This window comes from Porites lutea, chromosome 11 (assembly GCF_958299795.1).
Source record: "Porites lutea chromosome 11, jaPorLute2.1, whole genome shotgun sequence".
In the NCBI taxonomy this organism is placed as follows: Eukaryota; Metazoa; Cnidaria; class Anthozoa; order Scleractinia; family Poritidae; genus Porites; species Porites lutea.
The window spans coordinates 8237837-8298784 of NC_133211.1; the positions used below are offsets into that span (position 1 = coordinate 8237837).

General features: G+C 38.2%; 3 protein-coding genes across 5 annotated transcripts; all 3 read left to right on the forward strand.

Moving 5' to 3' along the window:
• The first annotated feature begins 12221 nt into the window (after nt 1-12221).
• LOC140951909 (protein pelota homolog) lies at nt 12222-25972 on the forward strand. Its single transcript, XM_073401282.1, has 16 exons — nt 12222-12353; nt 15356-15448; nt 16165-16315; nt 16764-16854; nt 17645-17701; nt 18117-18223; nt 19334-19394; nt 19944-19984; nt 20944-21027; nt 21258-21294; nt 21856-21902; nt 22451-22524; nt 24003-24074; nt 24532-24606; nt 25275-25306; nt 25807-25972. Exons 1-16 carry the CDS (start codon nt 12313-12315, stop codon nt 25902-25904), a joined length of 1161 nt encoding a protein of 386 aa, XP_073257383.1. The 5' UTR covers nt 12222-12312; the 3' UTR covers nt 25905-25972.
• A 3347-nt stretch (nt 25973-29319) lies between these two features.
• On the forward strand, nt 29320-30965 carry LOC140951910 (uncharacterized). The gene is made up of 2 exons (XM_073401283.1): nt 29320-29687; nt 30486-30965. The coding sequence occupies exons 1-2, from the start codon at nt 29372-29374 to the stop codon at nt 30818-30820; spliced, it is 651 nt and encodes a 216-aa protein (XP_073257384.1). The 5' UTR covers nt 29320-29371; the 3' UTR covers nt 30821-30965.
• Nucleotides 30966-31737: 772 nt separating this feature from the next.
• Nucleotides 31738-60251, forward strand: LOC140951389 (uncharacterized). Of its 3 annotated transcripts, XM_073400628.1 has the most exons (31): nt 31738-32811; nt 35504-35726; nt 35974-36084; nt 37028-37078; nt 38410-38508; nt 39569-39610; nt 39843-39946; nt 40886-40949; nt 41043-41135; nt 42014-42295; nt 42685-42742; nt 43573-43656; nt 44093-44160; nt 45971-46059; nt 48220-48301; nt 48630-48713; nt 49125-49193; nt 49573-49719; nt 50260-50472; nt 51103-51231; nt 52018-52124; nt 52509-52641; nt 53687-53760; nt 54223-54340; nt 54857-54929; nt 55308-55396; nt 55653-55688; nt 55777-55859; nt 56572-56756; nt 57005-57042; nt 57547-60251. In XM_073400628.1, exons 1-31 carry the CDS (start codon nt 31868-31870, stop codon nt 57553-57555), a joined length of 3981 nt encoding a protein of 1326 aa, XP_073256729.1. In that variant the 5' UTR covers nt 31738-31867; the 3' UTR covers nt 57556-60251. The 3 variants fall into 3 exon arrangements, with proteins under 3 accessions (XP_073256729.1, XP_073256730.1, XP_073256732.1); XM_073400629.1 differs by lacking the exon at nt 37028-37078; XM_073400631.1 differs by lacking the exons at nt 37028-37078; nt 38410-38508.
• The last annotated feature ends 697 nt before the right edge of the window (nt 60252-60948 follow it).

Sequence of the window (60948 nt, forward strand, 5' to 3'; positions counted from 1 at the left end):
AGAACTCCACATTACACAGAGACACAATACATACACTGTACTCACGATACCGAGGAACCACCGAACCAAAGTCGTGGTAGAACTAGAGAACCTAGCCCTGAACTATGGAACCGCAGAACCACAACATAAAACAAAGAACTGCACATTACACAGAGACACAATACATACACTGTACTCACGATACCGAGGAACCACCGAACCAAAGTCGTGGTAGAACTAGAGAACCTAGCCCTTAACTATGGAACCGCAGAACCACAACATAAAACAAAGAACTCCACATTACACAGAGACACAATACATACACTGTACTCACGATACCGAGGAACCACCGAACCAAAGTCGTGGTAGAACTAGAGAACCTAGCCCTTAACTATGGAACCGCAGAACCACAACATAAAACAAAGAACTGCACATTACACAGAGACACAATACATACATTGTACTCACGATACCGAGGAACCACCGAACCAAAGTCGTGGTAGAACTAGAGAACCTAGCCCTTAACTATGGAACTGCAGAACCACAACATAAAACAAAGAACTCCACATTACACAGAGACACAATACATACACTGTACTCACGATACCGAGGAACCACCGAACCAAAGTCGTGGTAGAACTAGAGAACCTAGCCCTGAACTATGGAACCGCAGAACCACAACATAAAACAAAGAAGTGCACATTACACAGAGACACAATACATACACTGTACTCACGATACCGAGGAACCACCGAACCAAAGTCGTGGTAGAACTAGAGAACCTAGCCCTTAACTATGGAACCGCAGAACCACAACATAAAACAAAGAACTCCACATTACACAGAGACACAATACATACACTGTACTCACGATACCGAGGAACCACCGAACCAAAGTCGTGGTAGAACTAGAGAACCTAGCCCTTAAGTATGGAACCGCAGAACCACAACATAAAACAGAGAACTCCACATTACACAGAGACACAATACATACACTGTACTCACGATACCGAGGAACCACCGAACCAAAGTCGTGGTAGAACTAGAGAACCTAGCCCTTAACTATGGAACAGCAGAACCACAACATAAAACAAAGAACTGCACATTACACTGGGACACAATACATACACTGTACTCACGATACCGAGGAACCACCGAACCAAAGTCGTGGTAGAACTAGAGAACCTAGCCCTTAACTATGGAACCGCAGAACCACAACATAAAACAAAGAACTCCACATTACACAGAGACACAATACATACAATGTACTCACGATACCGAGGAACCACCGAACCAAAGTCGTGGTAGAACTAGAGAACCTAGCCCTTAACTATGGAACCGCAGAACCACAACATAAAAGAAAGAACTCCACATTACACAGGGACACAATACATACACTGTATTCAGGATACCGAGGAACCACCGAACCAAAGTCGTGGTAGAACTAGAGAACCTAGCCCTTAACTATGGAACCGCAGAACCACAACATAAAACAAAGAACTCCACATTACACAGAGACACAATACATACACTGTACTCACGATACCGAGGAACCACCGAACCAAAGTCGTGGTAGAACTAGAGAACCTAGCCCTTAACTATGTAACCGCAGAACCACAACATAAAACAAAGAACTCCACATTACACAGAGACACAATACATACAGTGTACTCACGATACCGAGGAACCACCGAACCAAAGTCGTGGTAGAACTAGAGAACCTAGCCCTTAACTATGGAACCGCAGAACCACAACATAAAACAAAGAACTCCACATTACACAGAGACACAATACATACACTGTACTCACGATACCGAGGAACCACCGAACCAAAGTCGTGGTAGAACTAGAGAACCTAGCCCTTAACTATGGAACCGCAGAACCACAACATAAAACAAAGAACTCCACATTACACAGAGACACAATACATACACTGTACTCACGATACCGAGGAACCACCGAACCAAAGTCGTGGTAGCACTAGAGAACCTAGCCCTTAACTATGGAACCGCAGAACCACAACATAAAACACAGAACTGCACATTACACAGGGACACAATACATACACTGTATTCACGATACCGAGGAACCACCGAACCAAAGTCGTGGTAGAACTAGAGAACCTAGCCCTTAACTATGGAACCGCAGAACCACAACATAAAACAAAGAACTCCACATTACACAGGGACAGAATACATACACTGTACTCACGATACCGAGGAACCACCGAACCAAAGTCGTGGTAGAACTAGAGAACCTAGCCCTTAACTATGGAACCGCAGAACCACAACATAAAACAAAGAACTCCACATTACACAGAGACACAATACATACACTGTACTCACGATACCGAGGAACCACCGAACCAAAGTCGTGGTAGAACTAGAGAACCTAGCCCTTAACTATGGAACCGCATAACCACAACATAAAACAAAGAACTCCACATTACACAGAGACACAATACATACACTGTACTCACGATACCGAGGAACCACCGAACCAAAGTCGTGGTAGAACTAGAGAACCTAGCCCTTAACTATGGAACCGCAGAACCACAACATAAAACAAAGAACTCCACATTACACAGAGAGACAATACATACACTGTACTCACGATACCGAGGAACCACCGAACCAAAGTCGTGGTAGAACTAGAGAACCTAGCCCTTAACTATGGAACCGCAGAACCACAACATAAAACAAAGAACTCCACATTACACAGAGACACAATACATACACTGTACTCACGATACCGAGGAACCACCGCACCAAAGTCGTGGTAGAACTAGAGAACCTAGCCCTTAACTATGGAACCGCAGAACCACAACATAAAACAAAGAACTGCACATTACACAGAGACACAATACATACACTGTACTCACGGTACCCAGGAACCACCGAACCAAAGTCGTGGTAGAACTAGAGAACCTAGCCCTTAACTATGGAACCGCAGAACCACAACATAAAACAAAGAACTCCACATTACACAGAGACAGAATACATACACTGTACTCACGATACCGAGGAACCACCGAACCAAAGTCGTGGTAGAACTAGAGAACATAGCCCTTAACTATGGAACCGCAGAACCACAACATAAAACAAAGAACTCCACATTACACAGAGACACAATACATACACTGTACTCACGATACCGAGGAACCACCGAACCAAAGTCTTGGTAGAACTAGAGAACCTAGCCCTTAACTATGGAACCGCAGAACCACAACATAAAACAAAGAACTCCACATTACACAGAGACACAATACATACACTGTACTCACGATACCGAGGAACCACCGAACCAAAGTCGTGGTAGAACTAGAGAACCTAGCCCTTAACTATGGAACCGCATAACCACAACATAAAACAAAGAACTCCACATTACACAGAGACACAATACATACACTGTACTCACGATACCGAGGAACCACCGAACCAAAGTCGTGGTAGAACTAGAGAACCTAGCCCTTAACTATGGAACCGCATAACCACAACATAAAACAAAGAACTCCACATTACACAGAGACACAATACATACACTGTACTCACGATACCGAGGAACCACCGAACCAAAGTCGTGGTAGAACTAGAGAACCTAGCCCTTAACTATGGAACCGCAGAACCACAACATAAAACAAAGAACTCCACATTACACAGAGAGACAATACATACACTGTACTCACGATACCGAGGAACCACCGAACCAAAGTCGTGGTAGAACTAGAGAACCTAGCCCTTAACTATGGAACCGCAGAACCACAACATAAAACAAAGAACTCCACATTACACAGAGACACAATACATACACTGTACTCACGATACCGAGGAACCACCGCACCAAAGTCGTGGTAGAACTAGAGAACCTAGCCCTTAACTATGGAACCGCAGAACCACAACATAAAACAAAGAACTGCACATTACACAGAGACACAATACATACACTGTACTCACGGTACCCAGGAACCACCGAACCAAAGTCGTGGTAGAACTAGAGAACCTAGCCCTTAACTATGGAACCGCAGAACCACAACATAAAACAAAGAACTCCACATTACACAGAGACACAATACATACACTGTACTCACGATACCGAGGAACCACCGAACCAAAGTCGTGGTAGAACTAGAGAACCTAGCCCTTAACTATGGAACCGCAGAACCACAACATAAAACAAAGAACTCCACATTACACAGAGAGACAATACATACACTGTACTCACGATACCGAGGAACCACCGAACCAAAGTCGTGGTAGAACTAGAGAACCTAGCCCTTAACTATGGAACCGCAGAACCACAACATAAAACAAAGAACTCCACATTACACAGAGACACAATACATACACTGTACTCACGATACCGAGGAACCACCGCACCAAAGTCGTGGTAGAACTAGAGAACCTAGCCCTTAACTATGGAACCGCAGAACCACAACATAAAACAAAGAACTGCACATTACACAGAGACACAATACATACACTGTACTCACGGTACCCAGGAACCACCGAACCAAAGTCGTGGTAGAACTAGAGAACCTAGCCCTTAACTATGGAACCGCAGAACCACAACATAAAACAAAGAACTCCACATTACACAGAGACAGAATACATACACTGTACTCATGATACCGAGGAACCACCGAACCAAAGTCGTGGTAGAACTAGAGAACATAGCCCTTAACTATGGAACCGCAGAACCACAACATAAAACAAAGAACTCCACATTACACAGAGACACAATACATACACTGTACTCACGATACCGAGGAACCACCGAACCAAAGTCTTGGTAGAACTAGAGAACCTAGCCCTTAACTATGGAACCGCAGAACCACAACATAAAACAAAGAACTCCACATTACACAGAGACACAATACATACACTGTACTCACGATACCGAGGAACCACCGAACCAAAGTCGTGGTAGAACTAGAGAACCTAGCCCTTAACTATGGAACCGCATAACCACAACATAAAACAAAGAACTCCACATTACACAGAGACACAATACATACACTGTACTCACGATACCGAGGAACCACCGAACCAAAGCCGTGGTAGAACTAGAGAACCTAGCCCTTAACTATGGAACCGCAGAACCACAACATAAAACAAAGAACTCCACATTACACAGAGACACAATACATACACTGTACTCACGATACCGAGGAACCACCGAACCAAAGTCGTGGTAGAACTAGAGAACCTAGCCCTTAACTATGGAACCGCAGAACCACAACATAAAACAAAGAACTCCACATTACACAGAGACACAATACATACACTGTACTCACGATACCGAGGAACCACCGAACCAAAGTCTTGGTAGAACTAGAGAACCTAGCCCTTAACTATGGAACCGCAGAACCACAACATAAAACAAAGAACTCCACATTACACAGAGACACAATACATACACTGTACTCACGATACCGAGGAACCACCGAACCAAAGTCGTGGTAGAACTAGAGAACCTAGCCCTTAACTATGGAACCGCAGAACCACAACATAAAACAAAGAACTCCACATTACACAGAGACACAATACATACACTGTACTCACGATACCGAGGAACCACCGAACCAAAGTCGTGGTAGAACTAGAGAACCTAGCCCTTAACTATGGAACCGCAGAACCACAACATAAAACAAAGAACTGCACATTACACAGAGACACAATACATACACTGTACTCACGGTACCCAGGAACCACCGAACCAAAGTCGTGGTAGAACTAGAGAACCTAGCCCTTAACTATGGAACCGCAGAACCACAACATAAAACAAAGAACTCCACATTACACAGAGACACAATACATACACTGTACTCACGATACCGAGGAACCACCGAACCAAAGTCGTGGTAGAACTAGAGAACCTAGCCCTTAACTATGGAACCGCATAACCACAACATAAAACAAAGAACTCCACATTACACAGAGACACAATACATACACTGTACTCACGATACCGAGGAACCACCGAACCAAAGTCGTGGTAGAACTAGAGAACCTAGCCCTTAACTATGGAACCGCAGAACCACAACATAAAACAAAGAACTCCACATTACACAGAGACACAATACATACACTGTACTCACAATACCGAGGAACCACCGAACCAAAGTCGTGGTAGAACTAGAGAACCTAGCCCTTAACTATGGAACCGCAGAACCACAACATAAAACAAAGAACTGCACATTACACAGAGACACAATACATACACTGTACTCACGATACCCAGGAACCACCGAACCAAAGTCGTGGTAGAACTAGAGAACCTAGCCCTTAACTATGGAACCGCAGAACCACAACATAAAACAAAGAACTCCACATTACACAGAGACACAATACATACACTGTACTCACGATACCGAGGAACCACCGAACCAAAGTCGTGGTAGAACTAGAGAACCTAGCCCTTAACTATGGAACCGCAGAACCACAACATAAAACAAAGAACTCCACATTACACAGAGACACAATACATACACTGTACTCACGATACCGAGGAACCACCGAACCAAAGTCGTGGTAGAACTAGAGAACCTAGCCCTTAACTATGGAACCGCAGAACCACAACATAAAACAAAGAACTCCACATTACACAGAGACACAATACATACACTGTACTCACGATACCGAGGAACCACCGAACCAAAGTCGTGGTAGAACTAGAGAACCTAGCCCTTAACTATGGAACCGCAGAACCACAACATAAAACAAAGAACTCCACATTACACAGAGACACAATACATACACTGTACTCACGATACCGAGGAACCACCGAACCAAAGTCGTGGTAGAACTAGAGAACCTAGCCCTTAACTATGGAACCGCAGAACCACAACATAAAACAAAGAACTCCACATTACACAGAGACACAATATATACACTGTACTCACGATACCGAGGAACCACCGAACCAAAGTCGTGGTAGAACTAGAGAACCTAGCCCTTAACTATGGAACCGCAGAACCACAACATAAAACAAAGAACTCCACATTACACAGGGACACAATACATACACTGTACTCACGATACCGAGGAACCACCGAACCAAAGTCGTGGTAGAACTAGAGAACCTAGCCCTTAACTATGGAACCGTAGAACCACAACATAAAACAAAGAACTCCACATTACACAGAGACACAATACATACACTGTACTCACGATACCGAGGAACCACCGAACCAAAGTCGTGGTAGAACTAGAGAACCTAGCCCTTAACTATGGAACCGCAGAACCACAACATAAAACAAAGAACTCCACATTACACAGAGACACAATACATACACTGTACTCACGATACCGAGGAACCACCGAACCAAAGTCGTGGTAGAACTAGAGAACCTAGCCCTTAACTATGGAACCGCAGAACCACAACATAAAACAAAGAACTCCACATTACACAGGGACACAATACATACACTGTACTCACGATACCGAGGAACCACCGAACCAAAGTCGTGGTAGAACTAGAGAACCTAGCCCTTAACTATGGAACCGCAGAACCACAACATAAAACAAAGAACTGCACATTACACAGAGACACAATACATACACTGTACTCACGATACCGAGGAACTAACCGAACCAAAGTCGTGGTAGAACTAGAGGAACAGCAGAAGTACAACATTAGCAAAAGAACCATTACACAGAGATGCCATGCAAAAACATAAAGGAAGAAAATACAATACAACTACAACAGTTGAAGATACCAGGTGTCTGGTAATCTCTGAAGCTTGTTGTTGTATCGCACTTGTACAACCTTTCGCAGGCCCTCATAGTGAATTCATTCTGGTTATTTAACCTAGATCAAAGGCATCATATGGCCCATCCAAAATACACTGACCACGGGGTAAAACTGGAGAGCTAGGAACTGGGCAACAAATTTTTTCAGAAAAAAGATGACAATTTGCTAAGGATTTCAACATTAAGTGAAGGAGCAAATGAGTTTTTGAGACTACCAAATACTACTGATAAATTGTTGTTCAAAAAATACCTACATGCAATTGCTTAACTTTACACTGTTTTCTATTTTTACTTTCAGCAAAATGTCAATAACATTATTTTCATCTTTGTTTGCGGTTGTGTTTTCAGTATGATGCAGTCTATTGATAAGTAAAAGCCCAGCAAATAAATTTAAAAACAGTTGTAGCTCTATACGATACCCAACCAGCAACATGACAACCTTTCTCTTTTCCTTGCTTTTCTAGAACAGAAAACAGAAACATATCAATGTTTGCATGGAGCTCACCTAACATTCAGTACTGAAAAATCATTGATGTCATTTGACTCCATGCTTATTGCATTAATCTTTTCATCAATCTTTTCAGCAATTGCTTGACCGGGTAACCAGGGGCAATAAAAATTAATGTGTTACATAATGGGTGATTTCAATTTAGACCTTCTTAATGTCACTATTCCACTTAAGATATGCATAAAAAAGTAACACAACTAAATAGCACACGCAGGCAAAGAAGACAATTACTACAAGATGGCGTACTAAGGGGGGGGACACAGCCCTGTGGCAGGTTCTAGCGACTTCAGGTTATGCGCACAGCAAAAATACAAGCCTCACTTATCGCCAAACTACCGTGGGGTAGGACAAGAGAATTGGCAGAGCCTTTCTTACCTCCCCAGCGCTGCACAGGCTGGATCGGACAAGATTAAGGCAAATGAATAAAATGGCAAGACACAAACAATGCCAAAAGCTTGGGGGAAGTCGCAACGCAGACTTAACCGCCACAGATGCATGAAATGCATCCCCTCCAAGCAACCCACACAAAGTCTAAATAAAGTCCCCTGACACACTAGCCATTTGGGGAACAGTAGAGAGCACGACAGCTTCAGGAGTATGAATATACATTTGGTAACAGACCAACAACCAACAATCTCGAACTCATTCACAAAGCACTCTGGTAAGCCCGCAGCTGCCGCAGTAACTGTTTGCTTTTGTACAAGCTATACAAATAATGACCAGGTCTGCAATAGCAGAACTTTATAGCTAGACAGTGTCTCAAATCTCGACCAATGAATACAGTTGTACCAAAAGCTACCTAGTCGTATCATGATTTAAGTCTAGCCATGAATAGGACCTTGAAAACAGGGACCAATCTGCCCGATGCTAAGAAAAATATGATGACAAACATACGACAAATTAGTCAAGTTCCAATCCCGAACAGTTTTTGTTTGTATCTTAAATTAGCGTGCTTTTATTCATAAAATTAATTAGCGTGCTTTCATTCATAAATAAGGCTTTAAAGATCGAACAGAGCATACATTGGGGCAGGCTACCTTAGCCTACCCCCCCCCCTCTTCCCGGGGCTTCATGTTCCATTAACTGCATTTACCATCTGGTAAATGTCTTATTAACACTGATTTGCATTCAGCTACGAACGAGTTTATTAATGCGTTATTTTCTCATTTTCTTTACCCGTTAATTTCGAGACCAACTCGCCTTACTTGGTACAACGCCACCATTGATAACATTTTCACTAACAATATCTCTGCCTCATGTGACAATGGACTCATTATTAATGATCTGTCTGACCATTTACCAATCTTCACACTCTGTTACACTGATACATTCTTCAACAATTAAGCCTAAGGAAAGTGTTGCCATTCGCAAGTTCTCTAGTCAGAATATTAATGCATTTAACAACCTTTCGTGTGAATTCGATTGGAATTCTCTAATTTATGCTGATTCTAACGCCGCTTACAATGGGTTCCTACAAAAATATACCGAATTTATAACAAGAGTTTTCCGATAAAGTTTTGTTAAGGGAAAAACCTCAAAACTCTGCATAATTCGTGGCTTACAACTGGAATCTTGAATCAATTAAAACAAAGTCTAGGCTGTATAAATTATTCCTAAGGAAACCAAGTCATGAGCGTGAATCCAAATGAGTCATTTAGAAATAAGCTAACTTACCTTGTTCGTGTCGCCAGGAAAAATATTATTATTATGACAACAAATTGGATAAGGCTAGATCTAACTTAAAGCCAACATAGAAAATTCTCAATGAAGTGATCAGCAGGCGTGTCGCTAAATCACCTTATCCTGCAAGCTTCACCAAAAATGGAATGGAAATAAGCAATCCTACCGACATTGCCAATAATTTCTGTGATTACTTCACCAATAAAGGGCCAAATTTGGTGAGCAAAATTCCTTCCACAAATTCATCACCCAAGGATTTCTTGAGCAGCTCTCTTTCTGAATCCATTTCATTGCAACAACTAACGGTGGGTGAATTAAACAATAATGTCAAATCGTTCAACGCTAACAAAACTCCTGGACATGATAATATATCCACAAAGATAATTCATTAGTCTTTCCAAAATATTGCGCAGCCTCTTGTAACTATTATAAACACTTCGTTGTCTACTGGTGTGTTTCCTGAATCTCTCAAAATAGCCAAAGTGATTCCAGTTTTTAACGCAGATGACAGATGACCCAATACTTTTTAGTAACTAAAGGCCAATATCAATTCTTCCAGCCTTTTCTAAACTCTTTGAAAAAGTCATGTACAATCAACTGATTAATTTCTTAAATTTGCATAATATTTTATACTTGAAACAATTTGGATTCTGTAATAATCATTCGACTGCATTAGCTTTAAATGACTTGATCAACAACATATCTTCAGCTATCAAAAGAAATGAAACAACTTTAGGCATCTTCTTAGATCTTTCTAAGGCATTTGATACTATCAATCATGAAATATTGTGTCAAAAACTGCAACGCTATGGTATTCGGGATACTGCTTTGGCGTGGATCAAAAACTATCGTGAGGATCAGACTCAATTGGTCCAGTTTGGGTCCCATCGATCTTATCGGTGGAAAATTTTATGTGGCGTCCCACAGGGCTTAATTATTGGACCTCTTTTGTTTATTATTTACATTAATGATCTTCCTAATGTCTCTAGTCTCACTCAATGATGACACAAGTATCTTTTGTTCCCATAAAGATGCCAACCACCTCGTTTCTATTGTTAACAATGAACTTGCAAAAATAATTATTTGGCTTAAAGTGAATAAATTATCTCTAAATTTGACTAAAACAAATTTTATGATTTTTTATCCAAGGCAAAAGAAAGTCAATGTTAATGTTCCTCTTACTCTGGAAAATACTGTGATCAAGCAAGTCATGGAGACAAAATTTTTAGGTGTTCTCATTGATCAGCATCTCTCTTGGAAATCACATATTGATTTTGTCTCAAAAAAAATCTCGAAAAGTGTGGGAATTATTGCGAAAGCCCGCTTTTACCTATCATCCCAAACGCTGATGAACTTGCATTACTCCCTTGTATATCCATTCTTAACATACTGTAATGTTGCCTGGTCCTCCGCCTACTGTTCCAACCTAAAATGTATTTACCTTTTGCAAAAGCGTCTAATACGGCTCATAACAAAAGCTGACTTTCTAGCAAATACCACCCCTTTAATTTATTTAGCCAGCTTAAAGTCCTTGACATATTTAGTATTAATTCATTTTCTGTCGCTACTTTTATGTATTCTTATCACAATAATCTTTTGCCTAGTAGCTTTCGTGACTTGTTCTTAAGTAGTAATCAAGTCCATCAATCACCAGCCTTCTCGAAGTTATATTTAACAGTATATCGTAAGATCGATAAAACATCAAAACTTCCCAAAATGACGTTTTTAGGGCAGGAAACAGTAAGAAAACAACACAGAGACATCTCTTTACGAGGTATGTACACTTAAATGGCAGCTTATGTGCATTTTCACCGTTTTATCGATCTTATGATACATTCCCACATAAATCAGGTCGTTTCTCATTCACAGGACTTAGATTCCTTCCACATTACAAATACGGCGGATAAGTTATTTCCGGTATTCCACGGTTTAGTTCATTTCATTTCAAATCGCATGTTTATGTTCCAATATTGGCGCGCGCCGTACAAACAACGTATAAGACAATGTCCCTGTGCAATGTCCTACCGCATCTAAAACCTTCTTTGCTGAAGAATACTACTTAGACAAATATTAGTCGGCTACTTGTTATTATCATACATCGATAAACTATTATTAAAAGAAGGAAAAGGAAAAAGAATCGTACCTGGAATTCGAAGCCATCGTCTTCTTCTTCTGGAACGCAGCTTGAGGACGAGGCTGATGTAAAAACTTTACGCGGGAATTATCAACCTCGTACCCAGGCCTGGGCTTGGGATAGCTGGGACCGACTTGTTCACACTTCGTGTTCACATACATACGGCGTTTTCTCTACCAAAAACAAGATGGCGGAAGATGAGCCACATCGTGGAGTTTTAAAACTTTTACAAGCTGTTGTTCGTTGAAGCACGTTCTGAAAATGAAGTTGGTTGCGAAAAATTTTGAAAAGGACAGTTCTGGGTAAGTGATAAATGACTTTTTTGCAACACAAGGTAATAACTTGGTCAATATTTGCCCAATTAATTTGAATTTTTGGCACAAAAATTGTCTTGGGTAGATCTGCATTTTAAAGGCATAAAATTGCACCTCCCCCATATTTGAGACTTGATTGACCACCCCTAGAACTTTTGAAACTTTTTTTCTGATACAGCTGTGACATACAACATAACTGAAATGAACGACTTAACTGAGAGCTGAAAAATAAGATATAGTTTAGGGGTACATACCTACTATAAACGGAGATAAACAACATTTTTAATCTTTTTCTTTTTGACGATTAGACTAATTTCTCTTAAAACTGTATCTTTCTTCTTCTTTGTTTAAGAGTTTTATGGAATTTACATGTCAACACCTTTCAAATGGTGTATTATACATAAATATCCTGTTTATATTTTTCAATTTACGAAAAATGACCATTTGCCTTGGGGAGTAAAATTAAAGAAAAAATGCACAAACACTGCACTATATCTGTCTTAAAAGAGACGACCTTAAATGTCTTAAGTACAGAAAATTAGAACTGATTTCCTGATTCAATCAGTGTTCTCTCAAGAACAGTCAAAAGTTTAACGGAAGCTCTCGTAAGCGACCATCCCCCATAAGCGACCGCCTAGGCTTGACATTTTGGATGGTTGCTGACTGTATTTTAAAAAAAATTTCAGGTGCCAGACATCTCAACACAGCCAAAAAAAAACAGACAGACAGACATCAGCAAACTGACCTAGGTTGAGATCAAATTAACCCATTCGCTCCTGGAGATTTTGCCGAAAAACGCGTTTTGAAGCTAGTCGAGTGGTTTTCTGGTCACTGTAGTGCTATAAAGAGCTAAAACTTACCACAAACCGGTTTACCGGTCGTTCACTTGGCGGCCTTCTGATTCAGATGCAAAATATCAGCTTGCGAAGTTTGGGCATGCGCAGAAAGCAAAATTTCGACATAGTTTTTGGGTTTAAAAGTGACACAGCAGTCTTGACTTTTACTTTTCGCTTTCTCTCCTCCCTTCTTTTTTTCGCTTTTCTTGCCTCATTTTTTTTTTCTCTTGCTGGGCATTTAGTAGGCTTCAGTTTGGTGGGAAGAGTTTTTAGGAAAGCTTTTAGGATCTTAGGATTAGATGAAAGGAAAGGTAGGTGAGCAATGGAACAAGATTTTCATGGAGATTTTCAGGTCAATGTCAGGTGGTTTTTTGCTTCTTTCTCCGGTGTCCTTGACTGAATTGTGCTCATTCTGGTATGGTTTGAAAGATCTCTTCACTCTACACAGGTTAGCAAAGAAAGTTGTCCTTGACCGTTAAAACTGATGACATCACAAAGGGTAGAAAGGACCTGGATCCGCACGGGCGGTTACGGGCGGTTCAGGGGCGAATGGGTTAACCTAGTTTGAAACAAATTTACCTAAAGAACAAATTGACCTACAACATATACATGCGAGGACCACGTGCTGGAAAGTGTGATACTTGACTCCAAATATTCCAAAATGACTCCAAAATTTGTGAAGCAGAAGTCACACTGACTTCACTCATCAATAAAATTTGCAAACCCTGGTAGATTGATCTTCAACGTATGTGTAAATAATCAAGGATTTTGACAATTCAGGTTTCACAGAGTGCACTTCAATCCCGATTCACAGAATGGTTTTTCAGTACATCACGATTCATGAACACCAAAAATGGTCGATCACGGCATCCCAAAAATTAGCTTGCCCCCCCTCTGCAAAGCTGTATGGGTATCTTGCTGAAGTACGCTCTCTACAGAACTTGAGAAAATTCATGTCCCTGCCGCAAACATTATACATAAAGAAGACTGGTTAACCCCCTCTGCACCAATAGGTATACAAGAACTTTTCCAAAAATATAACTGCAAATATGATCTCAGAAAAAAAAAATGTTTTATCCTCCCCAAAGTTACCTCAGACTTTCTAATAAAACCAGTCAGCTCAACTATGGAATAGCCAGCCCAATGAGCAAAACTTAGCCGCCTTCAAAAGAGGTGCTTAAAAAAGTGATAACCCAGATGCATATTGTTTTAGAAAGAAATGTAAAAAGCTGCCTGGTTCCAAACACAATGATTTTGGTTTTGCTGGGATTAATCAGCAGTTGATTTGAGTAGCACCACTTGGCAACATGGCGGAGGTCTCCAGTGATATTTTCAAGAGAGAGGAAACATGTCAAAGCATCATAATTATATATTATCCATATACCACTTATGGACTGGCCCACTGATGGATGGATGGACTAGATACTTTATGGACTGGCCTCATGGATGGACATACAGACTGGATACTTTAAGAACTGGATTAAGGACAGACAGACTAAATGCTCTATGGACTGGCCCTATGGAGGGAAATACGAAAAGGATACTTTATAGACTGGCCTCAAAGAGGGAAAGACAAACTGGAGACTTAATGGACTGGTTTACGGATGGACAGACAGACTGGATACATGTACTTTATGGACTGGCCCACGGAAAGATGGGCTGGATATAAATTTTTATGGACTGGCCCACAAATGGAACAACCCTCCAAGTTGCGACCATTTTAGTCGCCATGGCACCTAAAATTTTGAAGCTGGCAACTTGATTTGTAAAAAAGTCTCTAAATTAAAAGAATTGGTCACCAAAGGGCGACCAAGAAAAAACTTTAACTTGGAGGGTTGTGGAAGGACTGACTGAATACTTTATGGACTGGCCTAACGGATGGATGGATGGACTGGATACTTAACTATGGACTAGCCTCACAGATAGACAGACAGACTAGATACTTTATGATCTGGTTCACAGATGGACGGACAGATGGACTGTTCCTTTTAAATATTTCTCGCTATCTGAGTAAGAAGAAGAAGAACTCAGAGTGGGAGACAATTGCAGGACATCAACTGACATTAAATGTGAGAGATAAAGGAAAAAACATCACCTGTACCTCCAAGTACTAATTTACTTCAAGTTGTAATGTTAAATTTTCAATTTTTCTAGGTCTGTGGTACTTGTGCCGGAAGAGGCTGAAGATATGTGGCATGCTTATAACCTGATAGCTGTGGGGGATCGGCTTAAATCAACAACTATTAGGTACAATCATGTGGTAGCTTGATCGTCTTTTTGTATTAGGGTAAACGATGAAGAATTAATCCTCATTGTACTTATGATATTATCATTATTTGTATGTGGTTAACTGAAAAAGGATCACATGATTAAATATGAAAGTGTCAACAACAGCTACTGAGGTAAATGGAGGTTCAAATGGTGGCAGCTGGGTTTTGACTTCCCCTACCTCATTTCAGACCTGAATTAATGGGCGAATAATAAAAAGCATACTCAATTCAAGGCCCTGGTTCCAGGAAGAAACTTAGCCTGTGTACAGACCCCTCTTCTCTCAGAAAAAATCGGAGAAGGGGCATCTGTAATTCACCATCACTAGTCATTTATGGGAATAATTTTGCATAAATCAGAAAAATAGTTTCCACCAACCACAATTTCTGTGGCTCAAGTTTCATGTCATACCAGCTCTCAAAATGCCGGTGCATGCGACCTATTTCCATCAAGCAGTTGAGAGAGTGAGACATTTTTAAAATCGCTTTACTCTATACCGAGCAAGAAAAATGTTCTGACAAGCCCTTATTGAAGGAAAAGATCCATGATCATATGCAAGACTTCCTTAACCTGTAATGTATAACTTATCTAGGGAACGACCTCCAAGGGATCTCAAGGACCGGGTAGAGTAGTGTTAGGTAGGGTGTGTAAGAAATTACGGGATAAAATGTCTGCTTATATTTATTTTCTGTCAGACGTGTCCAAACTGAGTCTGCTACAGGATCAGTGAGTAGCAACAAGGTTAGAACAACGTTGGCCATAGCAGTGGAGGGCATTGAGTTTGATACTCAGGCGTGCATGTTAAGGATCAAAGGACGTAATGTAGAGGAAAACCAGTATGTCAAGGTAAAGAAAATAAAATTATCTAATGAATCAGAGACATCTAGCAGGTTTATCGAAGAGATATTGAAACTACATGCCACCTAATATTCCAAAAATATGACCATCATTATCAAGGCATAGGAACTCGATGGAAAATTCTGATGATGGTTTAAAATTTCTCACTGTTGCTACTTCCACAATATTACTGATGATGATTTTGTGTTTTCTTTATCTTAGAATTTGATCTAGTCACTGTAATTTAATCCCTTACAAATTACATTTCCAATTAGATTGCTAATGCTGTGAACGGTTTTTACATGTTTTAATGGACACCACTTATTTTCGGCTGGTTGGTGTACACTTTGGTTGTGGAGATCACAATTAGTTGTTTTTTCAGTAAGTAAAATTATTGATATTAATTTTGCAATCACACACCTGATAACCCGATCAAACTTCTTCCTTTGTTCAATAGATGGGTGCCTATCATACCATAGACTTGGAATTAAACAGAAAATTCACACTTCTCAAAGAATACTGGGATTTGATAGCCCTTGAAAGAGTAGGTGAGTATTCTACCACAAAAGTTGCCATAAAACTCCTGCTTCAAGTGCTGCAACTCTTCCTTGAATACAGACTGTCTAACCATCCCTATATTGTCAGTTTTCTGCTGATTTTGCTCGAAAATCCCTAATCCCAACCAATATGCGATCGGGCTAGGAAAATTCTGGATTATGAGATTTGCTCTGATATTTTCCAATAAATTCCTTTGACACTTATACTGGAACACCTAACAGAATCTACTTAACTGAAACTGATATCCAGAAATCTTTTAAAATCCGCAAGAAATATAAATATAATCGAGTACTTGTACATGAAACCACACAAACATAAATTAGATTTAACATGACAATTGATTTAACAAACATTTTAGACATTCTAATCCGGTTCAGAATTTCCTATACCTCATAGCCCTAATCATTCTTTACAGACAAAAGACAATTTTGTTTCAACTTCAGAATGAACTCTATCGTCAGCAAACTTTTTCATGCCTAAGCGGGGTATGTATTTTAGAATTTTTTTTGTCCTAAACAGGGACAGGGTTTCAAACCCTCGGCAGCTTACCTATACCCAAATATTGGTCGAGTAACCCCCCACGTTACACTGTAGGATTTAAGCAGTTTAGATTTAGCCTAGAGACAACTTTATTGGAAATGAATTTTAGTGTTTAGCATAGAAAATTGATGAGCATGTTTTTTCAGTCTCACAACTGAAGGTCAAAGCTTATTTTGTTCTTCAGTTCCCTTGATTCTTTTTTTTATTATTGCTCTGGTGAATGAATATGTTGTGTTTCAGAGATGGCATGTGATCCAACACAGCATGCTGATCTGGGAGCCATCTTGCTTCATGAAGGTACCGATGATTTTTATTTCAAGCTGTTTGGTGGTACAAAATACGCCTACCCACCCCATTAGTGGATGGTTGATAACAATTTCAAGGGGGAGGAGGAGATCTAAGGCCAAAATTTTTAAAGAAAAGTATGAAGTTAAAGTAGAATTTTTGGGGTGAGGTGGGGAGCCAAACTAATAATAATACCATCTACTGGGGGTATGAATATTTTCTGGATGATTGTATTATTGTGAGAGGTTTAACCCAGGAGTCATATATTACATAACTAGGTTGAGTATGATCGTCCGAGTGGAAGTAGTCCTGAATAGTACTGTTGTTTTTGACATTGACAGACTGGTAAATGGTGAACAGTGTCATTAAGAATTCTCTTAACTATAACCTCCTTTTTCAGCTAATTTCCATTGTTGTTGTTGTTAAGGTTTAGGTCACATTATGTTGGTTACCTCAAGCATGACAATAGTACGAGCCAAGATTGATATGAACATACCAAGAAAAAGAAAAGGCTTCTGCAGCCAACATGACAAGGTCAGTTGAATTTTACTTTGTCTTTAATCTCGATGGTAATCTGAAATGTCTATAATGCAGCAGCATCACACCAAGTACTGTGGACCCATAACATTTCCTTTCCCTTCATGAAAGATACACCACAACACCGGGGTATATTTGCCCTCTCTTTCTGAACAGCAGTCTGTTCCTTTATGTCCCCTATGATATGATAAGGAGGCCAAGGATAGAGGAGACCAGGCCAGTGGCTTTACAACACAGGGTTTTCATTAAGAATTCTAGTAGCAGCAGAAATGTGTAACGTTACAGGAGAATATTTTAAAAGAGGCTCGGTGTCTGAATAAAAAATGGTCATAGGCTTTTGAAAATTAGCCATAGAATTCTGCGTAGTAAACAGATCTCCAATGCCTAATGAATACCCTGGGTCACTGTGTAATAACATCATAAGCTGAACTGATACATGATCTAATACACAGTCATGATCTAGTTAGATTTTTGAAATCCCTGTTTTGTGGTCCAGCCAGTGTTTTGAAACCTCAGGTGACCCAACAGCAGACTAGCCTCCCACGACATTCTAGTGTTCCTGCCCCACGAACATTGAGGAGGATATTTGTGTTATGAGCTAAAAGGATGTCTGGAGACTAACAGCAGACCTGCACTCTTTCAACTGAACTGAAAGGGTGGCTCAGTCAAGGTTAGGCTCAGCAGTGGCCAGTGTGTAAAGAAAACGTTTTCCACTTATTTCATTTCACTCAGAGGAAAATTACACTTAACCAACATTTGGCTTTGCCCTGACGTGTTGCCAACTGAAAAAGGGAAAAATATAGCTTTCCTTCCCCCACCCCCTCATTGCAAGTTTTGCCTCAGTTTCTGCCACCTGTAGATAACAACAAACACCCCAACTTTGAATGGAGGGGAGGGGTGTGGATTGTTTTGTTCTCTGAAGGAACCCCCATCTGTTGCCAGTTGTAGCAATTGACATGAGTTTCTGCAATTTTTTTTTACATAATTATGTGTATTGAGTAGACACCTCCAATTTTAAAAGTGGACACCAGTGACCAAGGGTCCTATGGTTTCTTTACAATGAATACTCGTTTCCCTAAAAGTTCTAAAGTGTAATTTCTTTTGCAGGGTTTACTCAGGTTTTATGATGCTATAATACAAGGTGTTCTCAGACATATAAACTTTGATGGTAAGTTGAGTCTGTAATATGCAGATAGTATATTTAAATTTTTGCTCACTTCTGTTGACGTGGTTAATATTACTGCCAAAAGAAACAAAACTCTTAACTCTTTTTCCCTTCATGTTATTTCTTAAGCTTCATGAAATGATTTCCCTTTGTTTTTCTTTATTGCTTTGTCCCTCCCTTGGCAAAGCTAATGGAAAGAAATAATAAAAAATACATAAAACTGCATGTCACATTCCCATGATGAATAATCAAGGTGTTTGAAAGAAACAGTTTTCTAGAGAAACATCACATCATGTTCTGCAATGGAAAACCAGAGATCAGTCTAAAGAGGTCTGTTCATCTTGACAGTGAATCTGGGTCTGGTTGATTTCTCTAAATGGAAAGACCTGTTCTTTTTCCCGGATGGAATGTTGTTTCTTGTTTTAAAACTGTCAAAACAAATTACCTCAGATTGTACAAAAATGTGATTATCAAGGGCACAAGATTAACATTAATGTTAGTGTGGAGGAAAATTTTTGTTCCTTATTCAGTTCCTGGAGTTTTTCTTTGCAGTTATAAAGTGTGTTCTTGTTGCAAGTCCTGGCTTTGTTAAGGTTTGTATTTAATTTGTTGCTAAAATTGCTCATTTTCAACATTTGGCTGGTAAACTGCCATGGTCAAGACGTCTTGGAACACTTGAGGAAAAAAGGTGCGAAGATGCACTTTGCTAAATTAACTAGTATTCTTTGTCTTATGAAAGCAGGGGAATGTTTTTATTAACCCTTCAGGTAGGGGCCTATTCCTGCTGTCCTCGCTCCCCCAAGTAATGTTGTTTGTGTTGAAAAATCTTGACTTGAATGCATAACATCAACACTGCATCAGTGGGAGGGGGTAGGGAAATTGCATCATCTTGACAAGCTATTGCTTTAGTGTCTCGACAGTTTTGACCAGTGTGGTACGGCTAAGTGCTGATTCCAGCTTCACTCGTGAATTGTAATGTGATCCAAAGTATTTTGATGTATCTGTCCTGCAACCATACATGTAGTAGGACAGAACTTTTGGAGCTTCAAATAATTTATTTTGTTACTTCATTGCATAAAATGTCAGTGTGTATTTTATTGCAGTGAGAAATTTTTTTCATGTAGTTCAAAAACAAGTTGTTCTTTTTTTCCTACAATTTTCTATAAAAGCCTGAAGATATTTTTTCCAGACACATCTCACACTCCACACCCACCTTTCCCTTACCTTTGCTCACCTGAAAAACATAATCCCTGTTATAAGTAACCATGGCAACTCATATACTCTGTTTACAACTAACCTTCTGTGGAGCATTTTCACTCATCTGTGGAGCATTTTCCTTCATGTGGCCAGGATCTATGCAAATTTATTGGAACAAAAGAAAGCGTTTAAATAAGAAAAGAGTTCAACTCCCACAGGATTGTCTTGGCACACCAACATGGCCACCATTTCATTGCTTTGGAACACCAATATGGCCACCATGATGTCATGTGAAAACACTCTATAAATGCACTGGCCCAGGTGTTTAACCACAACTTTCTTTTGACCATTCCAGGAACAGTTTTGTGATTACATGTTTCAACAAGCAATAAAAAATGAGTGGAAGGCAATCACTGAGAATAAATCTAAGTTTATTTTGGTAAGTCAGAAAGCATAAAAATAAAGGTAAAAATATTGTCATTGGATTCTTTGTCTGATTGATTGTGTATTTATAGATATTTCTCACTTTTCAAGTGGCAAGTGCTACAAATTTTATATAATTTTATTGACTTTATTAGTTATTTAGATATTGTATCTAACTCGACTTACAGTTAATTTATGATACTGCAATAATTGTTACTATAATAAATGTGTTTTATTTCAATCTAGGTCCATTCTTCCTCAGGTCATAAACATACCCTTAAAGGTGCGCAATATGTACTAATTAGAAAATTCTTTTCAAATTGTCATTAAGCTTGCATATCTGGCATGTTTCGTTGTAGACTTGTAAGGGTTGTACTTTGAGTTGTTCCCCACAGCAGCACTTTTCAATGCATAACTTAAAAGCTGGAAAAAAAAAACAGGGACCTTGTTTCTCTGGGAGGATAGCCTACAAGGCTGGCATGAATTTATCCATGTGTGACTGCTTCATTCCATGGGTGCTTTGGCTTGCTGTAAAGCCACAAGAAGAATGGGGATGAATCAATCGGAGATCCCTCAGGATTTTCTGTCCTCTAGCCACACGTAGCCTAAAAGCACCACTAGATTACTGTGATAGCAAATAAAGAGGTCTATTGTGTATGTTCACACACAGAAGAGAACCCAAAGTCTTTAAGTACCACCATCTGGAGCTGTACAATGTCTTCAAATGACGCAGCCTGTCTGAACTAATTGATCTTCTAAAGCAACATGAAAGTAATGTTCACCGACTCTCATAACCAACCAGAAACCCCACAACTAGCATAAACATTTTTTTATATATTTACAGAAGTTCTTGCCGATCCTGCTGTTACTGCCAGGTTAGCAGACACAAAGGTAAATATAAGAGACAGGAAAATGTTTTCTCTCCGCAGGTCCAATGAATTCATAAGCAATGGCCTGAGTTAGACTTAAGCTTTCGATTCCATCATGGATGTGTATGTTAATAAATTTTCTATCTGGGGAGAGGATTAAGCTGAACTCTTTCTTCACTAATAATTCCTGGATAGTTTTTGTGTAGTTTTCCTTACCCTTTTCTATTCTTCAACTGATGAAATTAACTCCTTTTTATATACTGCCAGCCTGAAAAAAATGTACAGTCAAACCCCATCATCATGGACACTGATGGGGCCATAAATAGTTTCTGTATTAACGGGGTGTCCGTATTAAGCAAGTTCAGTTTAGAGAAAATGTGATGGCTTGCTTTCTTCAGGGACAAGGAAAATGTCTGTAATAACGAGGTGTCCATATTGAGTGGGTGTCCGTAAAGCAGGGTTCAACTGTACCCCTTTCAGGTGGAGCATTCCCTGATAGTCTCTTATTGATAAGTAGGCTAGATACAAGGGTCAGAAAATGAATAGCCTTTTTTATTTAACGTGCCATAGGCAGCAGGTGAAGTCAAGGCATTGGACACTTTCTTTACGATGCTGCAAACAGAGCCAGATAGAGCATATTATGGGTATGTACCTTATTTCTTGCTTGGATATCATGCTACTTGATACTTGCCTTCTGACAGCTGGAGATATATACCCTGTTTATAGGAAACTCATCCTAACCAACAACGGCGGAGGCTGCGATTATGCAGTATTTACAAGCACCCAGCGTGCCACATCACGGTTCATTGTTCACGATTCACGCTTGGGAAGCAAGGGTTGTGCAGTGGTGAGGGCACTCGCCTCCCACCCAGGGTTCCATCTAGGATATTTGAGAGGTAGAAGCTTTCCCCCCAAAATTCAAGGCTTCCCCCCCCTCAAAAAAAAATATTGCTATCATTACTAGTATATAAGTAACTATATCGGAAAAATCATCCAGAAGTGTCGAGGTCTGTGCTCATAATGAGTTTTAATAAACTCATTATTATTCCCCTGTTCTCCTTGTTTCCCTTGTTTCTTTTTCCCCCTGTCCCCCTGGTCCTCCTGTTTCTCTGTTCCCATTGTTCCCCTTGTTCTCCCTGTTCCCCCTTTCCCCTGTTCCTCCTGTTCCCCCTGTTCTCCCTGTTCCCCTTGTTCCCCTGTTCCTCCTGTTCCCTTGTTAACCCTGTTCCTGTTGTTCCCCCTGTTCCCCTGTTCTACCTGTTCCCTTGTTCCCTTTGTTTTCCCTGTTCCCCTGTTCCACCTATTCCCCTTGTTCTCCCTGTTACCCTTGTTCCTCTGTTCACCTGTTCCTCCTGTTCTCCTAGTTCCCCATATTCCCCCTATTCCCCATTTCCCCATGTTCCTCTGTTCCCCTGTTCCTCTTGTCCTCCTATTCACCTGTTCCCCTGACCCCTTTTTTCCCTGTTTCCCTGTTTCCATTGTTGTCCCTGTTCTTCCTGATCACCTGTTCCTCCTGTTCTCCTTGTTTCTCTCTTCCCCTGTTCCCCTGTTCCCCCATTCTTCCTGTTCCCTTGTTCCCTTTGTTTTCCCTGTTCCCCTGTTCGTCCTATTCCCCTTGTTCTTCCTGTTCTCCCTGTTACCCTTGTTACTCTGTTTCCCTGTTCCCCCTTTTCCCACTGTTCCCCTGTTCTTCCCGTTTCCCTGTTTCCCCCATTCACTCTTTCCCCCTGTTCCATTGTTCCGCCTGTTCCCCCTGTCCCTCCCTGTCCCCCCTGTTTCCCCTTTTCCTTTGTTCCTCCTGTTCACCTGTGCCACCAGTACTCCTTGTTCCCCTATTCCCCCTGTTCCCCATTTCCCCTGTTCACCTGTTCCCCTGACCCCCTTTCCCCTTGTTCCACCTTTTCCCCTGATCACCTGTCCCTCCTGTTTTCCTTGTTCCTCTGTTCCCATGTTTCTTCTGTTTTTCGCGTCTCCTCTCTCATAGTGCCTCTCGCGCATCTATTTTTCACGATATCTCCCAGATGAAGAGCTTGATCGTAGGCTAAACATTACATTTCTTGATATACTTTACAATTACATGGTATGCGAAATTTTTAGATGTTTTTGTTTGGTATATCTTTAGCATCAATCACGTGGAAAAGGCCAACGAAGCAATTGCTGTAGAAACACTTCTTGTCACTGATGAACTTTTTAGGTGAGAGAAACATTATGTAGCGTTTTAGCGGCTTGCATTCTTGAAACGGCAATTCAATGAGGAGCTTGCTGCAACTGTTTGACTCACAGCATGTGGTACCGTAAATGACCTAATAAACACCCGGGGCGCCTACTCCCCGCTCGCACTCTTCGCGCGTTCCCATTATCCCCCTCTCGCGCTTCTCCCTTGTCTCCAGCTCTCGCGCTTGTTGCTTGTTCCATGCTCCCCATCAAGCTCTGGGAAAGCCTTTGGAGGAGGCAGACACCAAACGATTCGATTAATGTCTCACAGGCTCAAAAGTTAGAAATAAAAGTTGCTTTAGAATTACTGGAAAATTGCTTTAATCCCCTCTCGCAAATACCTGAAGAAAGCATACTCTAAATAATGATGTGGTAAAAGAACGTGCTTACTCTAATTAGTATTGCTGACTGAAAACTTAGTTCTCTGTTTTCCTTAGGTCAACAGACTTACCCACGCGCAAACGATACGTCAAACTTGTTGAAAGCGTTAAAGAAAATGGCGGGGATGTCAGGTATAAAAATAAAATGATTTCTTTCAGTTTTAGGATGGTTTTCAATTGGCCCTTTTGCTTGACACGTGCTCGGTTTTGTGTTGAATTTGTCTACGGAAGTGTTTTGTATTACCCTAGTTTACTGCGCAAGCCCGTAACAACCAATCAAAGATGCAATAGCGTCACCCGAAACAGTCCCATGATTCAATCTGACACAAGACTGACCCAGTCCCACGCAACCTATTAATAACTTGTCAAACAGGTGATAGCGTCACCCAAAACAGTCCCATTATCTCATGATACAATCCCACACAATACCGACTCAATCTACCCCTCGCTCTCGCCTCTTTCGCGTGCCGCTTGCGCGTGACCTCTCACCATATTCCTTAAATGGAGAGCTAATTGCTGGCGGGCAAAGTGATCAGATGTAAACAATGCTTCAGCGACTGTAGCGATTGTACCGATCATGTTACACTTGATCAGAAGGCGACTTTTTACTGATTATGAAAGACGGAGGTGACTCAATATAATCGACGTGAACTAGTTTAAAACTAAGCAGCAGGTACTGGGTAAAAGCTATTTAGAGCCTCTTAATCCTTAGTGTTTGCTGGGTAAATTAGACTCGCGTTTGTTGTTGTTGTTCTTCTTCTTCTTATCATGTTGTTGGCTGTTTTGTTTCAATCTTTCAGGGTGTTTTCAAGTCTGCATGTTTCAGGAGAACGTAAGTGCATCCTCTGCATTAAAGATAAAACAGGCCTTTTTATATATTTTCATTGCAAAGCAATTAGGATTTTGTTTTTAAATAACAGGGAATTGAAAATAAAATTCTCGCATGCAGCAGTAAGTGGCCGCCTGCCCCTCCCATAACCCAACATTTTGCTCTAAATAAGGAGCTATCGTTGCGTTTAACCTCCTTGACATGGATTTTTCCAATTTTGTAAGTGAAAAAGCCCTGGGAACGAGGTTGGGTTAGGGGAGGGGTAGGTGGGTTGTTTCTCAGAATCTTGGATCACCTAAAGTAGGTTTCCTCATCAGAATAATGGCACGAACTATTTGATTTTCCAGTAGTAATATCCTGTTTCCCTATGGAAATACTAAGTATCCCAGTTCTTTAACTGACTTTAACGGCTTTCTCTTAGCTTTAGTGTGACTTGAACAAAAAATATTTCTTTAAATGAAACGTGATTTTCCTTTTTCTCTGTTTTGTTTCTTTGTTTTTAGAGCTTGGGCAGTTGTCGGGTGTTGCAGCCATATTACGGTTTCCAATGCCAGACATCGCTAATGATGAGGACTCGGCTGAGGAGTCTGAAGAAGACTAATACAACATTAAATATGAAATATAAAAAAGGAAAGAATGTGCTCTCGTTGAAACGGGGGTAATTATCAGTAGCTTTCGATGAAGCTCAATCTGCCTGCTCCACAGGATTTTCCAAGGCTTAGCGGGCAACAGGGACTGGAGACAAGCGAGAAGCGCGAGTAGGGGATGATGGGAACGATGACCGAGCGCTCCTTCTCCCCAGCTTTCCTTTATAACAGGCTATTTTCACCTTGAAGAAATTTCACTACAACTACCAGAATTCATTTTGTTTTTGCTTTCTTCTTTAAATTTGTCAATCCTGCTGAGGTTTAAAAAGCAATAACCCTAATATGCACAAGAAGACAACAAACTGAAAGATTCTGGTCGTTGTAGTTAAATGACGTCATCGTGCAATTGTCTCGCCTGCGAACAGCAGACGCATTTCCGGTCGTCGCTTTTCGGAGGGAGAGAATGCGTCTGCTGCTCGCAGGCTAGCAATTGTCCTATTGACTCAAATATCCCCCAAAAGGGCGATAGCGGGCTATTGGTGAATTTTAGTGGCGCTTAGCGCATACTTTTTTTGTTGTCATCAAAATGTCAGCCAGAGGCTCACTGGCTCTCAAACATTTTTTTGTGTTTTGTTTGTTTGCACATTTGAATAACAAGAGTAATGCTTTCAAATTTGAAATATCGCTACAGACGAACACTGTTTACCAAGCAAAACGTGTCGTTAATAATTCATAATAACGGCTGTGATTAAAGGACTGGGATATCAGAAACTAATCACTACAAAATTTGAGAATTACAGCGTGGAATTTCGTGAAAAAAATTCGTTCTGAAGTTTCATCCCATACCCTAAACCTACGAACTTACAAAGGTAAGGCATACCCATAATCAAATGTCATTAATACAAAACGTCGTGTATCAGAGCTAGATTATTAGTTACTCTGACATCGGTGTGATATATTTTATACCGAGTGAACGATTTCTTTTAATGCTTCTGTTCGACTTACTCGCCCTGGCGTGCTAGCGCGTGATGGCGAAAGTTTGACCTCAATTCGATCTCCCAGTCCATTGCTAGCGTCTATTACTTGAATTAACTTTGGCCAAATTTTTTCAGCACATTGTTTGATCTTTACTCAATGGAGGCGGTGACCTCTTACAAGCAACCCTGAGTCATTAGCTGAGTCATTTGCCATCTTGTTGATGGGAGATCTTTTGTTGGCTCGTCTTCTTATAAGCGAATTCTACCCAATAAACTCAAGTCCCTTAGAATTTGGCTCGTAACCGCTTCCACCATTTCACGGCTTTCAGGAGCACTACCATACCTTACCAGTTGTTACCCCGATAATGATAGAAAAATCAAAAGACACTGTGAGAGATAGTGGTGTACAATGAAAAAAAAGTCACCATCGCAACAAATTAACTTGAACCAACCTCAAACCTGGTTGTATTAAAGAGCTAATAACGTATTTTTTGGAATAAGCGCCCAAGTCGAATTAGCGCCCACCTCGAATAAGCGCCCAGCCTGAAGGCAGAAAACGTTAATAAGCGCCCAGCCTCGAGTAAGCGCCCACCCCCTCCTCCTCCCAATCAAACTCAAATAAGCGCTCACCCCCACCCCACCCACTGAAGTGAATAAGTTCCAATAAGAGACTTCCCCGAGGACGGAGTTTTCTTCAGAGTATTTTGCAGAAACCTTGCTTTATTACTTCTTCGCGTTTTGTTATTAGCATTTATTGTTTTGTTGCAAAATAAACATACTTCACTTACTGAAAAAGGTGAAAATTTGATAAGCGCCCACTCTCAAGGTCCAAAAATTTAATAAGCTTCCAGGGCGGTTAATCGAATAAATACTGTACCACTTTAAAAAGGAATGCGATTGACCCTAAGTGAAAGACTAGTGAAAAAGGAAGCTTGTGTAGGAGAAAGAGTTAGAGTTAGAGCCAACTTAAATTGGTCTTCTTTGAAACTCTTGTACGCTAAAGAAGGATTATCCGTCTCGGACAAGGTCTCGGTGTTGGATAATTGTTGGATTTTGAAGAGGGATTATCAGGCAGATAATCCGTCTCCAGTGTGAAAACGACCAGCTGTTCTAAAAAAGCAGTGACGGTCATGCGAACTCATTTTGAGGTCTATATCTCTCTCAGTATGGTGCCTTCGAAAAAAATAGGAATGATCATGATCGCAGCCCGGGGGGATACTGCCATATATAGGCTATATAGATATGTACCGCTTGAAGGGTATGGTTTTCAAGCAGTTTACCTTGGGATAGGGTATATAAATCAGACTGAGTCTGGGTCTAGAAGAGGGTATCATTTTGTCTGTTTGTTTGTTTGTTTTTTTATTTTTCCCTCCGTTTATTTATTTTACAAGCCATTTATATTGTATTACAAGATTGAAGAATTAAAGATGCTGTTTGTGGAATTAAATATCAGGTTACAAGAATAAATGGAGAGGGCAGGATATAGTTAAACTAATTACTTGCCCTTTGATTAAATTACAGTTTTATTGAGGTTGAAAGAGAAAAAAAGAGAAAAGTATAAACCCTATAAACTATGAAAAATATATGAAAAATATTCAAAAGAGAGGAAAAAGAAAAGCACATACACACACACACGCATAAAAAAAAATGTAACATTTGAGAGTCGGTGTGGCGATGATTAATACTGAGCAAGATAATAGTTGAAAAGCGCTCTTTTAAACAATTTTTTAGTTGTTTTTTCACGTATAGATAAAGGAATATCATTCCAATAATAGCATCCTATGACTGTTGGACAGAATTTTGTTAAATTTATTCTAAAGCTACTGGGATTTAGGTGTTGCAGGGATACACTTCTTGTGTCATAATTATGTTGCTCAGATACCGAGGCCAGCGTGAAATTAGACGGCTTTTTATCTACAAAGTGATCGTAAATCAGCTGGCAGGTATTTAGCTTAACATTTTCCATTTAAACTGATCAATTGGCTGAAGATTTTAGTCTACTGTAGGGAAACCGGGAATTGCCACTCAAGAATATCAAAAAATCAAATCGGTTTTGTTTTGGCTGGACTGTGCTAGTGAGCTCAGTTGTTTCTGGAAAACAGCTACTCTAGGATAGGGGGGATTTGGGGAGTTTGGTCTTGTATAGGGTAGCAAAATTCACTTAAACTAGCTGTGGTATAGGCTAAGGGTTCCAGGGTCCCAACGGCGCATCCCCACCCAAAAAGTCCTAAAGTACCCCCCGGGATCGCAGGTTAGTTCCAAACTCGCCCAGGCGTTGTGATATACTCTAACTCCTCCCTGTGTTGTTTTTGTTTTGTTTGCTTCTCCGTTCGCTTTGTTCCTTTTTAAAAATCTTTGGCTGATATGATCTCGGAGGAACATCAGGCCGCACGTCTAGGAGTGGGACCAAGGGACAATACCATTCCCAACCCTATCCCAGAAAGTAAATAAATCATTGATCATCGACACGTCAACTGTGACAGTTGCCCAAGATCTCGTGCATCATGAGGTTTTCCTTGAATTATCTAGTTCTTTTTGCTTTGATTTTCTCTGTAAGTGGGGCTGAAGATGAGGAAGTCACTATAGAGGTTGTAGAAAAGCCAACAGACTGCGAACGTAAATCAAAAGACGGAGATCTCTTAGCCATGCATTATACCGGCCGTTTGGAAAAAGATGGCTCGATTTTTGACTCCAGTCATAATCGCGGGCAGACGTTTGATTTTACTCTTGGTAGAGGTCAGGTAATTCAAGGCTGGGAACAAGGTCTTAAGGACATGTGCGTTGGAGAGAAAAGGAAGCTTAGGGTTCCTGCACATCTTGGTAAGTTAGTAGTCGACTTTGTTCGAACGATCGATCGAAACGCGACTCGTGTAAAGGAATGTGACGTTCAGAAAGCTAGAATGTTTCGTCTATGGTACGCACATTTCATTTGTCTGTACGACCAGCTTACAATTGAGCGTAACTCTAAAGCTAAATTATTTCTTTGAAGACTCGAGAGACTGAATAGAAACAGTGTTAAGGAAATTTTTCTTTGTGCTGTAGCTTGAAAAGAACAGGTCACATAAAGGCCCTTTGTTAGCTGTAAGCGTATCTTCGATTACAGTTTACCGTTATGGTCAGCTTTCTGTATAGTCCCTAGAATAAAAAAAAATATTCATTCGAAAAGAATATAATGAGTAGTCATAAGAAACAGAGCTGTTTTGCCAAACTCCCCCACCCCCCTCCCCAACCCCTTTCCATCACTGCATCACTGCTGTCGTAAACAGTCAACCTTATCAGCGGTCACGCTATATTAAACAGTGACTTTCAAAAGTCTAGCATGCCAAGCGCAGGGAGAAATGCAATGACCGGAAATATGTCTGTGCTTCACAGGCTAACAAAAGTCTCGTGTAGACTCGACTTTATTAAACAGTCACTGTCAAGATGTACCAGGTCTATGGGCTGCAGACATTCTTTTGGCTTGTCATGCAGGAACCAGTGACCAACCCTTAAGAACATATGCATGGGAGGCTGAGACAGAGACTGTTGGGTGGCATTTTTACATATGGAAACATTTTATGCTCTGTAACTTAAAGTAAATATTTCTGACTTTCATGTTGTATGCACTATGTTTGTCAGGTTACGGCGATCAAGGAGCTGGCAGTGTGATCCCACCAGGGGCAAATCTTTTGTTTGATGTGGAACTGATAGAAATAAAAGAGGGTGATAGTGAAGAAGAAGGGGATCAGGGAGGGTCCCCCCCAGATGTGTTTGGGATGATCGACAAGGACAAAAACAAGGAGCTAAGCATTGAGGAAGTCAAAGATTACCTGAAAGAACAACAAGGATTCCCAAATGATGATGAATCCAACCATGAAACTATTTTATCCGAAATTTTTGAACATGAAGATAAGGATAAAGATGGAGTTATTTCATATGAAGAGTTCACTGGACCAAAACATGAGGAACTTTAGATTCTTATTTATGAGAAATAATAGCAAAATTTAGCTGTTTTTAGTGTTGCATTTTTCTTGAAAATGAAGGAGTGTCTATATTTCTCCAAGCAAAGATAGTCAATGTTTGTTATAAAATAATAAAATTTCGGACATGACATTATTAGTTCATATGTTTTTTATTTTGTGATGAATTACTCTAGTGCCTTGAAGATAGGCCCATATTATACGTTTTATGGGATTTGGACCAGTAAAACTACTGCAAGTACTTCTTGCCTATCATTCCAGCAAGCATTCCCTTAAAATTTTGAGCCACATGAAAGGGGCTCCCTGCAACACTTTCCTCTCAAAAACCATTTTAGACTACCTAAAGTGCCTTAAAACTCTGCAAATGCATTATTAGAAGCACTATTTGGTCATCCCAGGGCAACTTAAACCTTTTTGAGTATGTCTTTCCCAAATATCACAAATTAAATACTATCAAGAAACACCCTAACCATACAACTTAAGTAATGGTGTCACCTTGTGTGCTTTTTGAAAGCCTGTATATGTTATACACCAAATAATCCTGGTATTTATCAATGCAAATATAACCTCCCAAAATTATAGACGTTTTTACAAAAGCACAATATATTGGCATTTTTACGGTAACAGTTAAATTCTATACATTGTTCATACATAACCCACTGAAATAAACTTAGCAGCGGGGTGGACATGGTCGATTGCTGAAATCATAGACATTTCCGGTGTCTGAGACCTTGGAGGATAATATTATAGATATGGTTGAAACGAGTTCATCATTACGAAGCGACGTTTTTAATTTCTGTTATTAATGACATCAATGCACAAATGCTTGGTTTTCTTCCCCTCTTACCCCTCCCTCGCGGCGTCCCAGTTAGAGGAATCGTGAGAGTCTGGGACCAAATATCAAAGGCAACTTCCACTGGAAGAAGATATCAGTTCTTGTTTCATATTTCCCTCGTAATTTTTGCGAAGTAAATGTTGTTCTCGTCGTCCTTGCTCAACAAGAATTTAGAGGGACAGAATCTCCTTTAATCTACCTTTATCATGAGCCAGATACCTTCGGGTATTTCGCGTTTAAAGACGCCAAGCAGAGTTGTGAAGCCAATTCATGGCGGCGGCGGTCCGGGTAGCACAGGTCAAACTCCTTTAGTCAAACCACGTGGCGCTGCAGCTAGTTCTGCTCAGCAGACAACATCAACAGTGCAACCAAGAACTAGTCCTTCAGGGGGAAAACTTAACCAGACAACGACTGGGCCCGTTAGAAGGGGATCACAAGCAACTGAAAATGGCAAACTAAGCGCAAGCAGCAGTCGGGAACGTTTAGTGAGTCCTCGAGGCTCAGTCGCTGGCGGACAGATTGCACAACCTCGATTACCCTCGAGAGAAAATTCTCAAACAAGACTACAGTATAGGAGAGAAAGTTCAAGTTCTAGTTTACGTGGAAGTTCGTCAAAAACAGATTTAACACAACCTACTGTAAGGAGACGTGGCGAAGCATCTAGAACGGCAGAAAGTCAGGCGGCATCTGACTCATCCAAGTCAAATTTGCGTAACTTGTTCAAAATAGGCGATCGTGTTTTGGTAGGAAATGCAAACGCTGGCGTTATAGCATTTATCGGAGAAACTCGTTTTGCCAAAGGCGACTGGGCTGGGGTAGCTCTGGACGAACCCGTTGGAAAAAATAATGGTAGCGTTCAAGGTGTCCGATATTTTGATTGTGATCCGAGTCATGGAATATTTACAAAACTAGAGAAGTTGACAAAAATAAATCAGATCCCTAACGACATTCGGAAATCTTCGATAAGCGGCGAAAGTGGAAATGACAAACCGAAATCAAGCATTAAAATTGGCGATCGTGTTGTAGTAAGCGGGACGAAACATGGAGTTGTGAGATATTTGGGAGAAACTGGATTTGCAAAAGGAGTTTGGACCGGCGTCGAATTAGACGAACCTCTAGGTAAAAATGATGGAGCAGTGGCAGGAACAAGGTAAAACTTTCATTTTATTGCGTTTTACAACCATTCAGACGTTATGTATGTCGTGCAGGGAAATGCCATAACGATAAATTTTTAAAAAGTGACGAGAATTATAATTCGATTCTCTCATTGTTTACTTTTTTCCCACAACGATACATGTCGTTTTGGTTTTTATAGCTTGATTTATGTTTAATGACAATGATAATTTGACGAGATAAACATGGTTAAACTTGGAATCGATGTTTTCTATTGCCCTTTGATGTCTAATCGAAACAGCGATTTGTAAAAGTAAACACATGATTCGCGATTTATATTTCTGTACACACCGCCACGTCGCCTGAAATGTCAACATCTTTGCTACGATTGGCATGCGCCATAATTGTTTTGATGCAAAATATTTGTTTTTGTATTCTCAGATGTCCTGATTTACACCTCATACTCTTAGAGAATTATCACCTTTACCTGCTTTTTGAGAATCTTTATATTTTCAAGTCTGTTAATCAAAGACAATTGGTGGTTCTTAACTTAGAATATTACATAATCATGAAATAATATACTTCCGATATTGGAGTTAGGATAATTATCAGAGTGATTTTAGCATTTCTTTGCCGTTATGGAAGCAGTATTTAAGTGTTGTTGGATCAAATTTTGGATAATAAGCCCGCAAAAGTTTTTCTACAGCATTTTTTACATTGCTGAAAAGAATATGCGACACAGTTGGTTGGACAGTTGGAATAGTGACAATTCCTGCAGGGCACAAATATTTGAAAAGTTATAACCTTAGTTTAGTAAATCATGTTGTGAGAAATTGTATGAAGATAAAATTGGCATGAATTCGAGCATCCTATGGCAAGCTTTTCGGCTTGTGAAGCAATCATCGCACCAATAATAGTTGCACACTTGCCTTTCATTTCTTTTTTGCTTTGCAAATGTGAGAATTTAAACTATTATGCGTCAATATTGTTTGAGGTTAAGCTAAAAATATAATATCCTTCCTTAAATACTTCAGATACCTTAAAAAGGTATGTATAAGGTATGTAAAGCTAGGTATTCATTATTAATTTTTTATCAGATGAAACCAAAAATAAAATACAGTAACTCACTTTCAATATTTTAAATTAATTTGACAGTGAGTCCTGGAGGACACGGACAAAGAAAGCTAAGACATATGTTAGTTCATTTTGTTTGTTAGTGTCCCTTAGGACTTGCTATCATGCTGAATTCTAATGTATCACAAGTGGGCGAAAGAGAATATTTATGCCAAAGCTCCATAAATGAGACAGTTACAATAAGAAAGAGAATGGAAATGGTACTGATAATAATTACTGCGGGAGAGATCTTTTGACCGACTGTTAGGGCTGTCAAAAGTTGTCTCAGGGGTTTCAGTAAGCACCGACAGGCGACAAAACATGTCGGCTACTTTGCTTATAGAGGTTGGCTACTTTTTTCCAAAAAGAAGAAGCAACTAGTTTGAATGACATTGTAAACAAAATTATTATCATAAAATCTGAATGAAAACATACGATGTGTTTTCATAAAGGCCTACTAGTTTTACGTTATGTTTTAGTCATGTGAATGCTATGTTTCAGTCATTTTTTCACAAGTTTCTGTATATGTTTATGCAAAATTTGTTTACGAGCAAAAGTACATAATTTAGTTTTCATCATTTGTTCATTGCTTGTAGGAATTGATTGTGTGACTGATAAATTGAAAGCTACATTTTCTTGAATGAAAAACATGCTCTAATGTCCTCAAATTTAGTCCCCAGAATGCTAAAAATCACATGTTAGGGCTTTGAAATTTCAAAATTTCCTGGGGAAGCATGCTCCCTAACCCCCTCTCCTCCTAGAAAAAGTGGACTAACGACCCCTTGTCAATACAGTCAGTTACTATATTCAATTCTGCTGTCTACTGCAGTTTTAATTGAAACCCCTGACTCTGTTGCCTCTTGGTTATGTCAGTCAGCCACTCTGTTTTGTAGTTCTTTTCTGGAGAGTATGTATTAGTGAATTGGTAAGAGTCCATCCTCTTTACCTTTTCACTGCCGGAGCACTTGATGGAGTTTTTTAAGGTGACTCTAACTTTTGAGTCAGTGGACAAAATGAAAGGTCTCTTTGCCTGTAGTTACACATGAAATTTGGAAATTTGGTCGAAATTTGCTTTTGGCTAAATTTGGCAGTGAAAGGGTTAGTAATATAGAAAGTGCTGAAGAAGAATGTACATGTACACTCTGACAGCCAGCTCCGAATAACAGTCAGGGAATATTCTTTTGCTGTTAATTCTGTTAAATTATTCTTTAAGGAAATGTAGGAGATCATTCTGGAGAATTTGTATGTCATACATTATGGTTAGAAGGGTTGACAGTGGCTGTGTTTTAAAGGTTCAGCTGCATGTTGTTGCTAGACATAAGAGACAAGAGGTTTTTGTTTCTCTACTTCTTACATGCTTCTTGGTTGAAGATGATCTGACAGACTTCCAGTCAGACTTAGAATCAGATAGTTGTGGCTAAGTATAAAAATTAGGCTTTTTAAAAATCTACAAGTTTTCTTGAGCTTGCTGTTTTCTAAAAGTAAGTTAGCAGTTAAATTTTCCTCTGGATTTTACAGCCTATGAAGAAAATTTTTCCTATCCTTTATTGTACCATTCAAAAAATTCACCCACTAAGAGTGTGTATGCGCTCTCTCTCTTCATCCTTTTCCTTCAGATATTTTCAATGTGAGCCCAACTTTGGCTTGTTTGCTCCACTTCATAAAGTTGTGCTGTCAAGTTTACCTCTACCAACTAGACTACAAAACCAGACACAACAAGAAAATGATGCGCGGAAGTCTTTGGGCGCCCTGGGAAGTAACAGCTCCCTTAGTTCAATCACCTCACCACAAAGTGTATCCTCTCCTACTCCTAAACCGACCAGTACAAGCACATCACAGGTAATGTTACACCACAGACTTGGTCATTACTAACACTTATCATCATGTGCTGCTCTAGTTTAGACATGTACTGTACCAGCACTTGCATGGTCGTTACTTTTTACATCATGTGCTGCTTCTATGACTAAGATATTTCCAGCTACAAATATAATAATGTTACTTTCTATCACCTTGGAATAGCTTGTGGGTACAATGTAAGATTTGAGGGAAAATACTGTTACTGATTATGTTAATTACTCATGGATAGACCCTCTCTACCAGTGAACCTGAAGTGGCTGAGGTCAAACCATTATCTCCACCACTACCACAGCCCCCTGCATCATCAGGGCTCAGTACATCACAGTTGGTGGCTTTGCAGGTATGACATTTTGCAAATGTCTTTATTATTTCTGGTTTACTGTGATTCCAGAAAAGCAAGTCAACTCACATTTTTGCATTACAGAGGAATACCATTTTTTAACCACCTTGAAAAGAGAAATTGGTTCAGATTAAAAAAAAAATGGAGTAGTGTCCGGTCTTTTATTTTTTATAAGATGGAGAGGTAACACTTGTATGATAAAAGTGGCAAGGCAACGGGATACAAGAATAGAGATGAGGGTGTCAGTTTGTTCCCCCTGAGACTGCTAGCAGCCTAACAAATAATACATAGTTGCAATAGTACAGTAAATGTGAGTTCCACATAAGAAAGATGAAATCACAGATTAAAGTTTACAATAACTTGCAAACTTTGTGTGTTAAAGGGTCTAAACTAAAAGCAAAGGCATGCTTTAACTGATTTAGTGCAATTTTAGTAAGCAAGGTGAATGATAATGCACAGAAACATGTATTTTTAAAAACTGTTTCTAACAGTAGAGTTATAATCTTGTGTAGCCTATTTAAAATCTTCTTACTCTGGGATAAAACTGAAATGTTTGAAAAAGGAAAAAGCATCTGTTTTTATAGTTAGTAGTAGTAACCCTGAATCTAGAAATCGTAAGGAAAAAAGAGATCAGATTCAGTTAATTATCATAAATGCATGTGTAACCATAACAATAAAGTGCAACGTACTTCCTCATAAGTATTGAAGAGTTTTTTTTATAGTAAAGAGTCAGTAAAACTGATCAGCAGTTTTGTTAAAGATGATGATCAATGATTAAAGAGTAAAGTGTTAGCTTTCAAAGAGTCTGTTCCTCCCTAGAATGATTCTAGAATCTAAATACTTGAATTACATCTTAAAAGTTATCAGGTCTCAGAATAGTTTAGTGCTTCTTTTCAACACAATTATTTCACAGAATAAAGTCTAACAGCGTGTTGCTTTCCAGGCATCAGCTAAGTTAAAAGATGCTTCATGTTACATTATTAAGAAAAAAGAGGTGAGATGACTATCGGAATAAGATTAAAATTTAAAATGTACGGCTAAATTAATTCTCTTATTTGATGGCCATACAGGACTTCAACTTAAACCTAAATTAAAATGAATTCCTTATTCCTTTTGGTTGAGTACCAGTATGTTGACCGGTTTTAAAAATTGCTTACATAATCTGGGATTACTTTTTATTTAGCTGTGACATCATGAGAAAGTGTGTTCAGTAAGGATTAAATAAGTGCCAAGAATGTGTGATTCCAGAAAATATCCATACCCACTCCATGGAGAGTTACAGGAACTTCTTTAGAGAAGTCTGGGGTTGGGGGGGGAGCTTCAAGGCCAAAATTTTAAAGGAAAGTGCAGTGTGATGCTAAACTGAAATTATTGTTATAGGGATAAGAGGAGTTAAACCAATTAACTCTCCTTTGGTCAGCGTATGGATATTTCCCAGCACAACAAGATGAATTTAAAATTCATTCAAGTATTGAGGTTCCTGAATTTAAATGAATTAAGTTTTCAATTTTGATGAGCTGTTAGAAATCAACCTCATTTCTTTCTGCATGATACAAAAAAGATCTATAGCTATATATGAAGACTTTAAGATACTAAAAAAAATCATTGTTTTTTTTTACTGGATGCCCATTGTAAAAAGTTGACCAAAATGTAACTAAATCACCAGACGTCGCCAATCTGGTATGGACCAAATAAATTGCAGACACAACACTCAGTGAATGCCATCCAAACCTTGGCTGTAGATCTGTGTATTCTTCCAATATACATTAATTATTAGGTCTTCTCTTATTTATTCCAAGGTTTGTCTGGCTGCAGTCCTGCTCGTTAAACGTTAATAATAATTTTATTGTTTTCTTCATGCTTTTTTAATGTTAAATAATATTGTCCTAGTGCTAAGCTGCATAAACTTTTGGGAATAATAACTAGGATGATAATAAAAATACAAAATATAATCCAATTATTAGAGAGATTTAGAGTGACATTTAGGGAAAACTCAGATTCAAGTTGAGAATTTCTCAAAATAGAAAATGTCCAGCTAAAAACACTTCAAAACCATTGTTATAGACAAAATTAATGTGAAACTATTAGTTTGGGGGTAGAAGAAGGGAACGGTAAAGCACAAGTTGATGGAAAACTTGTTCATGTGGTACAAATTCATGTTTTCTGTTTATCCTGACTCTAAATCTCTCTATTGTCACAAACTTAAGTGTATTATTTAAAAGGTTGCCTGATATTTACCAAAAGTTGAATTTTTTAAAATCAAATAATTCTTGTAAGGAATGAAATAATTAACATGATGATAAACCAAATTAATGGGGTTAACAGGAAGCCCTTGAAGAAAGAGAGAAGCAAATCCAGTCTCTACTGGCAGAAAGAGAATTTGAACAAGCTGAAGTTGCTAGTGCTACAAGTCAAGTTGCTAAGGTACTTGCTCACAAGTGGTTGTCTTACATGCATGCATCTCGCCTTTCATCCACATGACTTGTTATCTTTCATGACATTGTGGAATAATCTTCCAGTCTGTCTCCTTTCTGTTGACTTAATAACTCTCAACATTTTAACTCTCAGCATACTAAATTTCTTTTTTGATTATATAACTAATGTTTGTAATGGAATTAACGTCTTAAACACATTGAAATAAATGTGTCTTTTAAATAGCCCATGTTCAGTATATTAAAATTCTAGCATGACTCTGAGTCTTTCTGGTCATTTTCTATATTTGGTTTGGTTTTCTTTGTGCTTAAGTTTCTTCTGGAAATTGCGAGACAATGGAGTGGTGAAAAATTTGCAATTTTGACCCGAAAGCCTCAGAGTCATGTTAGAATTTTAATGTATCAAACGTGGGCTGTTAATCCTGTCCTTATAATGTTCTCTCTTGTAACATCTGATACTGACTAATGCTTCTGCGATTAGTGAAAATGGTAATGACATAAGCTTTTTTTCTTATCTACAACTGTCAACGCTATCTCTAGGATTATTCTTAGCTAACTGTGTATTGACACTTATGTTCTAACAGTTATAGAACTTTATTTAACTCAATCAACACCTAAAGATCTATATTTTTTTGTGAATATTAATAATATAAAGCAAACATGCTTAACAATAATTGTCACTGTACACTTTTTGCAAAAATGTGTACCTTCTACATTCTTTTGTTGTACTAATATCACTTTCTTTAAAAGTAGTTTACTGTACATAATATGCACCATTGATCAGCCTTGATCAGCCATGAGGTGAAGAAGGGTAGACATTGCCCATGTTCATACTGTTTTTGTCTTATTTTTATGATTTGTGGTGGAAAAACTACCTTTGTTGATAGTGCAAAGATACTGCTTTTAGGCAAATTTGCAGAAAGCAAAATGTTGATGGTAAAAAAGAAACAGACAGAGCTTGTATTATTAATTGAGTTTGGGTCTTTAATCCTCTACGTAACATACAAAAATTATGAACCTCCCGATATTCAAATTTATTCACGTGTTTGCAGGCAGAGGAGGAAGTTGCCAGGTTAAAAGAAAGTCATGACCAGGTTGGTTACAAAAAAATAATATCACATGTTTCTCTTATTTCTTTTCTTTCACTATTTCTTTTTGCACCATCCCTCCCCTGTAACACTGTAGTTCTGAGTTACCTCACCCCCACCCCCCTCCCCCTGGTACTTGTACATTAAAGACCCATACACCAGAAAGGGAGCACGTTCCTGTTTTCTTAGGTTTTGATTATCATGGGTAGTGAGATAAGATATTCATTTGTTTACGAAGGCTCTTCAGGAGAAAAACAAAGACATTGAAAGACTTCAGAGTCTAATTGAATCAACGCAGAAGGAGAAAGCTGAGTTACAGACACAGCTTGATGAAGAGAGAAGGTTTGTTTGCTTGGTTTTGTAAAATTGTTTTTTTAACTGTAAAAGTCTTTGCAAGAGGGGATACTGCAGCAGCAGATGCCAATTACTGTAATTTAGGCAAAGTTAAATTGCAAGCCACTGAGGTCAGCGGTCTCCTCCTCAAGCGTACATGATCTGTGGGGTGACTGCAGGGGCCTTTGCTTTTCTTGTGACTTGCGTTACGTCTCATGCGGGCATTTTGAGCTGATCTTTGCGAATCGGTTGTTGAAGCGAATCTTTCAGGATTCTGGCTCCCATCCCTTCCCTCCCTTTTTTTTTTTTTTGGAGGGGGGGGGGGGGGTTGTGCAGGTCAGGTGAGTATTTTTCACTGAATTCCTTCAGTGTGACAGTGCCAGTTGGCGGGTGCATACAGGGGTGGTTCCCACTCGTATGGTTGCCATAAGTACCTCCTTGCTATGCCTGAGGCGCTCAGGCTCCCATCCAACCTTAAAGGCACTTGTTCCCAAGCTTATCTATTGGCGATGAGTTTTAATTATGGATGCTGTGCCCTTGAGCAAGACAGTAACATTACATGTACATAACCTTTTATTATTGGGTTCTAGTCGTCTGGACTCACAACAGCTGGCCTGAGGTCAGTTAGTTTCTTGTGCTGCAGCTTCTCTCCTGACTGATCCTGCCAATTTTTGTTTTAGGTTTTCTGTTAGGATGAGCTAAAAAACAACTACAGGAAATCTATGTGCCAGTTGTTCCCAGCAAATCCTGAGAAATTTCAACTTAACTAGATCACCTTTTATATGATGTATCAAATTATTATATTTTCTCTCCTTTCTTACATCACTAATTCTTTTATATGAATTTTAATACTATTATGATAATTTATTTGCACATACATGTAATGTGGCTTTAAACTATGGTTACTTGGTACAACATTCATATAATTTTCATTTTGTCCCTTTGCAGGAAAGTGGAAGATCTGCAATTCAAGTTAGAAGAAGAAGAGATAAATCTTGGAGATGAACTACAAGTATGACACATGCTTATCCACCCTTAATTATTATTATGAAAAATAACATTATAATATTATTTTATTCAATCCATTTTTTGTTGTCTTCTTCAGATTGAGCAGAAGGAAGTGGAAACTCTGGAGATTGAGCTCAAGGAGAAGGTCGTTTCACTTTCTAATCTCCAGAAAGAACTGGAACAGGAAAAGGTATTATGTTGTTTAGTCCTCTGCCTCCCCTCCCTGAAACAATTTAAGATCTATGTCCATACTTTTAAACCTGCACATAAGAGATGCAGTTGTAAGTACAATATATTGAGACTTTTTGGCTGTTTATGGACGTTTGTTCCCCATGTTGGGGCCAAGATTGTAAGATTGGACACTAACTTTTGATGCTACTTTCCACTTTAAAGTTTTACTTCCACCTCAAAATTTTTTTGTTCCAGAATGGATGACAGTATCACTGTGGTTGCTAGTGACAATAATGATTTAATGTTTTGTCTTACTATTGTCTTAGAGTGTTTTTACTTTTATTTCATTTCATTGTAATGCTCTGAGGTTGGAGCCTTTCATCATTGTACCACAAGCCCATAACAGTAATAAAAAAAAATTGCAGTCCAGCTCCCACCACGTGTATTCTTTCATCCAGTCTCTACAAGTCCCAAGCCTCTCAATGCATGCTACAGGGCTTTGCTCTAATATTTTGTGTGGTTTGGCTTTCTTGCACTTATTTTATCTCTTACAGTGGGCTTGTTAATATTATTGCCACTATTCTCTGATTTCCGTGAAAAACTAAACCAAAGCAAATACCTAGTCAACATCACTGTCACTCATCAGCAATGTTGTAGATTCAATCAGGTGCATGTATTATCATTAAATGTACCTATGTTCCATCATTAAATGTTGTGGAAAATATGCAAACTATGGCTTACTTAAATCTATTGGCAACTGGCAGGTGGTGACCAAAAAAGCTGGCTTTATTTCAAGAAGTGTACAAGGAGGCTCTCCTGTCACAAATGGGTTAATCATTTCTTTGTTATGTTTCTATTTTTTTTTTAACTGATAATCTTTTAATGTGTTTTCTTCAGAGTGAAAAAAATACTGCTTTATCCAAACTTGCTGAATTAGAGCATGAAGTGTCAGACTCCAACTCACAAGTGTCCAGTTTGCAAACAAAGCTGGCCGATTCACAAAGCAAAATCAAGGAGCTGGAGATCACGTTGTCTAACAAATTAGTGCAACAATCAGCAGATGTCAGCACTCGCGAAGAAGAACTCAGAAAGAATATTGAAAAGATTTCTTCCTTGGAAAAGGACTTAGAGGAACAGAAAGAAGCAAGGACGAGTCTTCAAAAGGAATTGAAAACAACAGTAAGTATGAATTGAAGTAAATGTAACTAATTAAGAGTAACTAAAGAAACGTTCTTTCAAACCTTGTTGATACAATACAATTTATTTTTTGCTCAGCACACAGGTACCTGTCAAATAAGTAAAAATGTCATTGTAACTAACTAAGCTATTTGTTGCGAACAATACAATATTATTGTCAATGTCTAGATTTTTATTGAAATAAACCAATACAGTCTATCACTCTTCTAAAATTAGGTGCCTACTTCAAATTTTGTGGAAATGCTTGTATTTAAAGTGCATTAAAGTGTGCATTTAGTTTTAACCGACAACATACTAACTCATACAAGTTCAGGACCAATTATTTAACCAGTAATAATTGTTATAAAATTTTATTTCCATTTTGATGATAGAAAACTGAACTTGTCAGATTAAAGGAGGAAAATGATTCATTGCACAAAACAGTTGAAGGTGAGGAACAAGGTTTTTTTTTACCATTTGTTCTCAAGTAATGATCAGGAAGGGCATTCAGCTCAAACATTTTTTAAACGGGATGACGTAGTCAACCAGTGTCATAAATTCAGTAGTGCATTCCTTTCGTATTTTTCTAGGGAGTCAAAAGTTTCCTTATTTTTTTAACTTTCCCATGTCCCATGCCTGTCCCGAAAAATTGTGTGATTTTTATTAGCTGCAACTTCGAATCACATGCAAGTTAGAATGGATTCTACAAGCAGAAAAAAGATACTGCATCAGCAAAGGAGGGAAAAGTAAGCTTACTGCGTAGAGGAGGACAAAGTCGAGGCTGTGCTCTAACTCACAGCGTCCGGTCTAAGACTTGGACTATGACATGACAAGGACCTGGCCTCGGGCGACTGAAAATATTGTTCAGGTCACCCAGCTGGGTGACTTGCTGCTGTTTGTTTCTTGATTTAGAGTAAAAAAGTAAGAATTTATTACTTACTTGGCTGCTTCACGGCTTAATAGGCTTGAGAATAGTAGTAAAGCCGTAATGCAAATGTTAGTGAAGTACCCCATACTCGTAACATATGTGGTGGTAATATTGATGTAAGTTTTGTTTTGAGGAGCAAAGGTACCCTTGTATTCCCTGGACATGGGTACCCTTCTGTCCGCTTGGCAATTTTACTGATGCAGTTGCAAAATCTTCCTTTATGCAGTGAGGTTTAGTTTTTTCATGGATGCAGGAAAAGTGAGTCAAATATGATTTGTTCTCTTTGACTCTTTGCCAAAAACCTTGAAGTTTTAGACTTGCTTTATAGATGACCATGTTCTTTCATTTGTAGATCTGACAGACAAACTCCACAGCAAGGAAGATGAATTTGCTTCTCTCTGCAGTGAGCTTCAAGTAATCAAAGACACAACACTTGGTAAGCAAAGATAATTATTATGATCACAGTCAATTTTTCAAGGAAATGTCTGAAGGACTTTTATGTGGACATTGCAACTTACAGGGTTAAATAAATAAAAGCACTTTTCGTTTTCTTTGGTACATCAAAAAAAATTTTAACTGAATAGCTGATTGGTCCACTAGCCATTCATTTTCTGCTTGTGCATGCATGCTGATGGAAGCTTACTACTGTAAGCACACCAGACGAGACACAATTCATCGTTACTGGAAATAAGCACTGATTCAATCAGAAAAAAGAGTTCCTGGAAAAGTGTGGTTATTTTAATACAAACAGTAATTTCAGGTGCATATGTACAAACAAAGCTCTCATTTTCCTCAAGCCATCCAAGGGGGCTTTCCTCACAGGAAAATCAATGAGCGGGTTACAAAATATTAAAATAGTCTTTTCTTTTTAGAACTTCAGAAGCAGCTTCATTTAAGTGAAGCCAAATCAGAGCACCTCAATGCAGACAAGAATAAATTGGTCAGTGAGTACTGTACTTGATTTTGGTAGTTGCTATTATTATGTGATAGCCTCAAACTATTCTTTTGTGCCAAGAAAAGACAACCATTACAAAATGACCAGTAACGAGCGAGGTGGCAACAAATTACAGAGAGAGTGTGGAACTGTACATGTAGAACCATTTTTTCTTTTAACTGTTATTTTTCTAATTGTTGGATTCTTAGAAATGCTACTGAATGGTGCATGCAATTGAATTTATTCCCTAATAAGTATGCAAAAATTTGTCACTTAGAAACAAGAAGGAAGCTAGGCCAAGTTAGCTTTCACAAAGACTTCTAGGATCATTCCTGGAGATTAATATTAACTGAAGCGATCACCTTTTAGGCATTCAAGGCATTTTGGAATCTAGAAACCTAGTTGAATCAAGATACAGAATTTTAAGCTGTCCTTGTGTAATGGTATTACACCCAACTCTTCTGTCATGTGCTGCGATCTTCTTTCCACCAGGACTTAGGAGGAAGACAATGTTATTTCCAGTTTCTTTCAAGTGCCAATTGAGTCATGTTGGAACAAAATAATTTTTCATCTGCAATTTTGATGGGGAAAATTTAGTGGAAAAAAACAATGACTGGTAAAAAAGTAGATATTTTTTTGTTGAAAAGTAAAGAAACCCAAGTAAAGCTCTAAAGAAAATGAATTTAGATAATATCAGAACATTTGTCGAGTTCATTCAACAACCACCTTATTCAGAGGACAGAGGTGCTAATAGTATGACATTCTCAATTAAAGAATCAAGAAATTTCCTCTTAGTATTTAATGCCTAATGCTGAGTATAGCCCACTTGTTTATGACCAGACAGCTGGATTATCCAATTGAAAGTGTTGCTAGCTAACCTGAATCACCCCCCATTTAGACAGTATTTTTGGTCATTTTTATTTGTACTATTATTTTGTTTGATTTCTTGAGTGTCTACTTAATTTTTGCATTTTTTTCTTTGCTGCTTAGCTTTGTGCAAAAGCTCTCTTGTAGTACATTATGAAATATTTTGCTTGTCATATCAACTTTCTTGGTATACATGTACACCCAAAGGGGTGTGTGTATACATAGAAAATACAAGTGACTTGTGAGATATTCAATGGTATATCACTTGGAAGTGTTGCTAGCTAACCTGAATCACCCTCTATTTAGAAAGTATTTTTGGTAATTTTTAGGTGTACTATTATTTTGTTTGATTTCGTGAGCGTGTACTTAATTTTTGCATTTTTTTCTTTGCTGCTTAGCATTGCTGTCTTGATGTTTATATTTTGCTTACAAGCCATTCTTATACGCTAATGTGTTTGCTATCATATTTCTCTTATTTTTGTTTTCACAAACTGTTTTGTACCCAGCATTGTGATTTATTTTTGGCATTTGTTTATTATGCTTTGTGTGCTTAGCTCATTTTTTGTTCATTTTCACCACTTAAAATTCTGCAGCAGTTCTACAGAAAAAAGGAGATATACATGCATGTAGCTATATTTTCCATTAAGAGAGAGCAGAGTGATAATAATGAAAGATTATAATTATGCTTTTTAATACAATGTTAGTACTCTAAATTCATTTTACTAGCTAGTAATATAGGATGTATTAACAGATGTGGAAATGTAGTGATTGTGTCAAGAGAAATTGCTGACTTGTTAGTTACTTCCAAGCGACCTACTGTACAGATTGAACAAACATCTCCTGTGGCAATAGCATGATGGCAAAGTGCACTTTTCTAATCAATCAATGACTGCATTTTTAATAAGAAGTGAACTAAATTGTAGGTCTTTCATTTCAAACTCTCCTACAGGAGTCAGAAATTGCAGAATTGGCAAAGAATTCTGGTGATAGTTCAGAAAAGCTGGTTTACCTCAATGAACAACTCAGGGAAAAGGACAGGTAACAGAGCAGTTTTCAACGGAGTTTCAGGAAACAAAAAATGTAATAGACGTATTTTACTCCTTATACTACTACATGAGAAATTTCTGCAATTTGATTGGCTTAGAGCAGTGGTATTTCACCTTAATTTGAAATACCCACATGTGAAAATTACAAACCTTCTACAGGTAGTAGTATAAACAATTAATAACATGATTTGTACGTGATATTTGGCATAAATACCACTCGTGATATTTCAAAATTGTCTCAAATTTCACTCGCCTAATGGCTCGTGAAATTACGTATAACAATTTTGAAATATCACGCGTGGTATTTATGCCAAAAATCACTACAAATCATGCTATTACTTATACAAAGGGTGTTACACTGCTTGTAAGTAGTCCTTTTGGAAACTAAGCACAGTGGAATTTATAAGGAAGTGCTTCAGATTATGCAATCATTTTTTGCTGACAGTAAAAGAAATGATTTATTTTTTGTGATTATTATTTCTTTATTTACCACACTATAATTACAAGAAATATAGGAAAAGTAGGAAAAAAAAAAGTGATTGGTTAATGGTTGCCTTTGAATACTGTTGATCAATCATATGTAATGCTAATTACAAAAACAAACACGGAAACTATTGCATGAGGAAAGCAAAAGCAACATGTATTACGCATAAAGCCAAATATTATTTCAGGCCAACTTGCTTAAAGGTGCATGTTTCTTTGGTTTTTGCTCTGATAAGTAAAGAAACTGTGGTTAAATTTTGTACTCTCTTTGAAAACTGCTCGTGACTAACAGGAGACATTTTCTTGACCAGCAACCTAAAGCATTAGTTTTTTCCTTCCATTTTTTATCACTAGCTGATGCTATAAATCACATGTATTGCAAACATATGTTGCAAAATTCCATTTTTCTCTTCCCACTGTTTAAGAAGTAAACTGCATAATATAAAAATAATGTAGGCGGAGTATTTTGGAAAATTTATGAGTTTTTTTTTTTTTCAGTTTTCTTTTAACTTTTTGCAGTAATTGTACGCATTTTCTTGCATCTTCTTAGACTTGATTCCTTAATTTATTAATTTGCAAGGCAGTTGAAAGCCTCTTTCATGGTTGATTATGATTTAAGGCCTTGTGAACATCATATAAATATTACAGACTCTAACTTCAGTGAATGTTCATTAAAACATGTTGATTTCCATGATTACTGTAACAGACAGTTATGTAAACAAAGAAGATTAGTTGGAAAAAGAAATTTTTGCCTTTAAAGCAATGCTGGGTACCTATAATAATTTACCTTCATTAAAAGCTGTTACTTGCAAAGCATAAGCTTAACATGCAATTATCATACTTTCTTTAATTTTGTCATTGTCATTTTCATCATCATTGTTGCTAATATCAAAATGATAACTAAGTTGAGTGCTGCTCAGTATTTAAACTCTTCTTCCTTATCTAATCAAACAATAATTTCGAAACAGAGCACCTTTTCATGTAAAAGAAGAACACAACTCAAAACTCTTTGTGCTAATTTAAGTTAAGAAAATCCTATAAGAAATGAATGTGTAATGATCAGTTAATAGCAATAATCTCGGCTTAAAGTTTAATGGATAATATTAATCTAATAATGCACCATACATATTGTTACAGTGAATATAAAAACAACCACCAATAGAAAAACTGAAAAGGAAGGGGGGGGGGGGGGCTGGAAAATGAAATGAGTAAGGCCAAACTGTAAGAGAAAATGTGAATGTGGTTTCTGCATAGTTAGGGGGGTGGTGGTCATATTATTGTGGTTTGGGGGTGGAGACAGGGTCTGATAAAACCCTTGAGGTAAGGATAACTAAGTGTCTTGGAACCATACAAAATTATTTATTTTTTATACATCCTGAAATTCTTTATTAATTTTTTTTAGTGTTTATACTACACAGTTCAACCCTTTCACCTTTAATCTTGGCCAAAGGATAAAAATCAGACAAAAAAATCAAATTCTGTTTTGTAAATCCAAAGAAATCATTGTTACTATGCCAACGTCATTTCATTTGAATGGTAACACCACAGGATTTGTCCTCAAATTACAAAGTTATAGGGACAAAATATTGATCTTGGTCTAGAGGTGGGAAGGTAAAGAGATGTCAACCTGATTACTGAGCTGACTTTGCAATGCTTATCTTACTTATAGGATTTTGGATAAACTAAAATCCTCTTCAGCTGAATCTCAGGTCCAGATACACCGCTTGACTGAGGATCTTGTTCAGGCAAAGGTACGTGAGGTCATGATACAGTGAGGACTGATGAATAAATCAAATAAATTTATTAATCTAAACTGATGGTGAAACATTTCAATAATGTCAGGATTTTTATTGAGATTTGAGATGCAAAGTTTGAATTTCGTGATCAGTATCTAACTTAATTGGTACTCGTGACGACTCAGTGTAAGCTTCCAAGATTTAAAATTGTTACATCTATTGAAAAATAAAATGGTAAATAAAAGCATTAAGGGTCGTAGGTGAATACAAAATCATTATGGACTGTTGAGCATTACACTGCGTAAGAGTCACTTAATCATTTCAGTATTTTTTTCTCTGCCAGGAACTCCATAACAAAGATTTAGAGACATTACAAAACTCCCACTCTGAGGAATCCAAAGCAACAGAAATGAAACTTCAAAATCTTGTAAGAGACTTTAACACTTGTTGTTGTTGTTGTCACTTTCTTATGGTAGATGATTATTGGTCAATATTTTTAAGATGTACATTCATAGATCTTACAGAGCAACCTGTTAAATAATTTCAGTTAAAAATGTCAACCTAGTGAGATGAAACTGTTTGTTTCTTTTTCCTTTGTTTGTTTTTTGGTCAGTTGCTGCTGCAAATATTCACTAATTGAATGTTGCTTTGCTTTTATATTGATGTTTTGGATTTTAGTGGTCTGAAAATTGTTTTTTTTTCCCTACATGCCCTCCTCAATTGTTTCAAACTAGTAAGTTTGATCATAATATGCTGTATTGGATTGGTGTTGAATAATTTAAGCCATTGTTTTTGTTTTGTTTTGTTTTGTTTTGTTTTTTTCATTTTTTTTACTTAGAAATCTGAGCTTGAGCAATACTTGCAAAAAGAAGAAAAACAAAAGATCAAACATCAAGCAGAATTGCAGGTTAATTTTCATCTTTGATATCAGTCTATGTTTAGTTTCATTTTTCCCTCACATGAATGCCGCCTGGTTTAAATGGTCAACAAAAATTGTGCAGCAGAAAGGATGTCGTTGATTGAATTTTTTGTACTTCAGACGTGCACTACTGCCCAAGGAAAGACTAACAGTGTGTTTATTAACCTCCTTCCATTCCATAAGGTGCAAGGATGGTGTCTCATTAGCGTAACTCCCTCATGCTGGAATGTCATTGAATCTGTACAGTATGTCAAAAAATGCAACCTTTAAGCACACAAAAATCCTAAAATGCGTATCCATTAGACTCATCAGATATGTGGTTTCGTTTATAACACCCCCACTAATCATGGTGTTGACTGTTTTTCAGGATCTTAGGCAAGCCAAGGACCATGAGCTTTCAGCTGTGAAAGAGGAAATGAAACAACAAACAGAAAAAATAAATGTCCTAATGCAAGAGTTACTCAAAATTAAGACTTCTCAAGAACAAGTCACAAAAGATAAAGAGAGCTTACAGGTAAAGCTGCTGTAATTCTTAAGTTCATTGTCTGAAACATCATAACTCTTAGCTGTCAGACCGGCTATAATAGTGATTTGTTTCGGGCCGGGATTTATGTTTTGTGTTAATATACAATTTTATTTTAATTTCTGAGTTGGTAGACCAGCTATTCCTGGTGATGTGACTGTTCAAGTGACACCTATTTAGTAATACTATATATAGAGACTCGAAGAAAAATACTGAAGAACAGTTGGGGAACAATGCTAGGTGTTCACTTCAGGGAGGTACAGAACTTATAGATAGTCAAAGAAAGTGACTGAAGAACAGTGGATGACCATTTTGGGAGGTGTCTGTCTTATGGTGGACAAAAGGATTATTATTGCTAAAGAACAACAGCAACTTCTTGGACGTGTTTGTCCGTCAAGAGAGAGTAGGCAGTGATACCACTTTTGCCAGATTTAATCAACTTTGGGATTTTTCCTGAATAATTATTACTATTTGGGAAATCTTACGATTAAACTTTTCAATTTGGTTTTTCTTTTGCACATCAAAACATAGGTAGAAAAGAGTCAGCTTCAGTCAGACCACAAGGCCTCTCTGAAGGAACTTGCTACAGTAAAGGCACAACTGCACTCACTTCAGACAGAAAAGAGTCTGCTGAGCAATGCTCAAGGAGATGCAGAGAAAAAATACCAGGATCTTGTTGCGAAGTACTCCGAACTTAACCAGGAGCATCAAAGATTGATTACAGCTAACAAGGACTTAGTTCAGGTGAGTAACAGCTCTATGGGTTACCCTTAGTTATTGCAAGTATTGTCTTATTTTTCTTGTATGTTCTTTGCAATGGTACGAGTGAAACTGCGCAACGATTGTTTGGTTTCATCAATTGGGTTAATGAAAGTTAATTAGCCATAGTAAATTGATTGAAATGAAAGTCTAACAGAGGGCTTTGGCTCAAAGCATCAACTTTTCAATCTTTTTACAGCAGTCAATTAACTTTTCTCAACTCATTTAGTAAAGTCATTTTTGTGCCTCACTCCCCCCGTGACAGCTGTCCCCTTCCAGTTTTATAAATTGTTTTATAGACTATATTATTTGGTGTAATCAGAAAGGGGTGATGAATTTTTGTTCAAAAACAAAGAAATTTCCTTGGATAGAGCTAGAAAATGTGATATAATTTTAGATTTAAGACCACGAGAACTTGGCATGTCCATGATAGAGAGCTGTCTGTATTATAGACAATCCTGTCTGTAAGGAGGGTCTCCAGCTTAACATTATCTACCTTGCTTTCCTGATTTGATTGTTAGATCTCAGTGGTTGTCTGAATCAGACACAGTAACTTGTTGTATTAAGTCAAAGAACTGAAATCAGATTGTATTGGTGTAAACAATTTTTTAACAGAAGAGCAGTAAGAGAAAGGAAGAATTAAATCAGCTCAGTGAAGAAAAAGAAAATATTGAAAAAGGGAAGGTGGAAGTTGAGGCAAAACTAAAGGAAATGAGCAGTCAAGTTCTTTCACTTGAAAAAGAGGTATTGATATTGGATTTTGGTTGTTTTATAAAACAGTTGTGTCGATGTTGTGTTTTAAGAATAAGCTTTGTTTTACAAACTGTTTAACGGGCTTCATTCACAATGTTAGACAAATTCTATGCTTCCAAGCTGGGCATAGAATTGACTTAAATACATAACTGTCAACTGGTTACCCCAATTACCGGTAGTCGAGTATGAGACTTAAGAGGTTCAATTCTCAGTCAGAACAATACTCAGGGTCTTAAAATCACTAAGGAGATAAGGTGCTGCCTTTATTTCTCATGTGCAAATAGTTAGTTAGACCCTCTAGTCTTCGCGGATAAGGGTGAAAAATTGTAGACCCTGTCTTACAGTACTTTACTGACCCAACAAGATGTAAAAGAATTCTCGTTGATTTTCAAAAGACTTTGGGACTAGATTGCAGTAGTATGGCCAACCTTTTATGGGCTGAGTGGGTAATTAACAGGTTGACGTCAATTATTGGTATGGAGCCCTGTTTCAACCACCAACATCATGTTGATTCACAGTGGCGAATTTCAGTAAGCTAAACTGATCTATAAAAGACTTAAAAAGAGCCGAGAAGATTAGCCAAAAGTCTGGCTTATTGTTATTATTATTGTTAGTAAAAAAGACTTGCTTTGCCAAATAGGTAGACATTTATAGCTCATTACTAATGAAAATATTGCAAAAGCAACTAAAATAACCTGACCCGTAATTTCTTTTTCTTTGATTGAGTGAAGGGTTTGGACAATTTTTGATAGACTTATTATTGTTCTTGTTTGGCAGGTTGAAGTTGTCAAGTCTACAGCATCCAGCAGAGAGGAACAGTTGAATTTGATGAGCTCCTCTGCTTCAGATGCAGAGAAGACAATGTTGAAGTTACAGCGGGAAATGTGAGTGTTTTGTTTTTTAAGTTGTGCTGCTCAAAAGGGCATCACTTGATGATGAAGTAGAAAATTAACCCTTGAATTGTTGAAGATAAAAATCTAACAAAAATTCCACATTAAATTTTCCTATATTATGTATGAAAAAACTGCAGAAACAATAGGTTTCATGTGGACGTTTGTATCATAGCATTTCATCCTTAATAGTGTGAAAAGTCTGAAAAGTAACCTTTCTAATGGTATTATTTTGTCTGTTGTGCACTGGCATTGCATACCAGGTAATGACTCTTTTTCCTCATTTTTTCTTCTTGTTGTCACAACCTCTAAATGGCCCATTCACTTCTGATAGACTGTTTAGTGTTTGGCTTAGATAGGTTTTTTGTTTGTAATTAGTGAGGAAGCTGTGGCAGAGAAGGACAAAATGACAAAAGACATGAACATGCTAAGACAGGAAAAGGATTCTCTACGGCAGAGCGTTGATGCATTTGAGATGGAGAAAACTAAAACGCAGACAGAAAAACAAAAGGTACATAGCTGACTGTAGCTTATTATGTAATGTTAATCAGTGTTTTACCGGGTTTACAATCATGAGCCAAAGGCAAGGAGGTCTTATCAAGTCACTGCATGTGATGTGTTATCAACCATTTGATAGGTCGATGGGAAGGGGCGGATCTAGGGGGAGGGTGCAGGGGGTGCAAACCCCCTTCCCCCCATGAGTTGACCTGCAGCTTTCTAATACAACTGGTATTCTGCAAAAAAAAAAATATGTGGTTTATTGGTGTTGAGGTAGGGCAAGAGACGAGTGCACCCCCTCCTAAAAAAATCCTGGATCCGCCCCTGATGGGCCTTTGAATTAGTTTTTTAATACAAGGATAGAATATGAACAAGGGTTCAGGCAGAAAGAGTTGCTAACCTGCACTGTAAAGTTTCTTGTTTAACATAAATCAAGTCATGTGTTGGAATTTCCTTTATTGTGACACCAGGAAAGATCATTGCCTGTGAAACACCTTTTTGTCTTTTGGTTTGTAATAAGTCATTGAAATTGTGCATTTTCTATCTAAGCTTTCACTGATGATTCTGTTCACAACTTCTACTGGCACTTTTTCCCCTTCTTGTGTCTCCATCAAATTTACTAGTGTGTATGACTGTGGGGGAAAGGGGGGGAGGGGCACCATCAGGCTGTTCCCAGGCTTGCTTTGCCAGCTTTTTTCTGTTGTTGATAACTCTGCAACTGGCGACAAAATCGTTGAGACACTGTACTCAAATGGGGTAACTTCAGAGAACAAAAGGATCTGCACCGCTCCCCTGTCCCCTCCGTTCAAAGTTGGGGTGTTTGTTGTTTTCCATAGGAAGCTTGAACATCGGCACAACATTGCATGGAGGGGATGGGGGAGGAAAAGCTATATTTCCCCTTTTTGAAGTCAGTAAAATGTAAAAAAGCTCAGTTTAGGGCAGTGTCTCAACTCATTTTGTCGCCAATTTTAGATTATTTGAAATCAATATTTTTACAAGAGTTGGGTTACAAATTTCTTTTTGTACTTATATTGTTTTTCTTTTCTGTGTGGTTGCAGCTTACTGAGGAGATGGAGAAGGCTCAGAGCCTAATTGATGATATGAGTTCTCAGCTGAATGAGGTCAAAATCAGGTTGGTGTCTGACTACCATAGCTTTTCTAATAATACTGGAAATAATATTATTGTGTACGGTCTCGTCTTCTCCTGTCAAGCTTTTAGTTATATTATGTGCTAATGTCTTGCATCTGGTACCCAAAGTATTTCTGAGAAATGGTAAACACACAGTGTCCAGCCATCAAGTTATGGCTGCATGCAGCAGGTTGCTAAGCATAAAAGAAGTGTAAAAATTGCACAAGGCATAACAGAAAGTAACTGTCTATAGCTCCTTCAAATAGTGAATGGAAAAAAATTTAATTTTCACCAACCAGAGCTTGTCCTAGGCCTTTTCATTCGTTATGTTATAATCTGTGTTGACAGTGGTTCTCTTGCTTGGTCATTGGATTTTTTAGGTTTGAAATATTTTTTAAGTAGAAAGTCTTGCATGTCGATCTGCAGGGATTTATAGCATTTGTTTGTTTGTTTGTTTGTTTGAAGGGAGAGTAACTCAAAGGTTGCTGCTGATTCTGAGAGAGATGCTTTGATAACTCGTTTACAAAATAGTGAGTCGGTAGTCAAAGAAAGAGACCTAGAAATCACCAATTGCAGGAAGGAGGTGAGATTTTAAGCATCAAAAAAGTGGCGATACTTTCAGTTTTGGAATGAATGTTAATGTAGCTAGTATTCTATTTTCCTGTTTACAAAGCTACTTCCAAAATGACCAGAAAAACACAAGATCGATTTTGAGGTCCATCTGTCAGCCCCTTGTTACAGGTTATGGTGTCCAGTGTGCTCAGTATAGGGCAAAATATGTACCAGAGCATAGCTGACATAGCTACCCCTCTGCTGGGCTGGGGTGCCTGTGTATTGGCTAAAGGTAGCCATTTATTAAACCATGTCAAACTTTAAAGCAAAAGCTCATGACAGTCATTGGCAGTTTGGATGTCATTAAAAGTTATGTATCAGAAAACGACATTATAGTAAATAATCATCTAGGCCGGGAATACGGGATGACTAAAATACTAGAATCAACCTAGCTTGCTAAAGAACTATAAATTTGAACCTGAACAAGAATAATATAAAGTTTTTTTTTTTATTTTAGTTTCATGTACTTTGTTCTATTGTCTTACAGATAGAAAACCTAAAAGGCAAATTAACCAAGAAGGCCACTGAGAATATTCCTCAACCCACACAACCTATAGGGGGTGAGTGGTTTTTCTGTTGTTGTTGTTGTTGTTGTTGTTTGTTTGTTTGTTTGTTTACTTAGATGTCTTGAAGGCATAAACAAGTGTGTCTGGTGAAAGCCAGGCAAGCTTCAACTGTTTGTATAAGGCCTATCTTAACCTATCTCTTTCCCGAAAACACTAAAAAACTAAAAACTCGTCCTTTGTGGTTACAATAAATCCAGTTAGCAGCAACAATTCTAGTGAAATCACTGAGTTCTTTTTCTTTTGACATTATAGAGGTTGTTATTGTTGTTATATAGGTTGTTCAGCTTTCTGCTTACAGCTAGATTTATGATGATTTATGATGAATTATTTTATTACTAAATATTTCTGAGTCATGTTTTCATGTCTTCATAGCTGATACTGAGGGCATGGCAAGGAAACTCAGAGAAACTGAGGACCTGTTGCAAGCTGTTGAAACAGAGAAACAGAGTGCAGAATCCCAGGTAATACATGTTATACATATTATGTTGGTTATGAAGGACAGTAAGTTGGAAACCTGCAGCAAATTTTATTATATGTTTTCCTTTGTTTTTCTACTTTGTGCAAAAATTTCATGTGAATAACCAAAAGGATACAGTTGCAAGCATCCCCAAACAGTCTCATAGTGCATTGTTATTGCTACACGCAATACTGACCTAGTCAAGTACATGCAACCAGCGCTATGCTTTAATAATCATGTTTGTCTTTTTTTTATAACAGGTCGAGTTTTTGAATTCTGTGATTGTAGATTTACAGGTATGTGCTGTTTTTGCTTCTTGAATGAATATACTTGACTGAGGCAATTTTCAAGAAGTATTGTGAACTTTAATTATTTTCTTTGTAGAGGAAAAATGAAGAGCAAGCAAAAAAGATTGAAATGTTAGTGACAGGAAATGTGGCTGACACAAATGGGGCCTTGTTTGATTTGTGAGTATTAACTCAGTTTATTTCACTTTTTTTTTTTTTTTTTTTAATGAGCAGTGAAATTTTGTCCAAAGCTTTGAATGTAATTAACAGTGACAAATAATCCTTGTCACCTTAACTTGCGATAATTGCCCAAATTTTTATTGCAACAAGTGCATTCCCAAAAGTTACGTGTGGCTAAAAGTGAGTGGTATTTCCCCTTCAGTGTTTTACTTGCCACCCCAGCCCAGCCCCAAGGCTATTGGCTCAGTCAAACCTGGACCCTACATATCACATCATCACACTTCCCAGACTTTGACAGTGTAACAGAGAGAATGCCTTGAAACCAGCCTGGCTACGCAGAACTATGGAACCTGGATATAAGGAAACCCTGTTTAGTGAAGGGCATTGTACATCCCTAATAATTGTGGTAAAGTGCACGGAATATAACCCTGAAATAACAAATTCTGTAATAACAAACAATTTTTTCCAGTCCCTTGACACTCTACTCTACTGTGGTTTCACTGCATTAATTTGATGAGTTTTCTTTCTATGGGAACAGCAGAAACATTTTCTCGTAAACAAATTCAACTCATGTCTCACTTCAATTCAAAAGCTAGGATGCCAATCACAGCTGGAAAATTGTTTGGAGACAATTTGGAATCCACTGGCCAAAGAAGGTATGAGGGGGATTAAACCAAAACATTCACTAATAATATTGTTAATTGTTTTACAGGTCTGATGATGATGAACCTGTAAGACCAGGGATAAAGCAGCGGTTATTCTGTGACATATGTGACATATTTGATGCCCACGATACAGACGACTGCCCGACTCAGTCCTCTGGCCTACTCGATGACCAGGGAACACAGTACCATGGCAACCGAAATGAAGAGAGACCTTACTGTGACATTTGTGAAAGTATGACCAAGTTGCCCTTGCTTCTACAATAAGAGTAAAGAGCTCCAGAAGAATTCCAAAAGTAGTTGCATTGTCCTGTTGAAAAGTATTAAAGTTGTTATTGTGTTGCCTTAGTTTGAAACCTTTTTGCACTCTTTTTGCATCTCAGGGCTTTGCAACACACTTTAAAACCCTTCAAACCATTCATGAGCTTTTTCCATCTTGTTGAAGTGAAATTTATTGGAGCATTTTTTTATTTATTTTTGTAGTGTTTGGTCATTGGACGCAAGACTGTGATGATGAAGAGGTGGGCATTTTTATGATTGTTAACTCCTTTGGAATAATGTCTTTAAAGCTGATAAGACACAGTAGAGATTTTAAGTCCAATTTCCTTGCGAAACTGAAAAATGCTGAAGGCGTCAAGTAAAATTTACAATGTCTAAAACCATTCAGCTGCCTCTCCTGTTGGAAACTAAAATATCACTCCTTGATTCTCCTCTATAAAAAGTATGATACTCTTCAAAATAAAGGACCAGTATAAGATTTTGGGAAATGGCCAATCCCCACCCTCCCCTCCCCTGACCTATTATTTTGCCTTGAGTGAGGGGCTGATGTTAATGTTGGGCATGGAGGCGGGTAGCTGGACCCAAGATGACATTCATGGAAGTGTGTCAAGGAGATTAGTTTTCTTTCGTGTGATTCTAGCTTCGTATTGTTGTATAAATGTGTACACATTTGGAGGATTGTAATTGAAGTGTGATAGAATGTTGACACTTGAATATTAAAGTTCTGATTTCTGATTTCGTTTCAGACATTCTAAGGTCAAGGGTGCAACAGTGAGAAATCCACGGATTATCTGTCAAGCACTGAATTCGGTTGATGTCCTCTGATGGCCAAGTAATGACTTCAATCAATGCCAATGAACATAACTTGCCAAGCCTTAAAAACGATTGCTTCAACTGTTATCAAGGTCTGCTGGTGGTTTTCATCTTTCAGCCAAGATCAAGTTTTGTATCTGTTCCTATCAGCTTAATATCTGAAACAATGCTCTTGTGGATGGCTCTGAACTGTGTAGAAAAACACTCTCCTCATCTCAGCGAAGGGAATAAGACTGTGTGCAGATACCTATAAAGTGTTTTTTTTTACACTTTCACTTGGTCTCTAGATAACACAGATCTTGATCTAAAGAGGCTATATCTTTCAATATTATTTAACGTCAGGATTCCCAACAATGTTATCTGACAATGAGGTATCGGAGGCCAGTTAACATCAAGACAAAAGAGTAATGAATTTTTCATTGTTTTAGAGAAGCTTTTAGAATTGATGATTTCTATCAGCTCTGGTGAGTTATTGAGTGACTACTTTGCACAAATGTACATGGAAGAGAAAGCACATCAAGGAAGTAAGTTAATATCTAGGATTTTCCTGCTAGTCTAAATTTTGGCTAGTAATTCGCATAACTCTTACTTTAATTAATTTTAAGAGGCATTACAAGGAAATGTAAGTACAATTTTGTAGTCATTTACATTCCATTGAGGCTCCTGATGGTAGTTATTTTTGTAGACAGTGATCAACATTTTTTTGTTTCACTAGATAAATTTAACCTTTGGGTCCGTAATATCAGCAAGTATATTCTCCACTCTTTTTTATTTTATTTTCTGTGGTACAGTGGAAAAGAATTTAACAATCAAGCCATTTTGTCTTTGGCTATTGTTATCATTTTCTTTACTGTCACTGTCTCTTCATGGACACATGCTCAAAACAGTCACCTAAAGTTGGTCCCTGTTATTCTTTAGTTATGTTCAAAGACTCACTATAAGTCAGGCACCTTCTTAAAATGGACACCTAGGTTGGGTGCCCACTGGGCCCAGTTCTCAGAAAGGTGGTCAAGTTTAACCCAGGATTAAGCAAAATTTTAAGCATGATTTTCTTGCTAAGAACATGTAACTCAAGCTCACAAAATACTGTTGAGCCTTTACTTCGAGACGCAGTGATGATTTACACAAAATGTTTCTCTAAGCAATGCGTTAGTAGGTAAATACAAAAAGTGGAACAAAATCTTAATCCTGCATTAGACTAATCGGCCTTTCAGGAACCGGGCCCTGTTCTTTAGCCCTGTTCCATGGATTGACCTTCAATACATTAAGGCTTTATTCACAGTATACCAGATAGCTTTTGTGCCACAACCAATTCCATACTGGATGGGACCTCAATTCATACACAAAAATGGTTGTGTTGGCGCAATTTCTATGATGGAGTAAAGCTGGGCCGCTCTAAAGCGGAGAGTCACCAGGGTGCAAAGAAAGTCAGTTTTATAGCCTGCCATTCAGGCAAGCTGTAGCTAGCGTGTACTAGCCCACAAGTCATTGCAACTAGCCCCAAAACCCTTTTTGGTTAGCATGATTTATTTCAATCCTTCTGTAATATTGACTTTGCCCCCAACACAGCACTTGCCCATTGCCCATCAGGCAAGTTGAGAACAAAAATCACTAGCCCAATAGCAAAATCCACTAGCCCCGGGCTATAGGACACGACTTTCTTTGTACAATTAGCTTTTGGCGGCGCCACGAAAAGCCATCTAGTATAGAGTGAACATAGCCTAAGGTAGAAACCTTAGGTGGACACTTAGTTCCAACACTAACACTGTCTGTCTTAGAGAGAGGTGACTGTACAATCAATGTCCTTTGATGGACAAAGCTATAAGGCAGGCATGTCCCTAAAATGGACACCTAGCATTAGTTACCGTTCTTTTCTTTGAATCTAAAATCGGGAAAACTTCTCTTAGATAGACACTAATTGCAGGTACCAAAAGAGTCCATTACAGAGATGGGTAACTGTATTCTCATAATCTTGAACCTTAATTAAGCAGTTTGATTTAAAGGAGAAACTAGCTGCTGATCATTAATGGGACCTAGGGTTAGATAAAAAGAGAAATGCATTACAGTTTCATTTTCTGGAAAGAGGGAATATTATGTTAACTTTTTTTATCAACTGTTAACTTTGCTATGAATTTTGCTACCATGTTAAGGCTCAACAGTTTCTGGGTTTTTCTCAGGGACGTTCCCGCAGAATCTTAGTAGTCTTTGGCAACCTTTGGAAACTTTTGAAAATTGTTAAAGGGATAGTGCAACCATCAGACATTAACATGAAAGTGTTTTAAATAAATTATACATATTTTGGTAAATGAAAATATGCTAAGGTGGGAGGTAATTAAAGGACTTACCAGAAAATGCCAGCATTTTGTAAGCTGTTTTGTAAATCGTGAAATTGGTTGTATTTATTATTTTACAGTTGCCTTTTTTACAAGGATCAAACTAAGTTTCGGGGCAAGAAAATAAATGGGTTTTAATATAATATTTGAGAAAGAAAATAGAATTTGCTGCTCTTTTTCTTGCCATTAACAAGGAATCTATGTGCATGAGCATGAAACTCTTGTTGGGTTCATCAATAACAATGGAGCCTATATAATATGTTATTTAATAATATTATATAATAAACAAATTTTGGATAACTTCAGCTTGTGTGACCCAATTTTTTACTATAATAATATTATTCCTATGAAGATTATTATTATTATTATTATTATTATTATTATTATTATTATCATTATCATTATCATTATCATTATCATTATCATTATCATTATCATTATTATTATCATTATCATTATCATTGTCATTATCATTATTATTTTTGTCATCATAACCCTTTCACTCCTAAACTAAATCATGGTTAGGTAATTTTTGCTCTAACTTATCTGTTCAGTGTGGTGTTACCATTCAAATGAAACCTCTGCGGCAGGGCTTTGATATTGTATGTTCTCTCCCATGATTTTCCAAAAGTAAGTTCAATTATTTAGTGAATTTTTGACTCGACTGCTCTTTGGGATGAAAAAATTAACTTGAAGATGTTGCTTTAGCATGAACTTGGACTTCCCCATGTTCTCAGAACCTTTTTTCAGTATCCCCCAGGATCTCTGGGAACAGGAATGGGTTGTGTGAAATAATTCATGTGACATCATGCAGGATAATTCTACAGATTGGACTACTGATAAATAGAACAACAGCATCTGGGAGAATATTTTTCAACTCCAGAGTATTATTCCAAAAGTGAATAATATATAAAATTTTACCCATGAATTGTGGAAGAAAGATTTAACAGGAACAATTATCACAGATATGTGCACAAGTTAAGCGGCTGTGAGAAGAAAGCC

What these genes read in the sequence shown, in the direction of transcription:
- LOC140951910 (XM_073401283.1), top strand. Translation starts at nt 29,372, where the DNA reads ATGAGGTTTTCCTTGAATTATCTAGTTCTTTTTGCTTTGATTTTCTCT. An exon ending in TAGGGTTCCTGCACATCTTG is followed by an intron (nt 29,688 to 30,485) that starts GTAAGTTAGTAG and finishes TATGTTTGTCAG; the next exon opens with GTTACGGCGATCAAGGAGCT.
- LOC140951389 (XM_073400628.1), top strand. Translation starts at nt 31,868, where the DNA reads ATGAGCCAGATACCTTCGGGTATTTCGCGTTTAAAGACGCCAAGCAGA. An exon ending in AACATCAAGCAGAATTGCAG is followed by an intron (nt 49,194 to 49,572) that starts GTTAATTTTCAT and finishes ACTGTTTTTCAG; the next exon opens with GATCTTAGGCAAGCCAAGGA. An exon ending in TTGAAGTTACAGCGGGAAAT is followed by an intron (nt 52,125 to 52,508) that starts GTGAGTGTTTTG and finishes GTTTGTAATTAG; the next exon opens with TGAGGAAGCTGTGGCAGAGA.
- LOC140951909 (XM_073401282.1), top strand. Translation starts at nt 12,313, where the DNA reads ATGAAGTTGGTTGCGAAAAATTTTGAAAAGGACAGTTCTGG. An exon ending in CTTAAATCAACAACTATTAG is followed by an intron (nt 15,449 to 16,164) that starts GTACAATCATGT and finishes ATTTTCTGTCAG; the next exon opens with ACGTGTCCAAACTGAGTCTG. An exon ending in ATAAATCTAAGTTTATTTTG is followed by an intron (nt 21,028 to 21,257) that starts GTAAGTCAGAAA and finishes ATTTCAATCTAG; the next exon opens with GTCCATTCTTCCTCAGGTCA.